This window comes from Lissotriton helveticus, chromosome 1_1 (genome assembly GCF_964261635.1).
Source record: "Lissotriton helveticus chromosome 1_1, aLisHel1.1, whole genome shotgun sequence".
NCBI lineage: Eukaryota > Metazoa > Chordata > Amphibia > Caudata > Salamandridae > Lissotriton > Lissotriton helveticus.
In genome coordinates this window covers 1547700186-1547772274 of record NC_136057.1, presented here as the reverse complement: position 1 = coordinate 1547772274, position 72089 = coordinate 1547700186, and positions in this window count along the sequence as shown.

Sequence of the window (72089 nt, the reverse complement as noted above, 5' to 3'; positions counted from 1 at the left end):
GCAAAACCAAACTCATTTGCTGATGATTGGGACTTTGAAAGTATAAACAATATGATGTCTGACTTAGTAATGTCTGCTAAATTTACAAAACATGATTATTTGCAGGGTTCTACAAATTATGACAGCATGTACTGCTATAACCATTATGGTAACCATTTCTAGCATAAATCTGCACAACCTAGAAATGTTTTAAATTTTAATCAATGGGAACATTGTGCTACACCTCCAAAAGGGAGCTCTAGAACCGTGTATGGCAAATATTCATATTTTTCAGGTTTTAACATAACTAATGCTGAAACATTTTATTACAAATTGTCAGACAAGACAGGGATGAAAACCATGATAACCAACACAAAATTGATATATTCAGATTCTTTCTTTGAAAAAATGAATACTTTTGGATTTGATTATTGGGACAAACATGTTGATTTGAAAAGTGTTTGGGGTACAAAAGAATGGCAAGTACAGGGTATAGAAGCTTTGTTTAGAGCCTGCATGATCCCAGAACAAATGATATTTTTAAATGACACCGTTCAACAAACCACCTGTCTTGGCTTAGCCAAAATCAAAGATTTAAATAACCTGTCTATTCCAAAGCCAACAATGTTTAGCAATAACTCTGAAACAGATGAAGAAATAGACATAAACCATATACTTAACCAAAACAGAACACATCCTGATTGGAAACAATGGTTGATCTGGCCCACAGATACAAATAACTGTCAAGATAGATTCCTGAATAAAACACAGGGTTTCAAAATGAACAGGCCAGACCCTAGATATCCCCAAAGACATCACCCAGGGATAATAACAACCTACAGTGTGGGCAAATTATGCCTTCAATGGCTACAAACTTCCACACTGCCTGAAATTAAGCAACACCTAACTTTACTTACTGATGGTGCTGACTTGCGTGATTTCATAATGGGACCACGCAAACAGCGTCAAAAGCGTTTCATAGCAGCCTCTGTATATGCAGCATACAATGAGGCCTGGAAGGTTACTCAAATTGAGACAGCAGAAAGAATACGGGAAATTGACCGTATTAATTTGGAAAAATCACTTTCTGTAGTGGACAATGGGTTAATGACTCTGTCCTCCAGAATTTTTTCATTGGACAGCATTGTGTCTTCAGCAATCGATATATTATCGCAAGACTTACTGTTATTACAACATGGTCAGTCACAATTGCGTTCTATTGTACAGCTTGGCTGGACGTTACAAAATCTGCGTTCAGGCTATGTGCCTTGGCGTTTAATCAACACAACGTCACTATTTCAAATCTTTAACCTTACTGATAGACAAATCGGTATGGCGCAGAAGGGTGCTGATTATACAATCTTGAGCATTGAAAAACTAGAAAGATTACCGTTGACAATGTCAGAACGACCTGTCAGTGAATGGATAATCCACGGAATCATAAATATTCCAATCTCAACCTTCAGGTTTCAATACTGCCAAAAATATATACAGGCTGGCATGTACGAGAAATTGGGAAAGGGGTACCTTAAAACAACTTGGAACCTGCCCTATTCACATGCATGTGTCAGTAACAAAGGACAGAAAGTGTTTCTTAGTGGCAACAATTGTGCTATGTCACTAAGCGGCACGCTTCTGTGTAACGGTATTAGTTTGCACGGAGCCTGTGAAGGGAATTCATACAACCTTTCATGTCACCAGCAAGGCGCACCTGCAACTGAAATAGAACCATTCTTTCAAAGACTCTATAATGGGAGTTACATTCTTATTGTAGACCGCAGATGCTGTAGTCTTATGCCCGGGACTCCTTATCTCGTCACTACGACGGCGAAGGTCAAGTGCTGTGGACGTTCTTTGTTCCCCAGCTCCTTTCCAGACAGGGAGGCGAGGGCATGGCCCAGTTTGAAAATTACTTCTATTCGAATAGACACTTTAAGCAGAATGAAAACAGTGCTTCTTCAGACGCCTACAAGGCTCACGTCATCTAAAGAAACGTATGATCTACAAGTCGCAAGGACGACTGCAGAGATACATACATTATTATCAACTAATTCCCCCGTACATTTCGCGGAAATCCTGAGCGAAATCTTAAATATTTCTGATACCACAGGGGTCTCAAAGGTATTTAAGACAGTATTTTCGATGGCATTAACACCATTCAAAGCCATACTGGGTATTTTTCCAGACTTCGTCCATTCGATTTTTGGCGGACTTCCCCTGATCCTAGGACTAATTGCGGGAATCCTATTCCTAGTCCTTATTTTTCGTTATGGCAACCCATGTCACAGATCAAACTCTCGCGACAATGGAAGATACGATCCTAGCCATTGGATACCGGGACCGGATATCAAAAATCCTGGGACTATCCCGGCTTAGAGACCTAAACATGACTTGGTTTCTATCATTTCGACCAATGTGGCAAAGGTGTGTTTTACCTGTACTAAGGTGTCTGCTATGCGGAGAAGAATGCGTGTTAGACACCTGTCTGACGCTACAATCGGATGCGCCGGTGGATGCAGATACACTGTTGGTTCCTACCAAGGTTCACGCACTGTGCTGCCCTCAAAGGCTGCCAATTCTGATGACGGCATTCCTGGAATCTTCACCACTGCGATTGAAGAGTAGTGAAGTTCAAGATGAAAGCAGCATCGAACAGGTACGACCTTCTGTCAGCAATGCAAATCAGAATGTCAATGGAGACAATCATGCGCATGAATGCATGGTTACCCCTATTTCCGACTTAGTGGAACTTTCCCATGAAGCTGTTGACAGTTTTTTCGAAAGCCTGAATGATATGATGTTCTCTCCGGAACAGAAATAGAGACTTTTGAGTAAACTCGCACACGGCGTTCCCTGAATTCGGCCTTCAACTTTAAAAATAAAGTCACATGAACAATTACAATCCAGTTCACGGCAGCAAGCCCCTAAAATATTTTTCTATATATTTTTTCCCGGGACACTGATTTTCTGCTTAAAGTAAGAGACTATTCCTAGAGAACTAAGATTTCTATTTTAGATACTTTATAGACTTTATAGACTTTAGCTGCCCGCTGGTATGTTCGCAATAGATTATATGTGATGAAATGGTTTCGACTTTTTTTCTGTATAGCCATATTAAGAGCCATTTCATGTGTATTTCTCATATACCAACAATCAATAATGCATAACAATGCGTGTTCACTTTTGCATCTAATTCATAGCTTAAGTGCATACAATATATATGACTGCAATTTTTCAGTATATTTGAAAATTTCGAAATGCATTTATGTATTTTGGGGTGGTAAGGTATACACTATACTCTATAGTATGTTGTACTATGTTATACTATGCATAGATTAGTAGATATGACCATAGTTAGCGTGGAGTGGGTGTCGTGTATTTCTATAGGTTCTGATTCGATCCCCCTATTCCTGACCCTATTCTGGTTAAACTTACTAGCTAGTTAACTAACAGTCAGCCCATGAGGCAAGAAATCCCCCATGATGCAGATACCGTTATCTGACGCAGTCACACTACGGCACAGGAACGTGTTATCTGATTAGGTCATAACGCTTGAGATCTAATTAGACAAGCGATATTCCTCCAGCCCCTGATAAGGCATACGACGTTCTCATAACAAATCAAACCTATGACAACCTGGATAATCCGTGCGGCCATTGTTTTGATTTCACAGAGAACTTTAGTAAAGAATGTGCTAACGAGCAAGTCGTATGACATCTTTATTGACGTACCTATGTCCATCCTTACGTCAATCTCGGCACCTTTAAGGTATAAATATTGCCGACCTTGCCCTATGCAAACACACGCGTGGTGACAAGACGGAGCAGCCATACTTGCCGAAGCCGAGAGCAGAAGCAGACCCCGCAGGCAGCAGCCCCGCCTTCCTGACGCGCTGAGAGACGCGCTGCTATCTCAAGCCGAGAGACCCAGCACCGGCGCTTCTGGGCAGCCCTCGCAGGCAGCCTGGAATATCGAGAGCAGAGAAAGAGATACCATTCCTCATTCATCCTAAATTCCAGGTACAGAACTGAATAACCCCTCCTAGAGAATTCTTTAGTTATTCACTTGGCAAAAACAAACTTAAACTAAACTGTAACTTTCTATTCCCGCCCACGCATTAGACTTAGGTCAGGTACACGGGGTAGGCGTATTTAGAAACACCAGTTGAGTACGTTTAGTCAAATGTATATGTGTATGTAAATATATTTTAATCATTTTAAACATCATATGGCTCAGAAACCATATCAATGTTTTTACAGTATTATTTTATACTATTGCTTCTAATGTATGCACTTTACTTAACTATAAGTATTGCAATAATATCGATCCATTTCTCTTGTACGAGAAAAGAGACTGATCAATAAATAACATCTTTTATTGAACACGCCCGTCTCTTCCTTTTCTCTACATTCTGATGAGACTAAGAATGCACGTACTGACTGAGTAAAATAATTGCCTTGTGCTCACACGACTCTCGAGATTGACTCTTGATTAGGGGAGAGCAAAGTTGTCATGTTCTATGGTTGTCAGAAACTAAATCCCTTCTTGTCTAATCAGGGGAGTTCATCCTTCCTTGAACATTCGAGAAAGTTTCTAGCGAACTCTGAGCTTAGCTGGCAAACCCAAAAATTAAGTCTAGTATCGACAGTAGTAGACCTAGTTAACGTCTGGCCTAGGCCTTTACTGCTGTAGGTACTATTCCAATGCGCAGAGCCTATTGGGAAAATAGGAGCTACACTACAATGTAACAGCGGGGAAAAAAAAACACAATCAAAATGATTGTGTTTAAAAAACCCATACAACATCAGAAATCAAAATTCAGAACTCCTTAAAGTTAACTTACTTTCCATGACGTCCAAGGATGTCCTATGAACAGCTTACACTCTTTTGTGCTGTTATTACTTTCAGCCCGCCACTTTCTGAAAGAAAATCTCCATCGTTTTTAAAAACACGTTACATGCAATAAATGACTTCTTGCTCTCTACCACAAGTTTCCTCAAGGCCAAATCTGGTCAGACCCATTTATAACTCTTGTATTTCTTCTAAGCCAATCCCGTCATTTGGCATTTCCGCAACTTTCAGAATTAAAATGTTGAAGATCATTTTCACAATCCTGGAATAGTAATATCTTCCCCTTCTTGCTCAGTCATGTTCTACATTTCCTATGACACTGATACTGCTTACTATGAAGCAGACTTACACTACCTCTATGACTACTACAATTATTTAATTCTCTACATCACTTTTAATCACAAAGCAATGTAAAACAGTAGACAGCATTGCAGACTTACATTCCCTCTACTCCATGTTTTGATTGGCTGCTTCAATTAGCTTATAAAAAGAAACAGTTTTTCTGAACTCATTCAAAGTGCACTTATTTCTCCATAATGTCCAGTCTTATGGTTAGAAGTTATGTCTCTGAACTACACTTATCCTCAAGGCCAAATAGTGTAGGAGCCATTAGAACTTCTTGAAATTCCACAGAGCACATCCCGAGATTATTTCCCTAAAATTTTGGTTTTAAAAACACCAGGTAAGAGTTTTTAAGGTCATACGGCAATTTTTTTTTGAAAATTCAAACAGAATCATTGCAGAATGACCAACCATTTCTAGACTTTAAATACGCTGTGTAATGTCCTGATGTTATTGAAGGGCCGTCATGATATATAATTGCTGCAGTTACAAAAGTCCTTCCTGATATTGACAACTGCGAAGCTACAACTTTTTTTATTAAAGTTGTCAATTTTGTTCCATCAGGCCTACATCGTTGGAACATTAAAATGACGTACTGGCCATATGTTCGTATAAATAATGTGGACATCATTTCAGATTTACATTGGCTACACTCCATGTTGTGATCAGCTGCTTTTACTAGCTTATTAAAGGAGACTGATTTACTGTCTGGCAAAGTTAAATATATAAATCTTTCTGAGTCTACACTAGTAGTACTTGATACCATACAGTTCTCGCAGTCATGCTGCCATTGATAAGAAAGCCCAAACAGCTGATCTACATCTACACCTTCAGCATGTAATACATCAAGCATATACATTAAAAACTCCTGACAATCTTGCTGAATATTTTGAGAGAATTGTGTTTGGCCTGAACATCTGTCTAACAGATTTCGAATTTCAGACACACTTTCTATGTTTCTTCTATCAGTGGTACATTTCTCTAACACAGAATTTAACAAACTGCAAAATCTTTGATCAGAATTGACCACAATCTCTTCTTTTACATTTTTTAGAGAAAACAAAACATTAATCACTACATTAGCATAGCAGTTGACACCAGAACTGTTTTCAAACTGAAAACCAACAACATCTTCAACAGAATCCTTTTTGTTTCTGCTTGTAATTTTAGGTTCATTGACTTTTTGTCTTTTTGCTACAACCTCCCCAGTATTGTTCTCATTTCTTCGTTTCCGGCCTACCACACGTTTCTCAAACAAAGGATACTGAGGCAAATGTGGCGCATACTCTCTTCTTAACCTATTGTATTCCTTAACACAATCTAGATCCGCACAAATGTTTGTGACATCACACTCAATCAAGTACAATCCCGATAAAGTTCTAACTCGTGACAATGCCACATATGCCATACCCTCCTTGAACACAGAACTGCCAATATTCACCAATGCACTGTCTACACTTAAACCTTGCGATTTATGGATTGTCACCGCATATGCCAAGCAAACAGGAAACTGCTTACGGCGAACATATAAGTCTTTAACAAGCAAAAATCTAGCAGAACAACGAGCAATTAGCTGTACTTCCTCAATGCCATCAAATTTAATTTTTAAAAATTCAATTCCATCTCTATTTCTGTATTTTACAAAATCAACAACATTACCCATTGATCCATTTACCAGACCTCTTTCAACATGTAAATTCCTTCTTAAAATTATACGGCAGTTCAAGCACACATTCAGAGTCTTTTCAAAACCTGCAGTTTTAGATATACTCTTCTCTAATGAATCCAATTTTGTTTTCAGATTCTCAGACAAAATAATTGTTGATCCCATATGCTCTACTCTATCAATAGCTTCCAGTTTCACAATCTCTTGCTTTTCTAAATGCAACATTTTGTTGTTAAATTTGGCACATTCTGCAAGAGTTGGCATCAAACATATTCCAGATTTCTTCTCAGTAATTTTCTGAAAAATATTCTCAGGCACAACATCTTGTTCTGGATATAAATTTGACAGTAATCGTGCATGTAAAGCTTCTTTCCCATGCTCGGTCACTTTTCCAATTCTAACATCTTGTAGAATAGTCTTGTAAACTTCATCCTTCGCCTGACGCATATTTTCATGCAGTTCAGCATAATTGAAGTTTAACCATATATTGACGTTGCCAATGCTGCCTAGGCACTTCCTGGTATCTTCATGCGTGAGCATTTTGAACACAGGTTGCCCTTTCACTGGTGTCAGCTGCAGAAGATCTCCGAAAACAATGATGTGTTTGCCACCAAATAACACATCATACTCTGTTTTGAGAACTTCTTGCATCCTCAAATGCACAAAGGCAAGCATGACATTGGAAACCATGCTTACTTCGTCAATGATAAGAAGTTTCATTTTCCTCAAGATTCTTGAAACTTCAAAACAAGCATCTCCAGATAGCTTGTGATATTGTAATTTGTTGTCATGCTCCACTGGCAGCATCAGTAAACGATGTAAAGTAATCCCTTTAATATTATGTGCTGCCAGTCCAGTTGGAGCAGTGACAACACAAGACAGCGATGACTCTGTCCTTTCCTGCAAATAGCATGAAATTGCTTTAATGAGGAAACTTTTTCCAGTTCCCGCTTCTCCACTCACGTACAGTCGGACAGGCTTCAACGACGTACATGAGCACTCTTTCTTATCATGACTTAATCCATGATCAATTTGCATGGTAACTTCGTCATATATTTTCCTCTGCTCAACGTTGAGTTGTCTTTCCAACTCTTCTAAGTTAACCGCATCCTCTTGAGCATGGCTCTTTCCACTTCATTCATAGCAGTGGCAGCTTCGATTTCGATAACAGGTCCTCCTAGTGGATCCTGACTCAATGAAGCAGAACTCTGACTGTCCTGAGAACTGTCTCTGGCAATCTCGGCTGCAATCGTTGCTTCCTGCTCAATTTCCGCATTCAACATTTCTACATATTTGGGAAAAGCAGGACATTCTATGGTCTCCTTGGCGGCATTGAAAGAGTCTTCGTAACAGAGGAAATCTCCAAGCAGTTCCTCTTCTGCACGCCAAGGCTTGAAAAGTTGCAAAAGTGCTAAATAGAAAAACTCCTTTTTTTCAGGAGATTCGCCACTCAATTTTCGATGGTTTACCAAGTGGCATTTTCTTTGCTTGACCAGACATCCCTCACTTCCTATTACAGCATACACTCCTTTCTCAGTATCTTCTTTGATGTTCCTCTTGAATATGTAATTTTGCAGAACCTCATACAGACAAACATTCTCGAGGTGACTGCTTCGATTTGGATAATATGTATCCAACATGTTCGTCTTCAAAATGTCGGTACTGTTTGGCTCCTTTTCCGCCAAATACTCAATTTCCCGCACAGGTTTGAGAACTCGATTACGCGTTGCAGCAAGACCAAGACTCGCCCAAACGATACTCCTGGACTTGGCATAGAGACTTGCTGAAGACAACCGGTCAGAACATTCGTACGCTCCGATTTCTCGATGCGACAACATCTTCAGACTGAAACTGTACAACTTCTTGCTGAGGCTCTTTTCATGGGAAATGTCCTCCCACATATCCTTCAATTCTGTCTTCTCTTTTTTGGTGATGTAAGACGTCACATACCGAGCCACAGCCATACAGTTATCAGCCACAAACTGTATATCCATGTTAGCATTCCACATGGACAAAATCACCGGGTTGTAGTCGTTGATGTACTTGGACTCTTCGTTCCTCTTCAAATTGTAAGTGTTTTTAGGTGATTTCTTCATGACATTGTGTCGCAGCGAAGACATCAAACTGTTTACTCTTCCTTTAGAAATCACCGGTCGTGGAAAGCCGAAACGACATTTAGTGTAGAACTTGTCTTTGTTTCGGAATTTACGACGGCAGTACTTTCCACATCGATGGCTTTGGAAACGCAGAACTTTTTCTCTTAGGCTTTTCTTCTCCTTTGCGTTTGGAACAGCACACGTAGAATACTGTTGGATGAAACTCATCACTGAGTCTTCTGGATCCGTTCCAAATTTAGGTGCATCCTTGATCCACAGCAACATATGTATATGAGGAGCACCTCTTGCTTGGTACTCCTTTCTCCAGAAGAAATCCAACACCTCTCCAAGAGGTGGATTCTTCTTATTCATGATGAAAGACATCATAGCTTCAAATCTATGATTGAAGTACCTACATACATTGACTGGATCCAAAGAGCACAGTTCTCCGGGTGTCTTGAATTCGATGTTATCTACGTTAGCATTTGCCTCTCGTAGAAATTCAAGTAAGTCTTCCCAGCCATACTCGGCACAGCTCAGAGTGAGGAACCATGTGGGAGTACCTAAGTTCCTCAGCATACATTTTAAATCACCATGACGACGGTACCAGTACTCATTAGTACCACGCTGACACGCCATGAGATTAATCAGGTGAGAATCCAAAATACTATCTTGGACATTGACTTTATCCATAAAGTCACTTGCCGAGATGTTTTGCATGTGTATACCACTTTTCAAGATGTGGTTCACTGCATATGACAGTCCAGACAGATCGCTTTCAAATTGGAGATGAAACAAATAAGGAATGCATTGTCGAAACCTAGCATCTCCTGCATACAATCGCAAAGTCCGGTATTCAGAAGCAGGAATTTGATGAGGTCGCTCATCATATCTTCCTCCCTGACCTGTTGGAAAAAGCTGTGGGAAACACCGAGCTTCCAAACTTTCCTCCCAAACACTAATGGGACTCCCTTTGGCTTGTTTCATTTGAAACAACTCAATAGCATTCCCCATGACTTCCTTGGAATGCAAAGGATGAACACTATAATGTTCATATATTTCTTCACTAGTAGAGGGTTCTACTTTCTCAATTTGACCAGCACACAAATCGCTATCCTCTTCCTCACTTACTTCCTCTTCTGCAACATATACATTCTTATAGTATTTATTATTTTTTTTCAAATACAATGTTGCCTTTTTGACTTTCCTAACATCTACTAAATCTTGCCATATTTTCTTATTCTTTGTCGGAACCCCATTAACTAAGATAACCAGAGGTTCCTCTTCCACTTTTTCTACTCCAATTGTGTTAATGTTTTTCTTCAAATCTAGAGGCAAATAAACAACTCTTCCCTTTAATCCTCTCTGTAAATCTGATGGAGGCAATTTCCCTGTCTTTGGCTCCATTCTTACAATAGCCTGAAAGGGATGGATACTTTGAATCAAAATAGATTCATAAGTATTTAAATCCTTCAATTCAGAAGGAATCTCAACCAATTCCAGATTATTATGAACTGCTCTAGCAGGCATCTGGTTTTGATTTAATTTGCAACAACAATAAGTACACACACGTTGATCCAATCCCAAATCAAAACAATTTTCTACCATCAAGTATGTTGCAAAATCCTTCCATTCACTATTATTTTCCCTTTCACTTTTTGCATATAAATCCACTAACTTAGTCTGATTCTTATAATAAGTGCGTCGACAACACACACAAGTGAAATTAGGCCTCTCACTTGATTTCACCTCAAACGTCGCAATTTCCCTCTGGAAATTATCTGTACTAGAAACCTGTACACTATCTTCCACATGACCCTCTTCTTCTTGCTCAATTTCAACATTCTCCTCTTTACTTCCAAAGTAACAAAACTCAATTTCTTCACATATATTCTTCACATCTATTTCAGAACCATGCAAAAGAGCAGCGCATAATTGTTTCAGCATAATTGCTGGACTCTTAGCATAATACAACATTCTAACTAATTTCCTCACTTTGTTATGATGCACTGCTAGCATCCTGAAATGATGAAAAACACTCTGGCATACTCTCCTGGAAAGACAAGCCAGTGAATGACCATGCAAACCTGTCACTTCTCTTACTCTGCAAGGATCTAATTCTTGCAACAACATCATTTTCTGCTTCAAACTTTTTTTATTAAATGACCGTACAAAATCACAAAGCAAATTGATGGAATCCTGTCGCACACTGCAAATACTACTACACTTCCAGGTGTACACAGGACCCTTACCACGTCTTCCTAACACCTCATTACCTAACACCTCTTCTGCCTCTGTTGTCACAAGTTTTTCTTTTTCAACTGGACAACCATCTTTCACTTCATAAGCACGACCACTGGTGTCAACTGCATGCACCAAATCATTATCCTGGAAATAACTCTCCTCATTAAAAAATGCCTCACAGCTTGAACTATGCATCCATTCTCCAGAAAAAACTTCACAAAAATTACTACGATTAACTATTCTCTTCCATCTACTATTTCTTTTGAAATCAAAAATTGCCTTGTTTAGCTTCCTAATTCTATTGATTATCAAAATAAATAACTTACGTTTAATTTCAAATGCCTGATCAATAACTTTCTCAACTTTTTTTTTTCTCTTATAAAAACTAGTTTCTGTTGACCTTTCTTAATATTTTTTAACAAATTGCCAATTATCCTGTTCCGGAACATTCGTTTACGAATCTCCCTAAACTGTTGTTTCCTTCTACTATCATGCACAGATTTATCTCTTGCTCTAGCAGTAACATTTTTCATTGTCCTTTCCTTTCCATTTGATTTCCTTCTCGTTTTATGGACTGAAACATTTTCTGTAGTAATATTTTTTTTACTACAAATATTTCTTATGAAATATTTAGAGCTCTTACCCGGTGCTTTCTTCGTGGCTTGAGAAATCTTTTTGTTAGAGGACTGCTGCGTTTTTTTTTTCACCTGCTGTCTTTGACGTTTTGCAGCCTTTATCTGTCTTTCTATTGTAGGCATGGTGAAATCTTGAAATGATCTGCAGTTGAATCTGTGGAAAAATATAATAAAAAATGTTATTAACCATTATTACCAAACAGTAAATCAGTAACAGTGATCAAAAACTTAACACACTACTTGACATTTTAATTAGAAGATTTTTTAGTCGTTGGCAAATTTACAATACAGAAATACCAGAAAAGAAATGACATTTATATTTATGTTACCTATGCTATTTTATATGTGAATCTGATCTAATTTTATGAGCATATTTTAATATTTTATTGAAGACACTACACATAACCTGTTTTTGAAGGTGTCTTTATTTTTAAATTAAACGGTTTACCTTTTTACTTTTTATTAATTATAAATTTTAAAAATAAATGTTTATATTTCCAAAGGCTCAAGCAGGTCAGCTTCCCATCCTATATCATATAATTCGGACAAATCTGCATCCTCATCACGCTCTTCTTCATCCTCAGGATTTAAATCATCCAAAGGATCAACATCCACTGATGTTTCAATTACAAGTTCAATGATGAGGTCAAAATCAACTGATTGCAGATTGTCGCTCATGTTGAGGTTGTCTTTATCTTTAAAGAAAGATAACAACAATGAGTAAGAGACAAATCTCAGAGATTATAATAGTAAAATTGTTTAACAAGATTAACATTTTGCAGCTATTATTTAGCCATGTCCAGCGATGCTGAGCAGGTGAAGCCTATGTCTAATTTTTCACTGAACAGGACTCATCTCTTCTTAACCTTGGATAAGCCTCACCGACTCTGTGTCCCCTGCACATACTTAAATGTAAGGGGGCAGATTTATGTTAAATGGCACATCCCCAGGCATGCACCAGTTAACGTGCACCACTGCTCTGCCACCCATGGTGTGCCGCATTTACAATCAGATAGGAGAAAGCTGCATCAAAACCCTGCGCCTGCTTGAAGCTGGCATAGGTCTTGACGCAGCATTGTGGAGATGGGGCACCCCTGAGCCTTGCTGGAGCTGCATCGCACTTGTGATACAACTCCAGCAATGCGCCACCTTTACGGCACAGATGCGTCACGCATCTGTGCCGTCTTTGCCCCATGCTGCGCCGCATTGTAAATGCAGCACACCATGGGTGGCGGAACAGCGGTGCAGGATGACTGGCACATCCCTGGTGATGCGCCAGTCATCATAAATCTATCCCTAAGCTTCTTATCTTGTTAGAGATGAACTGCCATATGTATCATCAAACTATTTTGCATTTCCTAAATAGCGAATTTTAAGGAATAAATAGCGATTCTTTACCATTCCTAATTTGCGATGAGCAAATTGCTAATTGCAAGTTACCCATTCATTCATTTCCATGGGCTAGGAGGCTCATAGGAATGAAGGTTTAATTTGCGATTAGCAATTTGCTCATCACAAATTAGGAATTTTTCCAAGGGTGCAGGGGTGTCTCAAGAACACCCTGCTGCACCCCTGAAAAAGAAATTTGGGGGCATATGGCACACATACATGCCCTAAGGGCATGTGTTGGCGTCATATGGCACCTTTTGTTTTTTTGAAAAAAAGCTTTTTGAAAAGAATTCACAAATTACCACCAATTTACCACAATAGTTTCCAAATCCTTAATGTCATTTTTTACATAGTTTTTGTTTGATACATTGCATTTAAGTAGTCACAAAATTTGCAAATCCTTCAGTGCAATTGCAAAATAAGGAATAGCAAATTTTGCTACTCCTTATTTTGCATCAAACTTGTTTGATACATACCATTTGTCTAATTAACATTCGCAAAGGCCAAAATTCGTAGAATTTTGATCTTTGCGAATGCTAATTAGCTTGATACATATGGCCCCAAGTGAGGCCTGTCTTGCGACATGGTGCATCTTTTGCATCACTGCTGCATCGGTTTCATGTGGTACGTTTTTTTTACACCATGACATATCTGCCTAAATGCATCAATTTGTAATGTTGTCGCCTCATAGCAAATCTTTTGCACCACCGCTGCATCATAAAAGTGACGCACAGTGGCACAAAAGAGGCATACACCTATCATAAATCTGTCCCTAGCTTTTTAAATGATTAATCCAGGATGACGATAAAGTGTGTCCTATCCAGAGGTTTGTTTAAGGTGAGGCCTACTCAGGATTGCAGATTAAAGTTACGCTTGATGAAGAATACAGAGGAGATAATACATGTAAAGGCCTACCAATGAAGTAAGTAATGTGCACTTTATTGCGGCAGTCATCATAAATGTATCCCTAAGCTTCTTATCTTGTTACAGATGAACCACCATATGTACCATCAAACTATTTTGCATTTCCTAAATAGCAAATTTTTTAGGAATAAATAGCAATTCTTTACTATTCCTAATTTGCAATGAGCAAATTGCTAATTGCAAATTACCCATTCATTTCCATGTGCTAGGAGGCTCATAGGAATGAAGGTTGCAATTTGTGATTAGCAATTAGCTCATCACAAAATAGGATTTTTTTCAAGCGTGCAGGGGTATCTCAAGAACACCCTGCTGCACCCCTGAAAAAGAAATTTGGGGGCATATGGCACACCTACATGCCCTAAGGGCATGTATGGGCGTCATATGGGACCTTTTGTTTTTTAGAAAAAAATGCTTTTTGAAAAGAATTTGCAAATTACCACAAACTAGAAGTTGGTGGTAGTTTCCAAATCCTTAATATCATTTTTTACATATTTTTTGTTTGATACATTGCATTTAAGGAATCGCAAATTTTGAATTAATGACATTTTAAGTCATTTCCACATGTGCAGTGTTTTCAAATTATGATTTGAAAATCGTTTTTGGGGAAAAGTAATGGTTTGCAAATTTATGACAAGGACATAATGGTGTATGCTTCTCTATAAGGCATTTCAGTGTCTCTGATGTCATTTTTCCCATATTACATTATAAGACCTTTCCCCATGGAGCACATTCCTTGTAAATATGCTCCCACCTGTGCATTGCGAATTTAGATTTTGACTGTTTGAGTCACATAGCCATGTTAAAAGTGACCCAAAAAAATTGCAAACGTTTTAAAAAAACACATTCATGTGTCTTAAGGACATTTTAAGTCATTTCCCCATGGACAATGTTTTCTAAGTGGCGCAAAAGAGGCACACACCTATCATAAATCTGTCCCTAGCATTTTAAATGATTAATTCAGGATAACAATAAGATGTAGCCTATCCAGAGGTTTGTTTAAAGTGAGGCCTACTCAGGATTGCAGATTAAAGTTACGCTTGATGAAGAATACAGAGGAGATAATACATGTAAAGCTCTACCAATGAAGTAAGTGATGTCTACTTCATTGCGCCAGTCAGCATAAATGAATCCATAAGCTTCTTATCTTGTTAGACATCAACCGCCATATGTATCATATAACTATTTTGCATTTCAAAAAAAGCGAATTTTAAGGAATAAATAGCGATTCTTTACCATTCCAAATTTGCGATGAGAAAATTGCTAATTGCAAATTACCCATTCATTTCCATGGGCTAGGAGGCTCATATAAATGAAGGTGCAATTTGCGATTAACAATTTGCTCATCACAAATTAGGAATTTTTTCCAAAGGTGCAGGGGTGTCTCAATTACACCCTGCTGCACCCCTAAAAAAGAAATTTGGGGGCATATGGCGCACATAAATTTTAACAACATTCCTTTACCTCAAAAACGATTTTCAAATCATAACTTCAAAACACTACACATGGGAAAATTACTTAAAATGTCCTTAAGACACATAAAAGCGTTTTTTGATTGGCTTTCCTGCATGGTAGGGTCACTTTTAACATGGCTATGTAACACAAACATTCAAAATCTAAATTTGCCATGCACATGTGGGAGCATATTTACAAGCAATTTGCGCCACAGAGAAAGGTCTTACACTAAAATGAGAAAAATAACATCAGGGACAGTCAATTGCCTTATAAAAAACCATACACCATTATGTCCTTGTCATGAATTTAAAAACAATTCCTTTTCCCCAAAAACGATTTTCAAATCATAATTTCAAAACACTGCACATGGGAAAATGACTTAAAATGTCATTAAAACACATGAAAGCGTTTTTTGATTGCCTTTCCAGCATGGTTGGGTCACTTTTAACATGGCTATGTAACACAAACATTCAAAATCAAAATTTTCCATGCACATGTGGGAGCATATTTACAAGCAGTTTGCGCCACAGAGAAAGGTCTTACACTAAAATGAGAAAAATAACATCAGGGACAGTCAATTGCCTTATAAAGAAGCATACACCATTATGTCCTTGTCATGAATTTAAAAACAATTCCTTTTCCCCAAAAACGATTTTCAAATCATAATTTCAAAACACTGCACATGGGAAAATGACTTAAAATGTCATTAAAACACATGAAAGCATTTTTTGATTGCCTTTCCAGCATGGTTGGGTCACTTTTAACATGGCTATGTAACACAAACATTCAAAATCAAAATTTTCCATGCACATGTGGGAGCATATTTACAAGCAATTTGCGCCACATAATTCATAATTTTCTTCTCCTTAAAGCACACTATTCTCTATCTAAATTAAAGAAATATTTTCTCACCTTAGCAAATACTTTGAGTTTGAAAACAGTCTCAGAAACACACCAATTTGTCTTCAGCAGAGCAAAAGGTATGCACTCCAGAGTCTGCAGCTATCAAAAGCACAGAAATGCTGTAATTCTTCACACATATTTCTCATGTCACCCAATCAAAACTCTTCCCTCACTTTTTTTCAAATGAAAACCCTTCCCCCCTCTGCCCTTTCTGCCTATTTTCCATAGCAACCACCTCTTGGAAGACTTCTGGTGTTTGCAAGTTCACACAACTTTGTTGCAATTGAACTCTGAACTCTCAGTGCACCTGCATATCCAGTGCATTCTTTCATTTAATGATTTTTTATTGACCATTCAAAATACATCTTTCAAAGAACACATCCGTGCACCCTAACTTTCTGTTTTCATCAATCAAAATCCACCAATCACTGTTACTGCTTCATGAACACAGAAACTCCACAGTTTTTTTTTCATTTTACACTCTCATTTTTTCAACTGCCATTTCATTGCCACACTTCATCTGACTGCAGGAGAACCTTCTCTCACCATGTTTTCTGTCTGGATTGTTGGACATAGTTATATTCACTGGGCTCAAAGGTACGTTGAAAGCAGGAATTTACCTAACCTCAATTTACAAGATGTGGAAATTAAGTGGTTTGGCCACAGAGGATTAAAATTTCACCAATTGATACCATTGGTGAAAACCTTTATGCATTTGCCAAAACCTGACCTGTTAATTGTGCACTGTGGAGGTAATGACTTGGGCACTTTGACTGGTGTAGGTCTGGAAATGCTTTTAAAGGACACCTTTGAGCAATTAATGGCACTTTTTCCTCAGACTGCCTTGGTATATTCAAATATATGCCAAAGACAGAAATGGAGGTGGTCAAACCAATTTTGTCCACAAATTGAGAAGTCGAGGAAGCATGTAAACAAATCTGTTTCAGCTTACATGAGAGACCATGGAATGGGCTCCCTGTACAACAATAACTTGCGTTACTACATGCAAGATATCTACAGAGGAGATGGAGTTCACTTCTCAGATGAGGGCAACAGAATTTTCACTCTGAATTTAAGAATGTGCATTGGTACCTACTTATAAGTACCTAAATGTACCATAAACCCAAAAGCTCTTCTCAGAGCTACCCTACATCTGATCACTCACAATTATTATTTAACTCTAACATTTTTCACTAATTTTCAACAAAGTACGCTACCGGGGCCGCTACCCGGTACGCGAACCGGGAGCTAACCTCGCGAAATTTTAAAAAAAAATGTTTTTTTTTCGCACATATAAGCCTCCTCAGCCACCCTCAGAAAACCTAGGGGGTCAAGATAACTCTACCGTGCCCCCTTCTACCCATTCTGAACATTATTTGCCCTCCATCTTGTATCTTAATTCGACCGAAACACAAAATGGTGGACTCCTGGAACGCTTAAGGTCCGCGAACCGAGGCGCTCAACGGTTCGCGTACCGGGTCGCTCCCTGGGAAGCGCACCATCAAAAAAGGTGGGAAAGTAGTTCACAGAAAAGCCACTGGAGACAATTTCACCAAATATAGATTAGCTCATACTACATACCAATCCCTACCATTTTCACAAATTTGATTGGAATTCCATTTAGCCATTTAGCCTGTAGACCTCTCTAAATACCCTGAGGTAAATTACTTCACAAAACACATCTGAAGTGTTGGAATTGACAACCAATGAAAATGTTACTTTCATTTTCTATTTTTTTTACCTGACATTTGATTGGTTATGTACCTGAATATATATAAAGGAAGAGAGAGAAACACAGCCATTTTGACTACTACTTCCTGAACTACATTGCAAGATCATTTTCACTCACAACTTAAACTTGATTTTAGAAGGTGAGATATTATTTTATAAATTTGAAAACATTTTCAGATAGTTATATACTATCCCTCTGTAAGAGTTAGACATTGAGAAAGGCTTCTTTATTATAATTATGGATTGATTTAGGTTTCTGTGGTATAATTATGAATTTACTTAGGCTTCTTCACAGGCACTTTTTAATAGTACTACTTCACGCCTGAAACCATACAGTGCCCATAGATTACTTCTCTGTTATAAACTCACAAGTACCTGTCTGAACTTAAACCCAACAGTGCCCTATCTCTACTGATATATTTATTTTTTATGCAAATTACAGCAAGAAAATGGAAGGTGAGCAGAATGTTTCCTTTGAAATTGTTCTGGAGAACAACACAGAAAAAGATATTGAGGACAATGATGACTCAGATTTCATGGATGAATCACGGGACCATGAATTAGTTCAATGTGTAGAATCTGTGGATCATTTACTTCATTATGATGACGGTCAAATGTGGGAACTTATGTTCACTCAACAAGAGGACATATCGGACAGTCAAATGCTAGACGTTCTATTAAATTTTGAAAAACAATCCGAAAAATAAAATTGTATGTAATATTAAAAAATTGTTTGAGTCTTTAATCATTTTTATATGTAATTAATAAACTAGTTAAATGTTAGAAATGTTATTAAATTTTCAACCACAATCACAATAATAAATAATTGCTTAAAAAATAAAAAAAAATAAAAAATAATCAACAAAACCAACAATCAATTAACATACTGCATTTGAAAAGTCTCTCATTCATTTTTCATTGCAGTACGCTGCCCAGAACGCTTCCCGGTTCGCGGACCAGGCGCTACCCACGAAAAAAAACAAAAAATTTTTTATTTTTTTTTTGCCCCGCGGGGCCCTTTTAAAGCCTCCACATTAAACCTAGGGGGTCAGGGAGGATCTACTATGCCCCCTTATGGTTATTTCCCCCTTTGTTTTGGCCTCCTCTTGTCTCTCAATCCTACCGAGAGACAAGATGGCGGCCGCTCCGGACTGTTTAGAATGTTGACAGACACCGGAGAACCAATCAGCTTCGCTACGCGAAGTTCCGATACGCTTAAGGTCCGCGAACCGGGGCGCTGCCTGGTCCGCGCTTACAGATATATATCTTTTTTTAAACGTTTATTTCTCAAAATCCACTGGAGCACATATATTGAGACCTACAAAAGGCACATCGGGCTACCAGTCCCTACAATTTTGCCAAGTTTCGTGCAAATCCATTCAGCCGTTCGGGCTAAAAGTGAGGCTAACCGCCCTATGGAAAACTCAATGTTAAAAACACGTTTTGGGACCCCCCTTTTTTCTCGGCCCCCCCTGGACGAACCCCCCCCAAATTTTCAGGGGCTGCTCAGAAACAAAATGTTCCATTTTCCTGAAAATTTCAGCCAATTCCGTCCACAAACGCCAAAGTTATTAGACATAGAATTTTCAAAAATCCCATAGGGAAAAAATCCTAACTATATATACCTACTGGCGACCGCCAGTAGGTAATATATATATATATATGCTTTAAAAAAATTAATAAACTATTAGGGCCCCATTAGGATGGCGGGCGGATTGCCCCCGCCGGACTGGCGGTAGCCACCGCTGGCCCGGCAGGGGCAATCCGCCCGCCATCCTCACTGAAATTACCCCTCGCCACATTAGGATGGCTGGGGAGTCCACGGCGGACAAAAAGAATGTCCGCCGCTTTTTCGCCGGTCGCCTTTGTGACCGGTGGAAAAAGTGCGTACATTTGGTGGCGGTGTCGGCGAGACACCGCCAACCATATTACAATGCTTGCGGCCCTATGCCGTTCCACAGCAGAATTGCCGCCGTGGAAAGGCATACGGTCTTTGCTTTGGGGGCCTTTGTGGGCCCCCAGTGTGAAGGGGGTGGGGGGTACCTATGGTACCCACCTGCATTTGCATACACAATGCGGCAGGCACCGCGCGGTGCCTGTCGCTTTGTGTATGCAAATGCATCAAAAGCATTTTTAGCATTGTGGCGGGCTGTGCTGAGAGCACCGCCCGCCACAATGTTAAACATGCATGATGTGCCCGCCACTGTGGCGGGCGCATCATAATACCCCCCAAGGGACTCCCGCCCTTATGGTGGGCAGTCCCTTCCCTCGATGGGATGGCGGGCGGACTAAGCCGCCCGTCATCCTAATAGACCCCTAAGTTTTAATTTATTTTCTAATTGTATATATGAAAATGTACAAATAAATATATACATAGGCATACACCAATACCATAAAATCTAATAAAAAATATGATATTATAAAGTAAAACATTAAACTATTTAAAAGTCTTTAAACTTACATTTTCCACTTCAGTGAGTGTAACAGTAGGTAAAGTGTTGGATACCGGCGTGGTAAAAATTACTATTCCCACCCCAGTGAGTGCAATAGTAGGGAAAGTGTTGGATAGCGGAGGGGTAAAAAAAACTATAACCTCTCCAGTGAGTGCATTAGTATGGAAAGTGTTGGATAGCGGAGGAATAAAAATGACTATTTCCACTCCAGTGAGTGCAACAGTAGGGAAAGTGTTGGATAGCGGAGGGATAAAAATGACTATTCCCACTCCAGTGACTGCAACATTTGGGAAAGTGTTGGACAGCAGAGGGGTAAAAATTACTATTCCCACTCCAGTGAGTGCAACAGTAGGTAAAGGGTTGAACAGCGGAGGGGTAAAAATTACTTTTCCCACTCCAGTGAGTGCAACAGTAGGGAAAGTGTTGAATAGTAGAGGGGTAAAAATTATTATTCTCACTCGAATGAGTGCAACAATACCGAAAGTGTTGGATAGTGCAGGGGTAAAAAATACTATAAACACTCCAATGAGTGGAACAGTAGGGAAAGTATTAGATAGCGGAGGGGTAAAAATTAATATTCCCACTCCAGTCAGTTCAAAATAAAAAACAAACAAAATGTCACCAACACAAAATATTTTTAAAAACGATGAAAAATATGTAAACATGTAAAAAAAATTAAAAACAGAAACATATTATAATGTTCAATACACATGACAAATACCGACAAATATTATATTAAATACATGTAAAAATAATTTACAAACAAATAACTATTTTTAATTAGAAATTATTTATAAACTAAAACATTAATTATTGCATAAATGTAATCTTTTTTTTTCCTAACCTGTAACACCGCACAAATTCCCAACACACCTCTAAATTTAAAAAAAATCTACCTCCATAATTAACATAATTAACTATCAATTAAAGAAATATTATTAATTAAAAAACAAATTAAGACAGATAAACGTGTATTTACTTCCCAAATATCACCCCTATAAAACTAAAACACACACAAAAAGGAAACAGATACCCTAATTAATTATCAACTGATAAATTAATATAAATGATCAACTTATTAATAATTAATTAAACATAAATTACTTTCCACCCTCTACCCAATTAACCCCACAACCCTCACCTAAATTTCATTACAGAATTTCCATAATTAATGTGAAAATAAGAAATTAATATCAATTAACAACTACTTAATGATTAAAAATAAATTACTTCCCACCCTTTAACACTATATGCCCCACAACTCACATCTGAAATTAATTACACAATTGCCATATTTAAATTTTAATTACATGTTTAGCATTAATAAACACATAATTATTAAATATTTAAATATAAATAAAGTCCCACCCCTTAAGCCTATAATCTCCACAACAAATATTAATACATTTAAAAAAAAAACTAATTTATGATAATTAAAATACTTCCCACCTTTTACCACTATAAACCCCACAAACCAGCACCTAAACAAATAAATCAATTACCGTAATTAATTATCAAATAATTAATTAAATTATATTAATTGACAACCAATTAATAATTAATGAAACTAAACTACTTCCTACAATTATCACTATAACATCTAAATTAAATAAATATTACTAAATAAAAGATAATCATTAATTTATTATAATTAAATTACTTCCCAACCTATTCCCCTACAGAACTAAAAAAAGCAAAAGTTAATTAAACTAAAATGTAACACATGTATTAAAAAACAAATACAATACTATAGAAAAAAATAGATCACATACATTTAAAATGCATACTAAAATACATGACACTAATTATCACGGTATTAGCAATGAAAAAGATGTATTCAGTAAATATCTCTATAACGCATTCATAATATTATATGCCGATGATTTAGCACTTGCACTTTAGCTAATAACCAAAGAGATCCCATCAATGTTGCCTGATTTTAATTGTGTATGTAAAGTAAGCATGAGCGCAAAATCCGCTCCGATCGCGGATTTTGCGGATTTTCGGTGAATCCGCGATCCGCGAACTCTCGCGGATTTACCGAAAATCCGCAATCCGCGATCGGAGCGGATTTTGCGGTCAAAAGTTCAAGCGAGCCTAATTAACGATGGCGCCGGCAAGCTGCCAGCGCCATCCGGCAATAGTTACTTAATTAGCTTCAACAGGAAGCTCTAATAGATAAGATACAGCAGGGGCTCGAGCGCCTGCTTTATTTTAACAGTTGGAGCTTCCTGTTGAAGCTAATTAAGTAACTATTGCAGGATGGCGCTGGCAGCTTGCCGGCGCCATCGTAAATTATTTCAACGGTGGTGTCTTCTTGAATAAATATGAAGGGCAGGGTTCATTCGGGCACGACGGTCCTGGCACAAAAAAATAAACCTCAACAGGAAACACTTGCAGATATCAATAAAGCATGTGCCCTAGTTGAAGCTTAAATTCAGTGACTCATTCATCAGCCCAAAAATTAATCTGCTGCTCTGATCGGTCTCTGCCCTTTTATACACACAAGAGGCATGCTCGCATGGACGCCCCGTCCGTTTGGCCCCGCCCACACACTCGAGGTGTGCACCGTCTTCCCGCCATTTACCCACTATGATGGACATTTCACTCAAGGGACCCCTGCGCACTTCGGCGCGATTGCATAGTAACACACACTTGGTCGCTGGAACTAGTTGAAGCGCAAATGCAGTGACTCATTAATCAGCCCAAAAAAAATCGTGAGCGTTGGGAGGCTGGGCAGATGTGCCTTCTTCCCAAATATATCATCGAAAATCCGCTGTGATGCTGCTCTGATCGGTCTCTGACCTTTTAGACACACAAGAGGCATGTGCGCTCGCGTGGAAGCCCTGTCCGTTTGGCCCCGCCCACACACTCGATGAAGCCCTGCCCCCAAATCCGCAAATCCGCTAAATCCGCGGATTTTGCGGATCCACGATCCGTGGATCCGCTAAATCCGCGAATCGTGGATCCGCAAAATCCGCCCATGCTTAATGTAAAGACATATTTTTATTTTTTGGGAAATTTGTAAAGATTTTAATTAATCAGATACAATAAACTATGAGATTCTTTGAGATTCCTTGAGACACTAATTAAAATATCGATATTTTAAACAACTATATTTTTGCAAACGATATTAATAACTTAAATATTTTTAAAAACAATATTTCTTACCTTAAAGTTAATATTCTTGACCATGATATTCTTGTTGTCGATATTTCTGTGTCACGGTATTTCCAACTTTATATTTGTGCAAGTCGACATTTCCAACTCAATATTCTTTCTGTATTCCCTGCATTTTAGGGGTCATTGCTTTTGTGCAGGAAGGGACACCTTCCTGCACCAAAACAATCAATGGAGGTGATTTCCTCTTTGTATGTGTGCTGCAGAAAGAGGAAAAAGGAGGAGAAATAATGTTATTTCTCCTTGCTGCACATCCCCTATGCAGCCCCTGGGAAGCATTCCCGGATTAACAAAATCTTGTAACTCTTGTAATGTCTGAACTGCCATGGGTGTTACGTGGGACCAGCCACTGTAATGCCAACGGTAATGCAGCTCCCCTCCTAGAGCCCTAGATGGTCCTGAGGACACCCACCCTCCATGGCCGGCTCCAGCAATGTCCCAGCGTGCCGAAAATGCTTTTGCTTGCTGAAAGCGGTGCATGTGTCTGTTTCGGTGCTCACCGTCAAGTGAGCAAGGAAACAGACCAATTGCTTTGAGATCCAGGAAGCTGCATGTTCAGCAGCTACCTGGGTCTCAAAGCATTGACTGCTCCCGCAGGAGGCAGGGAATGACAGGGACCCTGGGGGCCTTCAGGCTCCCCCGGGATCCCCAAAAATGTAAGTGGGTGCTCTGGTTAGGACCAAGGCACCCACACTAAACCTGGGCCCCGGAGGGATGGGATCCTTATGGTCGAAAATGGTCTAGGAGGGGGTCCGCTCGGTCCCCCTCCTTTTAAATTCTATATATATATATATATATAAAAAAAAACATCTTTGGGGGCATCCTGGCACACTACTAATTGGGGGGTGAAGTCCACTTCACTCTTGAGGGACCCTGGGGGCCAAGAGCACTCCTAGTACCTCCTATAAGTCCTACACAGCAGGATTCTTGAGAGCTGGCCGGAGGCCCTGTCCCTTTTTCGACCACTTTGCAATATGAGTACTACTTAAAAAACTATAGAAATTCACTGAAAAACAAAGGTTATAATGACATTATAGTTAGGAATCAGCATTTAACAACCCGTAGAAATTAGTGGCTCATTACAATGCCAGACGGAAGCCCATCTGTAGTGTTGGCGGTGGTGGAACACTTTTTTTTTTTTCCACCTGTGATGCGTATATTGGGACCAGCATATTACAATGGGCCAACAGAGGCCATTGTCCGTCCAACGCGGTTTTTCCTGCTCCGCACATTTTCTTGGGACGCAAGGGTGGCGGACGGAGCCAATAGAGCAAGACCGTTGTGCGTAAATGCGCTCCTTCCACCAACCAGATTACGATGTAACAAACAGCCATTCCAACCGCGGCGTAAAAACTACCACATGGCGAATGGCGGAAGCACAACTACGGAAAGGATAAGCCGACCCAGAACACATCCAGACCAGCTGAACAACAATGGATCCAGCGCTACAGGCCTTACCGCTGCTCTACCTGGTGCACCTCCGGCAGATAAGAATCCTCCATGTGCTACAGCAGAGTTACATCCAAAACACCTCCATGCATACAATCCCTGTAAACTACAACTCCCAGCAAGCATGGAGGCCGGGACGGCCCCACAATGTATGTGGAAACCTGACAATTGCAATGTGCTAGGCCCACCCAAATTCACATAAGTGATACCCTCAGGGCTCCTGAAGGCAAGTTGGGCCAATGCCGGGCCCACAGATGCAGAGCGCACACCCCGTGACATTCAAAACTGTAATCTGCCGGCAGCTCCCATTGGCCAGATGTCGCTTTCGCATAGGTGGTGCCACAGCGTGTCGGCCAGGAAGCGCCATCCGCAATCCTGCACCACTCAATTGGGGCTAATGCGTGTTTTGGCTGTGGATGCCAGCTACCACGCCTGTAAACACATCAGGCACATTTGCATTGTTGCCATGCAAATTACATCACACACCCCAAAACATCAGCCAAAAGTGATGTGTGCACTCAGTGAAGGCATCATAGAGTGTGACCTTTGATTCAAGTATGCACACACATCGATTGTCCAAAAAAAGGAGAGTGAAATTACATTATTTGTCATTCCTCATGACCAGCATGGCCTTAAATGAGTCAAGAAGTCAAAAAGATCAAAGGCCTCTCGCACTGTACCAATGTTGTGTAATGAAAATAACAACCTGTTAACACTGCCTGTATATCTCTTGCTATGTGCTTAGCAAATCCGTGGCAATGGGCAGTCTTCTGAAGGGCCAGTGATGTAGGCTGACAATTCGAGGTGTCCATTCTCTGCAACTCAGACACACTGGTAATCCCTAGCACTTCTAACACACGTACTGGAGTGGCATGCAGTGGGCACCTGTGTAGCAAAAAATCATCGCCTGGACGACATCATCTGCCATTCACAGCCATCTTTGCATATATACACAATCCATGTGTTTATTTACCTCATGAAGGTGAACATGGCAATGTCTGCCACGTGAAATCACCACACAGTCATAATGTACTGACCCCATAATATTTACATTTGTATGCCCACCGTGCTGAATGTACTTGATTCATTGTCCAGGTGACACTCACTGCCCTCATTCCATAATGTAGTCATGCATTGTGGGACTGAAGTCTGAGGTCGTGCAGTGACAGCAGCTATATGCAAATCTGCCTAGATGCTGCGAAACTGAAGTGCTGTGGCATCTAACCACAGTGCAGATCAACCTTGATGTAGCAGTATATCATACACATCGAGCTACTATGGATGTTGAAGTAGTGAGTATGTCGATTGAGTAAAGAAAAGCAATGTCTGAATCTGTGTCAACTACTGCATGCACGTGTCTAAGAGTCAAGGCAATGTTGAGCTTGTGTGAGTGTACGCTTAAGCTGAGTATCACATCTCTCCCCTTTGACTCATCTCATGCATGTGTACTCTGACAGGATACATAGGAGGAGACTACCTATCTTTCGACCTGTCCCACACCTTGTGACGATGGAGGATATCAACATCATCAGGCTATTTTGTTTGGATCGCCTCACACTGCGAGAGCTATGTGCTCATTTGGAGCACCATTTGAAACCAAAACAAACATTTCCTGCAGCATTGTCTGCTACAGTGAAAGTGATGGCTGCACTGCATTTCTTCACCAATAGGTACACTGTGTCCAGCACTGGTGGGATGTCACAGACCATGTTCAGCATGGTGTTGCGTGACGTCCTGTTGGCACTGATGCTGTACAAGGACAGCTATATCCACCTTCCGAGGCGGGATGAATTGCCAGCTGTGAAGGGAAATTTCTTTGATCTGGGAGTCATCCCAAATGTTATGGGAGCTATTGACAGACCCACATTGGCCTTGTTCCACCACAGGCATGTGAACACATTTTTTGCAACCAAAAACATCACCACTCCATTAACGTGCAAGTGGCATGCCAGGCGGATCAGATACTCTCACATTTCCGTGCAAAGTTCTCTAGTTCTGCACATGACTCCTACATCTTGCGGAACAGCAGCATACCACAATTGATGGCTAATCTGCACCCCAAGCGGGCCTGGCTTGTTGGTGAGTATGCTATGTCAATGACTGTGATGTATGTGTGACATGCTGCTCTCCTCACATATTCTGATTGCAATGTTTGTCTGTGTTCCTCACCACTAGGTGACTCAAGTTATCCAAATCTTCCGTGGTTGATGGTCCCACTGGGGAATCCAACCACGCCCAGGGAAGTCCACTACAATGATGCCCATGGAAGGACACGTTGTGTGGTGGAGCACACTTTTGTATTGCTTAAGTCTAGATTCAGGTGTCTAGACGAGAGTGATGGTGCACTACTCTACTCCCCACAGAAGGTGTACCAGATAGTATTCACCAGCTGCATGCTACACAACCTGACCTAGCGCAAGAAGATCCCCCTGATTCAGGATGATGATGAGCTGCAGCAGCCCCCCGCTCCAAAGCCACACATGCCCAGTGACAAGGACAGTGGCGAGGAAGAAGGCATTGACGTCCATAAACATCTCATTGTCAACTACTTCCGTTGAGTGTAAGTGAACAATGAGCGACTATGGCTGTGTCTGTGTGCTGTGCTATAGTCTACCAAACTTTGATGATTGTTGCAGGGTCTCTGTCCACACACAGAACTACTCGCAGGATTAGAGGACTTGGGCAGGCAGGTACCAAGTCATCCTACCACATGAGCACCCTGAAGCACTGGACCCAACAGCTATAGTGCCTCACTAGCTCAAACACTCACTGTCAGTGATACAAGCGCACAGACACCCCAGGACACATCACTCTCAGATCTCCCAGGAATAGCTTTAGCAAGACACACCCTGTCGCCCTGACTCTTATACTTGTCCACAATGGGTTCATTTGAAGACAAGAAATGGTTCAGAAGTTTAAATTTAACTACCTTATAAGAACATGCAGTATATGGCATAAAAGTGTTTGAGAAATGCATTTTGCACAAAAACATTTAGCAGAGTAACATGTTCTCATATCACTAAGTAATATGGTATATCAATCAGCCCTCTGGATGAAGCCCTATGAACCCATCCCCCCTCCCTCTGCTGGAAGAACCTGTATCAATTGTCATTACACTATGGGGTTTGTGAGCAGAATCCACTCCTCAGCCCATAGATGGTGAAATGTACATCACATGTGCTGTGTCGCTCTTCTCTCTGGATAGACCCTTCCCCAAGTGTGATGCACCTAGCCAGCTGCACCATAACATCTAAGAGGCACCCGTGGTCACTGGCAGCTGCAAGACTCTGTTGAGTCGTGATGATAGGGCCTGACCTGAACAGAATGACAAGGGACATTGTTCTCCGACCACGGACAGAATGTGCAGTCAGTACTCCAGGAGTGCGGAGAGATCAAGCTCTGCAGACAGTTCCCATGAGACAGACATAAACAAAGCTACCTGCAAGACTTCAAAGTCAGGGTTTAGGTGTGATCAGCTGCATGATGGAATCCGGGCTCATACTATGCGACAATTACATACATATGGCAGCCTCCCCTTCCTCAGTTCTGTGGTACCAAGTGAAACAGACCGCAGAGGTCAGCAAAGTCAAAGCTAATGCAGACAGGGCCAAAGTCAGAGGTGACTGACAATATTTATCAGAAGGAGGCGAGAAATGTTGAGACAATATTGAATTTGTTGCCACCAGTTCCAGATGCTGGTAAGTAGTTAGGAATCCAAGAAGGCACATGCAGGTTCAAAGGCAAGCAGTTTCAAAAGACAATCCAAATCAGCTTCAGCAAAAAGGGCCACCATCCAATGCAGTAGCATGAAGGATAAGTTACTTACCTGTAATCCTAGTTCTCTTCCAGGGGTATCCTCATCAAAGTCATAAGCACTGAATATTCCCACCCATGTGCGGAGACCCTGGAAATAATATAAAAATAATATATGGAAACCATATATGTACAGCTCTACATATATATATATTCACTGAAAAAACCATAGGTTATAGACCATATATAGTTAGGAATTAGCATTTACAAAACCTTGAAAATTCACTGAAAAAACCATAGGTTATAGACCATATATAGTTAGGAATTAGCATTTACAAAACCTTGAAAATTCACTGAAAAAACCATAGGTTATAGACCATATATCGTTAGGAATTAGCATTTAAAAAACCTTATTTTACTCACACAAAACCATTGAAATTCCATATATAGTTAGTTGCACTAACTATATATCGCGCACCCGCAATCCACTGCTGATGATGTCACATATTACATCATTCATGACATGGTCAGTGACATCACTGATGACATCACTGATGACATCTCAAATGACATCACTGATGACATCACTGATGACAACATCCAGTGACTGTATGTTTCTGTAAAGTTAAAATATGTCTTACATATTGAAGAATGAGTGGAAGTATAAGTGTCTGGATGAAGGATTTAGTAGGTGCATGACTGAATGTATGAGTGAATGATTAAATGTGTCTCACTGAGTGCATGGGTTAGTGACTAAACTGTCTTAATTTGTGCATCATTATGTCTGTTGTTCTGTAAACTGCTGCATGTGTTGATCAGTAGCTATATGATTAACTATATGGGTTATTGATTGATTGTCCAAGTATTTGTATGGGAGACTGAGTGTGTGTGTGGCTGGCTGGGAGGTGTGTGACTCTGTGCAGATCAATGTGTACTTGTATCAATGATTGTATAAGAGAGTAAGTATGTGTTAGTATATGTTTGAAAATGTAAGGTGCTCTATGTTTAACTGTATAGACAAGAAAATGGAAGTGTGATTGATTCTTTACAGGACTGACTAGGTGTGTGAGTAACTCCATGGATGAGTGGCAGAGTGTGAGTATCTGTATAGGTGTATGAGTGCATATGATAGTGTTGTAAAGATGAGTGATTGTATGTATGAATGATTGTATGGGTGAATAAGTGAATGTGTGTGTAGACGTAGGAATCAGTGAGTGCGTATGTAGTAACTAGTATTGGTGTGTGAATGGTTTCAAAAATTATACTCTGTATTTAACACTGGGTGTAACAAAGGTTATATTAAAATGTGAGGAGATGCATTGTATTGTCACATGAATGATATCATCAGTGATGTGGTCATTGATGTCAAATGAGATGTCATCAGTGATGTCATCAGTGATGTCATTTGAGATGTCATCAGTGATGTCATCAGTGATGTCACTGACCATGTCATGAATGATGTAATATGTGACATCATCAGCAGTGGATTGCGGGTGCGCGATATATAGTTAGTGCAACTAACTATATATGGAATTTCAATGGTTTTGTGTGAGTAAAATAAGGTTTTTTAAATGCTAATTCCTAACGATATATGGTCTATAACCTATGGTTTTTTCAGTGAATTTTCAAGGTTTTGTAAATGCTAATTCCTAACTATATATGGTCTATAACCTATGGTTTTTTCAGTGAATTTTCAAGGTTTTGTAAATGCTAATTCCTAACTATATATGGTCTATAACCCATGGTTTTTTCAGTGAATTTCAATGGTTTTTTAATAGTAAATATCATAAGCTGTCGAATGTCAAGTACGTGGTAAGTAAAAACATTTTCATGTTTATGCACACTGATCTGCTTTGAATGCTGCCCCCCACCCCTCATTTCTATTAGGAGTACTCTCTCCTTGCAGATAGTGAAGGGTAGTTAACGCAGGCCTTTGCCCCCGTTGTAATCCGTTGTGCCTGCTTCTCTCTCCATTTGATTGATTGTTCTCTTTGGTTCATTCTCTATTTACAAACAAGCACAGAGTCGCAATACTCTGTTTAGTCTTTGCAGATAGCGAAAAATCGTGTAAAAAAACAAAAGAAATCGAGCAAAATCAGTAGGCCACTAATGGGATCTCTTTTTGACCTCGCTAAAATAGAAACATTAGGAACAACCTGTTGAAAATAGCAATGTGTATGTACATAAGCGGCGTTCATTTGTGTTCACAGTACCCCTTGTTGATTGTTTGAATCGAGCATTGAATTGTTCGAAGTTGGTTCTCTTAAGGATCTTCTCTGCCTGCAAACGAGGAAGAATAGGAATATTCTCTCTCCCTTTGCAGATAGTGAAGGGTAGGTAACGCAAGCCTTTAACACGTCGTACCTATTTCATTCCTCATTGATTGATTGATTGTCCGAACATTGACTGTTTGGGAATTAGTTCTTTTTGGAGGTATTCCCTGTTTGCAAATAAACGTAGGAAAATCTTTGCAAGTAGTGAAAGGGTACGTAATGCGGACCTTTCTCCCCCGTTGTAATCTGTCATGCCTATCTACTCCCCACTGATTGATGCACCTGTTTCACCCGGACCATTTACTAGAGATAGGTCATCTGGCCCGACAAGAGAGCACCCCTAGTGAAAAGGACATATGCAATAATAACGAAGTGATCACAGTATCCTGTTAACAGAAACTTTAGCATGAAACAACCTGGAAAGAAAAGAATAGGAAAACGAAAATCAGTAGGCCACTGATGAACTTTTTATTAAATAACAAACAAAGAAACGATAACAATACGTAATGATAAAACCTATTATTGTCCTAGAAACAAGAAACGTTAGAAGTAAGCCCGTAATAAGAAACCTGAAAACATCGCCCCTCACTGCCCCAAAACGTGTCTGTCCCACCGCCTGCCACGGCCAAATAACGGCAAACTGGGAAAGATAGAAGTCAGCAGACATCCGCCCCATTCTAGAAACTTCCAAAGGGCAACAGGTTTTCGGCTACGCCCAGCCGGAAGCAACACATATAAGGCGGGTCCTGCTGCCACGCCTCGGCCAGGAGATCATCACGTAGGGTGTAGCCGGAGGAGAGGCCGAGGCCAGCGGGACCCGGCCAGGGGGATTGACAACACTGGAGAGTTTTAGGGGGGGGAATGTCCGTGTCCTCGACCCTCCCCTCTCTCTCCCAGTCTGGCCGCGGTGGCCCTTGAGAGTTGCTGGTTGTCCTTCCACACTCTCTCCCGGTCCGGCCACCAACGGCCGGGGGCTGGGGCCGACGGGATCCGGCTGCAGCCGATGAGCCAAGGAACCCGTTCATGGGGCCAGAGCAAAGGGCGTCTGGCCGCCATCCACCGGAGGTCCGGCCCAAAGACGGACGGGACATTTCTTCTTTCTTGAATAATTGCTGCAACAACCCTGGGGGGGGGATGTCTTGCACATGCCTCCGACCCCCCCCCTCTCGTCCTCATCGCCTGGTCCGGCCATAACAAATCTCAAGCGAGACGCCGTGGGGTGCACTGGGAGGGAGAGACGGTGCGAACAGGCCTCTCCCGCCTCCCCAGGTGGAGGCTTCCCACCTGCACCCTCAGCGCTCCAGGCGCCCGGAAAAGGGTTCTTCCACTGTGGCGATGCTGCAACGTCTCGCCCGGCAGGGTGGAGCCCGTCCGCTCATTTGACCCCGCGATCGCCAGTAGCTACCGAACTCTCAAAATGGCGGTCGACCTGGCAAGAGCGGGCCCAGCATAAAGAAATGGCCCGGTCACTGGTTGACTCCACCACCGTAGTCCTCCACGACCTTGAAGATTCTAGAGAAGCCGCGGGAGTCCCCGACCCCCGCAGACACCCCCGATGGGGAATGACTGCCATGATCGCCCGTGGAGTGACGAAACTGTAGCCGCGGGACGACGGCGCTCCCATGCTGGCGCCAGCCTCAGTTTGAATGACTAGAATCCTGCAGACCTCAGTTCCGGTGAAAGCACAGTGTGACCCGGTAGGAAAAATTGTTGCACCCCCTCCCCTTTTTGACTGATGGTTCAAACCACCGATCCTTTCCTTTGCCCTTTTAACGGAACTTTGGACTGCCTCCCCCACCCCCCCGCGGCGCCCCACGCCATTATTTGCTGGGCGGCAACTTACTAGACATCACCTTCGTGCCATCTAGATTTCGCGCGTTCTGCTGCCTTGGAACTATTCGCACAACAGACTGCTACTGACGACCCACCCCCAGGCAACATCTTCTGAATTTTCATAATTTGAAAGAACTAGTAACATGTCCTCATCAGGAATTTCCTCTTCAATCATCTCATCAGGAATCTCCTCATGAAAAGTCTGCAATGATGATTCTTGTAACTCTATGGTCTCCAAACATTCGATAAATTCGCCATCAAGAGATTGATCAAAAAAATCATTCAAGTCATCTCCTCCTTTTGAGAATATTTCATTATTGGTGCTGTCAATTTCATTAAATGTAGTGGATAATTCAAAAGAAATTGCCACGGTCTCTTCATTGTTTAAATGTTTTTACTGTTTTTGTTTTGTTGTATATATTTATAAGTTTTTTAAAGTTTTATATTCCTACTACTTTGTTGGAGTGCTATATATTTTTAATGTGACACATAATTGTAAAAACTTTGATGTACAAAGAGTCATCCCTGGAATCTTCCGCTTCAGGCTCGGTCCCCTCCCCAATCACAATACAGGATGGTTTTCAGATAGTATGAACACGTGTGGTGTGACGGATCTCATCGGGTGTGGGCCTTGATCTACTATAACTCCTTTGAAGAGGGGTGATTCTTTACAGCTGAGGCCATAAACTACATCTGCAGGGCTAGCTGATAGCCTAGGACCGGCCTGGACAATCGGACACAGAAGAAGAGGAGTGTCAGAGGGTGCGGTAGTGAATAGGGCGAAAGGGAGGTGTCGGGCGGGCACAGAGTGTGATTCTCAGGGAAGAGCAGCGCAGATGGGGGAAGGTTTATTGCCCATGCATAAGACAGAGAGCGGGGGTGAGCAGTGCCTGGGGAAGATGCTTGCGAGGGTGGGGAGCCATGCTACGAATCGACAGCGTGCAGAGAGTGGGTCTGGTCAAGGCATCTAAAATGGCTGCCGTGCACAACAAAAGTGTGGCATTTCAAAAAAGGCAAGATGGCGCAGACAATGTTTTTCAACACTTCCTCATTTCCTTCGAATCGAACGTTAACAGACGTTGGTGCATATTGCCAAATTTAAGCGATATTTATCGCTAACGATGCTTAGCAACAAATTATTTTTACCGCTAAGCATCATCAGAAATTATCGAAGATAAACCTTGCTATTATCAAGGTTTATCGCAAATGCGATAAAAAACGGCCGCAATGCATGAATATCGCTAAAAAGTCAGCGATATTCATGCATTACCGAGCTAATGCTCTTAGCCATGTTATCCACCTCCCATTGGATAACATGGCTAAGAACTGCTCAGGGCAGGTGTTAGTTTTTGGAGATATTCGCGCTTAGCGCGAATATCTCCAAAAGTTGGTAATAGGAGATAGATATCTTGCATGTTGTAATGCAAGTTATTGTGGTATATGGAACTCATACCATAATCTCTCAGGAAAGCAGAAACTGATCCTTTTGGGACCGCCTGAGAAGGCCTAGGGGGTGAGGGGTACTCTACTTTGCCCCCTTTTCACGTTCCGAACTATTTTATTTTACTCTCTTCTGTAATTACACAAAATGGCAGCGATAAGATGCATCAGAGACAGACAGTGAGAGAAAGGAGGCCGGAGATGAAGAAGAGATGTCAAATACACATTGGAGATAATATAGTGGAAGAAGGAAAGTAAATATGAGTAAACTTACCATGTAACATAAAAATGTTCCACTCTATACTATAAGTCTCATTTTATACTACAATCACTTCGCTACAACCTCATAAATTAAAAATAAAAATGAATAATGTCTCAAACAATTTTTGTATTTCTAAATATAAATTTATTCTTCTGAATTTTCAAAATTTGAAAGAACTAGTAACATGTCGTCATCAGGAATTTCCTCTTCAATCATCTCATCTGGAATCTCCTCATGAAAAGTCTGCAATGATGATTCTTGTAACTCTATGGTCTCCAAACATTCGATAAATTCGCCATCAAGAGATTGATCCAAAAAATCATTCAAGTCATCTCCTCCTTGTGAGAATACTTCATTATTGGTGCTGTCAATTTCAATAAATGTAGTGGATAATTCAAAAGAAATTGCCACGGTCTCTTCATTGTGAGCCATTTTATTTTGAAATTGCTTGCTGTAAATTGCAGAAAAAAATAATCACTTTCATTTATCGTTTTTAGTAATACATAATATAAAACTAACTTTATCAAGTATTTAGTATAACAGAAGGACTGTAAATAAATAACAGAAAACATTTTTCAAATTATCTTAAAGTGTACAACATAGTTCCCCTTACAAATTAACAACTCACCTTTTTAAAAGTAGGAGAAGTGTTAGTACTGTGTAAACCAAACACCAGAAATTGAGCACCAAAAATTCCTCACAAATGTACCTCAGACAGTAGTATCACAAAATGGCTGTGGTTTCCTCTCATTTTAGATATATACATAACCAATTAACTTTCATCACACACAAATACAAAACCAAAGTAACATTTTAATTGGTTCTAAATTTCAACACTTTCAAATGTGTTTTCCCCATGCAATTTTCCATAGGACATTTAGATACGTCTACAGCCTGAATGGCTGAACGGAATTACACCAAACTTGGCAAAATGGTACATCAAACCTAAGAGGTCAGGGAGGATCTACTATGCCCCCTTATGGTCATTTGCCCCTTCGCTTTGGCCTCCTCTTGTCTCTCGATCCTACCGAGAGACAAGATGGCGGCCGCTACGGACTGTTTGAAATGTTTACAGACGCCGGAGAACCAATCAGCTTCGCAAAGCTCCGTTACGCGAAAAGTACGCGAAGCGGAGCGCTGTTACAGATATATATCTTTTTTTGAACGTTAATTTCTCAAAATCCACTGGAGCACATATATTGAGACCTAGCAAAGGCACATCGGGCTACCAGTCCCTACAATTTTGCCAAGTTTCGTGCAAATCCATTTAGCCGTTCGATTATTATTATTTTTTTTTTTTTTTGCCCCGCGGGGCCCTTTTAAAACCTCCACATCAAACCTAGAGGGTCAGGGAGGATCTACTATGCCCCCTTATGGTCATTTGCCCCTTCGCTTTGGCCTCCTCTTGTCTCTCGATCCTACCGAGAGACAAGATGGCGGCCGCTACGGACTGTTTGGAATGTTTACAGACACCGGAGAACCAATCAGCTTCGCTTCACAAAGCTCCGTAACGCGAAAAGTACGCGAACTGGAGCGCTGCCTGGTCCGCTGTTACAGATATATATCTTTTTTTGAACGTTAATTTCTCAAAATCCACTGGAGCACATATATTGAGACCGAGCAAAGGCACATCGGGCTACCAGTCCCTACAATTTTGCCAAGTTTCGTGCAAATCCATTCAGCCGTTCGGGCTAAAAGTGAGGCCAACCGCCCTGTGGAAAACTCAATGTTAAAAACACGTTTTGGGACCCCCCTTTTTTCTCGGCCCCCCCTTGACGAAACCCCCCCAAATGTTATGGGGCTGCTCAGAAACAAAATGTTCCATTTTCCTGCAAATTTCAGCCAATTCCGTCCACAAACGCCAAAGTTATTAGACATAGAATTTTCAAAAATCCCATAGAGAAAAAATCCTAACTATATATACCTACTGGCGACCGCCAGTAGGTAATATATATATATATATCAACAAGGACGACGCGTTTCGGCGTTAGCCTTTTTTCAAGTGAAAAAGGCTAACGCTGAAACGCGTCGTCCTTGTTCTACGAGTGCACAATAAAGGGTTTGTGCAAAGATCTCCTGGTGTATCATCTCTGTGTCCTTCTAATCAGCGGGATTCGGAAGTTGTTGATATTAAGAGTAGCGGCTGCTACTACCGATGACATCAGCGTTGCTCAGTTGAGGATCGCTCGAGCAGCACCTTGGAATACATATATATATATATATATATATATATATATATGAACCACAACATCCAGCTCCCACAGAAGCATCCATGGAAGAAGGCAAGGACTCGAGGCAGTCAGGATACAGCATCTGATTTATTGGATCAAGTCACCCTCAATCTCAAAGGTAACAGAGAGACGCGTTTCGGCATACTAGAAGCCTTTGTCAATCATATATATATATATATAATATATTATATTTTTTTTCTCATACCAATGCAGCTCCCAAATGGAGGCTAAACAATGTAATTACACACATAAAGACTGTATTTGCCAATACATAAAAAGACAAGAGGGCAAGTAACACTTGAACTCTGTTTTTTAATGAGTTAAGCACTCATAAAGAGTAAAAACTGCAAATAAAGTAGACATTGTTAGCCTACAGGCTGCATTGTACACCAATAGCATAGAAAATTAAAGCATTTTCAACAAAAACTGGCACCGTGCCTTTAAGGCGGCCATGACCCCTTGCTTCCCATCATAACTCAGGGGTGACAGTTAGGTCAGTTGTTTTGTGCATAACCCTGAAGGTCAGGGCGCAAAGATATCCTTTAACACTTCAGAAACAATCTCATTCGGCTGGGGAGGTGGGTGGGTTGCTTATGACTTTGATGAGGATACCCCAGGAAGAGAACTAGGATTACAGGTAATTAACGTATCCTTCTCTTCCAGGGGATCCTCATCAATAGGCATAAGCACTGAATAGAATGGCAAGCCTATCAACCACCTGCAGGCAAATGAGAAAAAACAAACTGACCCAATTAACAACAACCGAAAAATCAATAGTTGAACAGATTCCTCAAGGAGGCTTGACCTATTTGAGTGTCCGCTCTAGTATCTGAGTCAAGACAGTAGTGTCTTGTAAATGTGTGCGCTGATCTCCAAGTGGCCACTTTACAGATCCCGGAGAGCAGTAAATTATTGAGGAAAGCAGTCGTAGCTGCTTTTCCTCTTGTGGGATGAGCTTTAGGAGCGGACAAAAGAGGCTACTCTGCGAAAGGGTAAGCCAATTTAATGCATGATACTATCCATCTGGAGAGGGACCATTTTGTTGCTGGGAAACCTGTTCTGACTGAACCATAATTAATGATATGGTGTTCAGACTTTCTCAATGGCTTCGACCTGTCTAGATAAAACTTCAAGAGCCTTTTAAGGTCCAATGAATGCAGCGCCCTCTCTGCTGGAGTGGAGGGGTTGGGATAAAAAGTCGGAAGAGAAATAGTTTGATTTACATGAAAATCAGACACCACCGTCGGAAGGGAGGAAGGATGCATTGTGAGGACTACCCTATTGAGATGGAAGACTAAAGAGGGCTCTTTGGAACAGAGGACCTGTATCTTACTCTCCCTACGAGCTGAGGTGATAGCCACCAAGAACGCTACCTTCCACGTAAGGTGTTGCAAGGTTGCTTTGTGGCTAGGCTTAAAGGGTGGACCCATCAATTTTGACAGTGCCAAGTTCAGCTCCCAAGGAGGTGAAGGAGGCCAGACCAGAGGATAGACCTTCTTAATACTGCAGGAAATCCTTCACCGTTTGTAACTGAGAGAATGAGGGTTGAGAAGGAGAACGCCTGTACGCCGTAATGACAGCCAGGTGCACCTTAATGGACAGGAATTTTAAACCTGCTCTGGCTAGGTGAAGCAGATAAGGCAAGATTACATCCTCCTGCCCCTTGGTGGGACTACAATTATTTTGCACAGCCCATATATAAAAACGCTTCCATTTGCAAGCATAAGAGTGCCTTGTCGAGGGTCTCCTTGCTTCTTTCAATATTGACATGCAGTCTTGAGGTAGAACTAGATGTCCATACTGGAGGACCTCAGGAGCCATGCTGCAAAGTTCAGTGATCGAAGGTTGGGGTGATGAATCCTCCTGTTCATCTTGGACAGCAGGTTCGGTCTGCATGGCAGTGGCTTCACTGACATATGTAGAAGGTCTGGGCACTACCACTGCCTCGGCCAGGCTGAAGCAGTCAGTATCATCGTGGTGTTCGAGTGTGACATTTTGGTCACCACCTTCAGGATGAGAGGCAAGGGTGGAAAGGCGCACACAAATACCCCTGACCAGCTGATCAAAAAGGGCATTCCCCCTTGATCGTGGTCGATAGTACCTTGAGGCGAAGTCTCGGCATTTTGTGTTTTCTTCATCTGTGTAAAGATCTATGCTTGGACGGCCCCAAGCCTGGAAGATGTCATCGACTACTTCGTCGTTGAGAACCCAGTCGTGCTGTTCCTCGAAGTGGCAACTGAGGGCATCCGCTTTAGAATTCTGCTCTCCCGGCAGGTGAACTTCTGTGATGGATAGCTTGCTCGCAAGTAGCCAGTGCCAAAGGGACTGTGCTTACAATGACAGAGTCCTCGATCGAGTTCCCCCCAGCTTGTTCAGGTGGTACATTGTGGTGTTATTGTCCATCTGTACTAGGATGGAACTCGCCTGAATCGAAGGGAGGAAAGCTTGTGAGCCAGATGAACCGCCCTGAGCTCCAGCATGATTATATAGTACAATTGCAGTTTTGAGGACCATAGGCCTTGCGTCTGGAGAGAACCCATGTGGGCTCCCCATCCTTGTAGTGATGCGTCTGTGATCAGACTCTGAGGTGGTGGAGTTTCATGGAACGGAACTCCTACTTCCAGGTTGCCTCTCTTCATCCACCACGGAGTGGATGCTTTGGCTGCAAGTGATAGACAGTTCTTGTCTTCCCAGCGAGAAGACCATTGATCTCATTTGTCCTCCAGATGTTGCTGTAGAGGACACATTTTTAATCTAGCATTGGGTACCAGAAAATTGCAGGATGCCATCAATCAGAGCATAGAGGCAATCTGACGTACCGATGACAGGTTGCTCCTTAAAACTTTTCGGCCTTTCTGAATGAGGGATAATTGTCTCTCCTTTGAAGGAAACACTTTTCCTTGCTCGGAGTCTATCTGAGCCCCCAGATGGTGGATTGTTTGAGGGGGTTGCTGTGTCGACTTGTGGTAGTTCATGTGTAGGCCCAGTTTTTGATAGAGCCCTAGACACTGCTGGAAATGGTTCCTCACACTCTGGGGAGAGGGGCCCTTCAGCAACCAATCATCCAGATAAGGATAGACGAAGATATCTCTGCACCAAAGAGCAGCTGCCACCACTGCCATGCACTTCGCGAAATACCCGTGGAGCTGCTTTCAGTCAGAAGGGCAGCACTTTGAATTGGTAGTTGGAGGTTTCGACTATGAATCGTAGATATTGCCGGTGAAGCTGATTTATCGGTATATGAAATTAGGCATCTTGCAGATCCAGCGAACACATCCAATCCCCTTTGCCGAGGTGCGGATATATTTGGTGGAGAGCCAGCATGTAACATTTTTCTCGTTTGATGGACTTGTTGAGTGCTTGCAGATCAATAATGGGTCTGTATTGTGACTTCTTACATTTCTTCTTTACCAGGAAGTATCTGGAATACACTCCCAGACCTCTTCGCGACCATGGGACCTTCTCTATGGTGACGTTTGGAGAAGGATGTCCACTTCCCTCTGTAGCATGTTGATCTGATAGCTCGATGATGTTACAGGAGGGATCAAGGTAAGACGACCTCGGAAATGTAGAGAGTACCTATTTTGCAGCGTATCCAGCACCCACTGATCTTTCAAAGGGCGCGCCACTCTTGCAGATGATTTGCAACACTTCTTCCTACTGGAGCGGTGCACAGTACTGGAGGAAGCAAAAACTCATTGCTTGGCTGGAGGTTTCATCGAGGTAGAGGACTGACGGTTCCCTCCTCTTCCCCTATTGGATGGACGGTTTTGGTACTGCGATTTTCTGTTGACCCTGCTGGTTTTGGTTCTTTTGCCAATGAGGGGTTGGAACCCTCTGTTGAAAAGATCGGCGATCAGTATTGTGGTAACAGTGACAAAACTCTTTCCTCTTCTCCAGTCCTACTGCCTTCAGGGTATCTAGCTTGGGATTCATTTGTGCCATCTCTTCATCAGTGTGCGAGCCAAACAACGATGAGCCAGAAAATGGCAGGTTGTGAATCCGGGACTGCGCCTCTTGCTTTAGAGCTGTAAGGCGAAGCCATGAAGATATTCTGGCACAAATTTCCGTGGGCGTATGAGTGAGCTGAGAGTGTAGCTTGATCCGCCGCAGCACTAATGACTTGGTTCGCCACTAAGCTGCCCTCCTGGAGACCCCTCTATTCTACCAGGAGAACAATGTGGAGATTTTCTTCCTTCCTGCTGAGCCTTTTCTGCTGCATGATTAGTAACAGAGGGAGAGCCATGACTACTTGAAGATGATATAACCACCTCCGGAGAACCAGACCTGGTGATGGAACGGTGGGAGCCTGCTCTCGACGTCGATGAAGGAGACAGAGAGAAGCTTACTGGAACTAACACAGATGGAGACCTCTTTCTCGACGTCGCTTGCGATGGAGATCTTTGTCTTGATGTCGATCTTGAAGGCATGTGTCTCGACGTTGACTTCCTCGATGGAGGCCCACGTCTCAACGTCGATCTGGATCTTCTGCTCTTTGACGGAGGGCTGTGCCTCGATGGCAAGTGCCGCGCTGATGGAGATTCCTGTCTCGAGGTCGAGTGTCGCGCCGATGGAGACTTCTGCCTTTACGTCGAACGTGCTCGCTTTGACGGGGGACTGTGCCTTGACGTCGAGTGGCGCCTTGACGGAAATCCCTGTCTCGACGTTGATAGTCTTTGCTTCGACAGAGGACTGTGCCTCGACGTCAAGTGCCTTTCCCTCGACGGAGGACTCTGCCTCGACTTCGGCTGTGAAACCAACGGAGGCTGCTGCCTCGACGGCGAGTGTCTTGCTGACGTCGACGGAGGCCCCTACCTCGATGTTGACAATAGGAAATCCGACGATCTCTGCTTCAACAGCGATCTCCGCAGAGACTTCGACGTGGACTTCGGTCTCAACGTCGAAGATGATGACTTACATCTCGACGTCGATGATCTGTGTCTTGACGTCGATCGGTGCTGAAGAGTCGATGGTGGAGGATCTTCTCTCGACGTCGGATGCTGTTCTAACGCCAATAAAGACTTAGATTCAGAAGTCTAAGAGCGGCGCTCCTGTGGCAAATCCCTCAATGACGATCCCACCGCCGGACCCTTTGACATCAAGCCCGACGCCAAAGAGGAACATATCGGGACCTTGCTCCTCGACGTCGATCGCGCCCTTTTCTTGGTCTTTACAGGAGACCTACCTCTTTCTGAGAGGCCATAAAGACGGATTCTCTCCCTGTCCTTGATGGTCCTTTTAGACAACTTCCTGCAGTGTTGACAGGAGGCAGGATGGTGTGATTCAGGAAGGCAGAGAATGCACACATCATATATGTCTGTCTTGGCTTTCTTTTTGCCACAGGCAGGGCAAGGATCGAACAAAGAAGGCATTTTTGACAGAAAAAAGATCTTTCTGTCATAAAAAAATGATTTAACTCTCACTCAAATATCAAAAGACGTCGAGGGAAGTCAAGAAAACCACAATAAAAAAAAAGAGCTGTGAATCCAGGGTCCTAGCAGAAGGAGCCGGAAAGAACAACTGACCTAACTGTCACCCCTGAGGCATGATGGGAAGCTAGGGGTCATGGCTGCCTTTAAGGCATGGTGCCAGTTTTTGTTGAAAATGCTTTCATTTTCTATGCCATTGGTTTACTATGCAGCCTGTAGGCTAACAATGTCTACTTTATTTGCAGTTTTTACTCAACAGCTGATTTTTCGGTTGTTGTTAATTGAGCCAGTTTGTTTTTTCTCATTTGCCTGCAGGTTGATGGGCTTGCTATTCTATTCAGTGCTTTTGACTATTGATGAGGATCCCCTGGAAGAGAAGGATAAGTTACTTACCTGTAATCCTGTTTTTCTTTCATTTTCACTGTTAGAGCAAATAGGTTCACGGGAGGTTGCTAAAATGTAACCACACATTGATTTTGCTATCACTTTCACTATGGGGATCAGATGGTACATGGCAGCATTCTGTTTAGTTAGGATGCGCTTGGATAATATGTACTTGTATGTCATTTTGATTTATGTATTATCATACACTTGAAATGTATTAATGTATTGAATATATCTACTGTTGGCATGATGTAAATGCCACTACATTGCACAATTTTGACTAGTCCCCCTTTGCACTAGATGGAGCTTGGGCAAATATGGGTTTATTGATGAAATTATAATCAATGATACTACAATGTGACTATGTATATTACTTCCAACCCTGAGGAAGTCATGGGTTTACACCCATATACGACGAAACGCGTTGGCATAAGGGATTGGAATATTGTGAAAAAGTGAACGTAATAAAAGAACTGGACAAACCCAGCAACTTGGAAATTCATTTTTTTCTTATGTTATTGTATTATCAATTTACTTCACAATTGGCTTGTGCTTCAGAAATTGTTAAATTATCTACCTACAAGCACATATGGGGAAGTAAAGAGAACATTGCTACAGCAAGGAACACATAGTGCAAGTGTCCCTATTTACGGGACCCCTTCCCGTAAACCACAGCAGTTGTGGTCATTCAGGATAAGATAACTTCCGTTGCTAAGTAGATTTGGCATGGGTATGTCATCAGGGACTGTTGTTCATGTGAGTACAAATGCAAAAAGACTGGACATGGCCCATGAAAAGCCCTTTGTAACTGTATTTGAGTTTGAGTATGCGACTATGTCACCTTTGGCCACATGACAGGATGTGTTTTGATGCTGGCTCTTTTGGGATTCATTGATCAGCGATGTGTGTTTTGTGACAACTTACATCATATCCATGTTGATGTTAGTAGGGGATGGGAGCACCCTACTTCACCTCCCAGCACAGTTCACCGCTTGGCATTCTGGTAAATGCAGTTCTGTCAAAATGCTTACTTGCAATGTAGCTTTTAGTGTTTCATCTGAGTTGGGCAGTGAGAGGTACCGAGAAATTAGTGTATTGTGGCAGCTTGTTCAGCTGACACCAATCTCTATTTATCTTTCCGCTACTGATGTGGTATAATGTTGTGCAGCACATGTGTCTAGGGATTGACAGCACTGACCTGCATCCAGCTGTGGTGACTCACTTCCACAGAAAGACAAGTAAGCATTTCAACCGCAGTGCATTGACAAGAATGCTGAGGGGTAAACTGTGCTGGGAATTGAAGTTGTGTGCTCCAATCCCCCTTCTGTCCATGTTGATGGTGTTGGCCTGTGTTAACTGGTATGCATCTTGTACAGAGTTGCCTGGTGCAGGGCTTTTTCTGTATTGCCATCATATGTCAAATCACTGTCTTTTCCTTGTGTCGTTCCAGGTTCCTCTATTCTGTCAAGGAATTGTTGCCCTCATGTCTCATGATACATTGCAATGTGAGTTAACATGCTACTTACTGTGATAAACATTTCATCTTGGCTCAAAGGCATACAGGTGTGATTTCTGTTTATTTTGTCAATGAATGGCAGGTGAGGGTTGAAGTTGAAAGTGATCGTACATGGATAGTTCGGGTAGAACACAAAATGGTGGAATTCCACAGTCCAACAGTATACTCCCATCCTTGTGGCAATGTGGGATCGGATTTACAATAAAGTCAATGCTCGGTGGGACACTGGTGACATCAACGTTGGCTTTGAGAACTGGTACGCCACGGTGCTTTGCCGCGTGATCCTCCCTAGGACTTTTTTGGATGCCCCCTATGCTGTCTGGCCTGGTGGAACCTGTTGAATGCTTGGAGGTGTCTGAGGATCCACTGTAATGTGACTCACCCCTCCTTGTTGCCGCTGCTGAGGTGTTGTGACTATCTTCCGGCTGGCCACGGGAGGCAGCTGTTTGTGCTGAATGCATGTTCCTCAGGACACCCACAAGCTGGCCCATGTACTCAGCAATTTGTCCAAAACAAGTGTCCATGGACCTCTGCAGCAGGCGGAGTTCACACAGTTCATCATGGACCTAGCCCAGCTGTCCCTGGTTCTGCTGGAATGCCCCAAGGACAGTTTGCACGGTGGCCTGGGCCTCTCTGTCTCATTTTCCTTCTGTGACTGTCCCCCAATTGTCCACCCACATGCCCTGCTGCCAGAGACCTATATTGGCGTCTGGCGCTGTTGCCGCACACTGTCCCCAGCATCCTGAGTCTGCCTAGTGGTATTGACTACAACTGGCACAGGGACAGTGTTGGAGGTAGGGGTGGTGAGGGTGAAGGAGGCTGCCACACAGGGGGCAGCATTGTTGTTGCAACTGTTGTGAGAGTGGTGGTGTGGACAGAGAGAGCCAGAGACTGCGCTTGCCTCCTCATCCATAAAAACCAGGGATTCTGCATCCGAGGGTTCAGCTTCTTGGGTGGGAAACTGTCTGAACTCGTCCATGGCACGGGCGCCTGCTGTTGCTGGCGAGACACCTGTTGAACAGAGGTTGGATTGTCAGCATGTGCAGTACACAGCACAACGTGGATATTCATATTTGACACATTCAATTGAGTCAGCATGACCTTTCATCTTGACATTACTTGTCATTCATGACAGTTTGTCAGTAGCGGGAAATGATGTGGTGGTAAATACATTGCTCGTCAGCGATGTGACATGGCTGTAGCAACAATTTCATATGTACAAATATTGTATTTCCAAGTACATGTCCTCTGGTACCAAATTGTTGATCATCCACTTCTGTTCATGCTAGGACATTTGTGACTTTGCTATGGCTGTTTGTCCACTACGCTGCAACTTCCTGATTTCTGTTGTGCTTTTTGTACTATCGATTTCTGTGAGACTCTCAGGATGCAGTATGGCAATCACCTTCTCCTCCCATTCATTGAAGCTTAGTGGTGGTATGGGAGGGACCCCACCAGTTCTTTGGGTCGCCTCGTGGTTCCTATGGGCCTGATGCTTGACCCGGGCCTTGAGATTGACCCACCACCATTTGATGTCACGCAGTGTGCGTACCGTGGTCCCTACAGCATTGACTTTGTTGTAGGTCCTTGTCCACATCTGGGTTTGCGCTCAAGTGGGGTGTGTTGGACCAGGCTTCCAGTCAAATGTGGTGCTACCCTTATTATCTCGTCTACCATCACTTTCAACTCAGTGTCGCTGAATTTCTGCATTTTCCGTTTGGCCATGGTGCAAAGCTTAGAAAAGGGCAGGGTGCAGGGGGTGGTGGAGTTATGTGAAGTGTGTCAGGTGTGAAGTAGTGTTGTCTGGAGATGGGCGTGATGTTGTGTTGTGTGTGTAAATGGTGTACTGACTCTCCGTGTTACCTTCTGGTGTGCAAGGGATGCTGATCCAGGAAGCAGTGGGTTTTATGCTGTGGTATGTGGGTGTGTCCACATGTATGATGTCCTCCAGGTGTTTCTTCCATGCTGGGAATTGAGGTTCTTTAATTTTGACTCCATCTTACATTTGTCGTCATTTTTGTTGCCTTTACACAGGCTGCTCTATTCATGAAGTGTCTCTGCCCTTTGGACTGCAACGGGTTGAAAACCCCTCTCTGTCCTTGCTTTGAAATCAATCTCAGACACCAGCTGGCCTAACTGCATACAGACATGTCCTGCCATTACTGATTGACCTATAGGTGTTGTAATTGATTTACTTGTGGGTTGGGCAGAAACACGATGTAAGGGGGACGTTCTGGTTATATGATGCCTTGTTTTGAATGTTTTCCTATTGGCTAATATTTTGCAGATCTTGTATGTCCATATTAGGTATTTTGCATGCTTGCAAAATCTAGGACTTCCCCTTACTTTTGTGCTGAGTTTGTAACCCTAAGCATATAAAAGGCCTCTGTGTTTTTTACTCTTTAGACTGCCTCATTCAGTTGCGAAGGCTCCTGTGTGACATAGTCTCACTTAATTAAGTTTAATAAAGATGTCTTTTCATATTTCAGCTACTGTGCCAAGTTCTTTGTATTAGTGAGACCCCTGAGAATGAAGATTACAGTTCTTCAAATGGCGAGGCCAACTTGGGCTTCATCAGAGAAGTGACTTTCTGAAGGAGCGATCTTGTCATGAGACTGAAATTTACTGAGGAGGACAGGACGGGACTCTACTACTCTGTGCACAAGGATTCTGGAGATTCTTTGTCTTTGCAGCACAGTATATTTCTGATCTTCCTGATTTTGATCCTGCACATGATGTCACTCCTGACTGAGAACCTTTTTGGTGTGAGTATTCTAAAAAAGGACCATTAGGTCATTTAAAACTTGGCAGTTAGAATTTGGACAACCTTTTGATTGGTAAGAGTAAGGTAGTTTAGGAACGCTTACTGTAGCTTTGGAACTTTGGAATTTGTGTTGGCCAACTTTTGATTTGTATGGATTTGATATAAAATTGCAATTTGTGTAGACAGGTAATGAGGAGATTTTTCTCTATTTGGTTTTGTTGAACGGCGCCTGTACGAAAAGTAAATTAAGCACTACTTTGATTATAATATTGTATATTCTGCAATATTTTTGGCATGCCTGTTTTCAAAGCTCACATAGAAGAATGTGTTGCTTTTTCTTGGCGGGACCATAGTGTGATGTGAAATTAATTAGCAGGCTCTCCTAGAAGGAATACCTAAATAGGTTTAGGTATACAAACATATTTCTTCCATGGTGATTCTGTATCCCCAGGGAATTAAAATATGGACATAATACATACAAGGATCCTTTGTTCTGTGCAATTTTATGAATGAAGATATGCAGAGCGATTTTTGGTGTTCTGCTAGCCAAAGCTAGTGAATTGAGTGTATTTTCGCTTCTTGGACATACATCAGTCTGTTGGGCTGTTTTTGCAGTCTTTTGGAACACAATTGAGAAGCGTTTCTTGTAAATATGACTTACAACTAGTATTTACAAATGGTTTGGTTTAAGTACAGTCTGTGGGCTGTCCTTTGTTTCTGTTCTGAGTATTGGTTTGTGGGTTAAATGTGTGTTTAAATGTCTCTGTGGTTTCCCATTAGTACAATTTCTGTAAGTGAATAGCGATGGCGCTATTCACGAAATAAATGGCTAAAGCCCACCGTATTGTGTGTCCTGAGTGTTTGACCCTTTTCTGTTTATGTCTGAAATGAGCTCAGAGTCTGTTTATGGTTTTTCTTGATGTTTTCAGTCTATTAAGCAAAATGTCTAAATGCTTAAAAACTAAAATTTAAATTCACATTCACTAGGAATAAAAAAAGCCCCCAAAAACGAAATTGGGTGTTTTGCAAAAAAATAAATAACTTATAGCATTTTCCTTAGATACATTGTATTAGATATTAACAGGCAAATACATCATCTGAATACATTTGATCTTGCTGTATTGTACACGCATTTTGAAACTTGAAATGTCTTAGTTTTAGTTTTAAATAGACAGCCACCGTGCTCATGTTACAAACATTGAGAGACAAGCTAAATAAACAGGAATATTTACCAATCTCAGGACTTCGCCCTCAGTTGCATGGGTGAATCTTTGCATTTCAGAATGTTGTTTTAAAAAGGTTCCAAAACTAAGGTTCATTATTTTGTATTATAGGAAGACATTTCAATTAAGGGGTTTCCTCTCTTTAAGCATTTCTCTAAGCATATTCTTGGTTCTGTTGCTAAATAATAATTAACCCATGTAATGAAGAAACACTTAAAAAGAAAGAAACAGAAACAGATGCTGAAACAAGATAAGGCAAGTGCAAGGAAACTAAAAAGTTAACGATGTCTTGAACATTGATTGGCGATCTCAGATAAAGATCAATCAGGGAAATTGGCTTTGCGAGGTCAGTTTCTTACAGTTTATTTCAGAGTAAACCTGGTTAACGTGTACATGAACAGGGGAGGCCAGGCCACCTTGTTCGCCAGGCTATCTTTGTAGGCCTACGTGGCACAGAGCAAAAAAAAAAGAAAATGAAGTCAGATTTGAGGAATTACAGAACCTTAATATGTGGAATTATCAAAAACTGATTGGGTTTATTAAAAATAATTATTAATTAAGTAAAATAAGTATTAAAAATAAGTGCTACAAAATTCGTTTTTTACTATTCATGAAGCGTAATACTTATACTGTGACCTCCTAGCATTATAATTTAATTTAAGTTATGTTATACTGCATAATGAGGAGATTAGCCTATAGAATTTCACTTGGCGCAGGCGTGAAAAACTCATTTTTCTCAGGATTTGCATGAGATATGTCTAATGTCCAATCTCTGCAATCTGTAAAGATCTTTCTGAGGATGATTAATAAGTAATGTAATTGTAGGATCTTTATTTGTAAGTGCCCCAAATATCAAAGTCGAATTTGGGTAAAATGTGGGCATTTTTGCCATTTACAATAGCTTTAAAGTGCTTTAGGCTTCAGTAAATGCATACATTTGGGTATAATACAGATTTGCAGGTTGTTCCTATTTAGGGTTGCTTTTAATGGCTCGGTGAGCCAATGTGCCTGGTGCGGAGGTTTGAGTTTAATATCAGGGTGGAAGGTTTTAACTTTAGCTGGACCTACTGAGACCTTTATCTATTTAAGGTTGATGAAATAAGTACCATTGCAACAAGCATTTGTTCTCAATACATTAAAGAACTTACAGCCTGATTCATCAAGCTGATTTGCGCTCGCAAAGGGCCAGATTCTGAGAATCTGGCCCTTTGCGAGTGCGATTTTTGCATTTGGGATTCATCATCCCAAATGCAAAAATCTCTATTACCGAAATCGCATATTTGCGAGGAATTGGATTTGAGGAATCTCTAATAGAGATTCCTTAAATGCAATTCATCAACCAAATAGAAATAGCGAAATCGCAATATTTGGTCTCAATTTACCACCAGGTCTGACTTGGTGGTAAATTGCGTAAATAGTGTAAAAAGCACTTTAGTGCATTTTTTTCTTTTGCATGTTACACACACACATGTCCTTTGGACATGTGTGTGCGCAACACCTGTTCAAATGTGCATTTTAGGGGTGCTACAGGGTGTCCTTTGGACACCCCTGGCACCCTTAAAATCGCTATCTGATTTGCGAGTAGCAAATTGCTACTCGCAAATAAGGGATACTCCCCATTCATTCCTATGGGCCTTTTGGCCCATAGGAATGAATGGGGAGGTATTCCTTTTTTTGCGAGTAGCAAATTGCTACTCGCAAATAGAGAACATGTAGGAATCGCTATTTATTTAGCAATTCCTACATGAATACCGTTTTGCGAGTCCTCAATAGCGAATCGCTATGATTCGCTATTAGGGGCTCGCAAAACGGCCCCTTGATGAATCAGGCTGTTAATTCCAAAGGGAAAATATGAAAAAATGTTTTCTTTGAAAGTCCCAACATCATGCTAAATACTCTGCAGAAATGATACATTTGTATCCCTGCTCTGAAAAAATAATGTCCGCTAGTTGCTTTTATTTGACAGAAAATGAGGTATTGCATTAAGTCTTAGACAGAAAATAAGACAAAGCTCTTTATTAAAATTTTGAAGGCTACATGCCTAAGTGAGAACGATTTGCTAATTAAGAATTATTTTTCACAATGGAAATTGTGGCACAAAGCTAACATGGAGTGTCAGTGAAACAATTTTACTTTTCGAAAGTTAAAATGGCTTAATGTTGCAAGCTGACTGACAAGATGGTAACAGTTAAGTAATGGAAATGTATTTTTGCGTTTATTAATGTGTATCATGTTTTGTCTTCTGATTAAAAGTTATAAAGGATATTTGTTTGTTATGAGAAATGTCTCTCTTTTGTGTGTTGTGTATTTTTTTTTTGCTTCTGCCCACAGATCATTCATGGATTGTTCTGGGCAATTTTAAGGCTGACAAGACACGTGAGTTTGTCTGGTTGAAAAGAGATGTGTTTTTGCGTAACTCCTTTGGAAAGGAATGTTCATGTGATTTTCATGTTTGTGTATTTGGTCCTATCATGAATTGTTCTTGCTGGTCCTGTATGTCAGAAGTGAGACAGTAGAGTGTATTGACAGCCGATCACAATTGACTAGTGACCAGCAGTCAAAATGAGGGTAAGGAAAGTAAAAGAAAGTGTGAGGAAAGTAAAAGAAAGTGCGTAAAAGAAAGTGTAATTTTGATTTTAAGCCTGACAAATTAAGCAGGCCTGAATATTGGGTTTTGGGCTGCAGGTTCACAGTGCATAAAGTGCATGCAATGGTGTTGTGTGTCACTGCTTATATGCTATTGTACTTTGTCTATGCTTTTTGTGCTGGATATACAGCGCGTATATCTGATGGCTTGGCATGTGTGTGTTTTTTTATTTTTTATTTTATGAATGTTTTCGTTTTATGTTGCTGCTTTAGATACTATTACAAGTTCACCTGTGTTGTGAAGGGTTCTACATGACGATGTATATCGCTGCACAACAGTTGGGTGAATTTGCGCTGATACTAAATTTCACAGATATGATTTTTTATGCTGTGAATAAGACAGACAACACTTCACCAGTGTATGTCAAATTTGGCTATATAGTATTGTAGTAAAATAAAAGAGATATACAGGATCAAAGTGTGTCACCTGCTGTTAGTCACGCTACTGCCCCCCTTCCCTTAAGGAACAGGCAGCCCTAGATTTATGTATCCTGATTGGACGTAAGGATAAATTATAGATCTGTGACTCTTGTACATGGTGACCTAATTTCTATATTACATTAGTCAGTTTTGTTCTGCTTCCTAAGTAGTGTATGGCTTTGTACCATAAAGGAAACAAGGTTTCATTTTTCCCTGAAGAAGGAACTGGAACATTAGCTGAGATTACCGTATATGGTGTAGCGGCCAGTGGTAGAGCTAACATTTGTGAACTATTTTGACTTTTGTGCATCACCCATACTCTTGGTATTATGTCACAAACTTGACTATCACCCGAGTAATTTTTTTTGTTCTTCCTATAGATTTTTCTTTTGCCGCTTCTCCCCTGATTGATGTCGCATCGTGCCTAGTCATTGGGGATTTTAGCTGTGTCCTAGTCCCATTTCTCTTTTCCATATTCCTTTCACCAGTTAGCCCTTTTATTATTTTTGTATTGTTCAGGTTCACACTTCCAGATTGCAGTAATGTACCAGAGACACCCATATTATGTATAATTCCCTTTTGTATGACCAGACTGGTTTTCAAGAATTTTCTTTAGGCCTACTTCAATGTTTTCCAGTCTGACCTTCATGGTAGTGATGGACTGGTTAACTGACTCAATACTATAGTAAGATAAGTTTTCCACCTCAATAGGAGAAACCTTACATTTTTTTGAATATGTCAAATTCAATGCCTATTCTAATTTGGTTTTTAGTTCCTTTTTTCTGCTGCTTTAATTTTTGGTGGATTAGATGTGTTCTAAATCATGGAAATACCAGGACTCTCTAGTTCTTGTCTTTTGTTTCCACATTTTGATCATTAGCCTTTGTATTGTATAGTGCACCTGATGCACAGTTATTAAAAGGGAGGTATCTACATGTCCCTGATAATCTGTATCATGTGATTTCTCTTTTGATGTGTTCTAGATAAGGAATTTAGGAACACCTAGACGTAATCATTGAGGGAAAGAAATGTTTGCCCCATTAGACAATGCCACCATGTGTGAGGACATCCATTCAGATAGAATTCCCATGTAGCTATCTACCCTTAGATGGTAGAGGATATGCTCTCACTTGGAAACCAATTGAAGAGGCTAGAGGCACTGTTTTGTCTACTGCCTTTGTCTTTGTATTGCCTTTGAGAATGACAGTGTGTTCTAGACCAGAATTGTCCCATGACGTATGGCCACTCCTTTAAAGATTGCTAGCCACCAGCTTGCAGTACCCTTATTATACAATGAACTGTTTTTGTACTAAATTGAAGGAAACTAACAACTGTGTCACATTTCCTACGTCACTAGGTTCTGCGGGATTAAGTCATAATAACCTGCGGAACTCACCCACAATCCCATCAGTGACAGCTATAAATGAAAAGTCCCAGCACCCAGAAAAGAAGCAAGGCTGAATAGCAATCTCCAACGCGCCATCAATGGTATCTCTAAAGCATCGCACTTGCTCCATCAGACGGCATTGGACATCACAGAACCAGAATTTCAGTGTAAAAGAGCGAAAGAGAAGGATTCTTGTTGTTTTGAGGCTTCAGTTTTCCACCTGTCATGTGCTGGTAACCTCTGACAGTGTGCAGTCCCTTGAACCCCTTGGCCTGAGTTTTGGCCACACCCCCCCTTTTCTTTGCTCCAACGGAAAGGCAGTGCACCGGAGGATCCAAGATTGGCAAAAGGCACTACATTGTGGTACCTATGATTAAATGAAAGAGCAGCCCGAACATCCTCTGACACTGAAATGAGAGTGTTGGAGCCTGAAAGTGTTGCTGAGTGTGAAAGTCTGTTGCTCTTTCCCGATTAATAGTACCCGGGTCTGCACGAGATGATCTGTGCCCATGACCAACGAAGAGCACAATATCTGTAGTGCCTGCAGCACAGGAAATATTGGTGCACTGCATTGAGACATTGAGACTTTCAAGTGAGCTGTGAGTGTTTGCCAGGAAGGCACTCCAACGGATACTGAGAAGTACCATTTTCATGAAAGGCCTGAATGAAGAGGCCCATGCGGAAGAAAACAACAGAAGCAGATTTGATGGATAATAGAAGCCTGCCAGAGAGGCTTGGACGGACTCTGGGTATTTCCCGTGCGATTGCATAGAATGGGTGTTTGGAGACTAATTCTTATTGTTTCACTGGCATTGTCAATAGTCGCTAAAATAACTAGGAGCCCTGAAAATGTTTGCAAAATAATTTTAGGATTTGCCTGTGTAATGGCAAAAGGAGGGGCTGAGGTTCCTTAATTTTGACTCCATCTTACATTTGTCGTCTTTTTTGTGGCCTTTACACAGGCTGCTCTGTTCATGAAGTGTCTCTGCCCTTTGGACTGCAACGTGTTGAAAACCCCCCTCTGTCCTTGCTTTGAAATCAATCTCAGACACCCGCTGGCCTAACTGCATTCAGACATGTCCTGCCATTACTGATTGACCTATAGGTGGTGTAATTGATTTACTTGTGGGTTGGGCAGAAACACGACGTATGGGGGACGTTCTGGTTATATGATGCCTTGGTTTGAATGTTTTCCTATTGGCTAATATTTTGCAGATCTTGTATATCCATATTAGGTATTTTGCATGCTTGCAAAAGCTAGGACTGCCCCTTACTTTTGTGCTGAGTTTGTAACCCTAAGCATATAAAAGGCCTCTGTGTTTTGTACTCTTTAGACTGTCTCATTCAGTTGTGAAGGCTCCTGTGTGACGTAGTCTCACTTAATTAAGTTTAATAAAGATGTCTTTTCATATTTCAGCTTCTGTGCCAAGTTCTTTGTATTAGTGAGACCCCTGAGAATGAAGATTACAGTTCTTCAGCATGGCTTATGTTGCCAATGGACATTTGGGGTGTATCATTGTGGTATGTGTGATGTCATTGAGGGCAGCGCCGATTGCAGGCACACTTTGTGCATTGCGGTTCAGTTTGCTACTACCGCCATTCATTTGACTATGTGCGAGCAAGGAAATCGGGACGCAATGGCTCGTCCTCTTGCTCCCCAGATTCATCGTAATTGCCCATGCGGTCATTCCTTTTTAGCCCCTTGAACTGCTTTCACCGTCCGCTATGGTCGGATTTGCAACTTTTCCGAGCATGGCAAACAATCATTTGTGAGTTCTGTCTGCCGTGGTAGAATTTCCCGTGCATTGCATCATAATTTGACCAACAGAGATGCAGAGGTTCATGCAGGTGGATTTTTGCCGCAAGCATGATGGACGGTTGCCTTTTCCGTCCGGCATCATAATGGGCCCCTTAGACACAAACTGACAGACTGATACAAACATTCACACAACCAGTCACTCATCCATACGTTCACTGAGACACCTCATCATTCACTTATACAGTCAGTCACACACCCACTGAACTATTGATACAGGAACTAATACACCCACCGATTCACCAATACACCTTGGTATATATATATTTAACACTCATAAACTTTTTAAAAACACAGTCACTGGATGATGTCATAAGAGAACTCATCCGTGATGTAATTTGAGATCTCATCAGCGATATCATGGGTGATGTCACTGATCATGTCATCAGTGATGTAACATGTGAGGTCATAAGTATTGCATTGTGGGGGCGCAAGTTATAGTTAACTCAGCTAACTATAACTGCTGAATTTTCCTGATTTTGTCTGAGTGAAATTCGAACCTAATTATAACGTGTTTGTAACCTTTGTTTTTCTCAGCGAATATATATATATGGCTGAAAAGGGAGGAGGGTTACTTATGACATTATAACAACAGAAAAAGGGTCCTAGCATGTCATGTGATCAAGGTCGTGGCAACACGGCCGAAACGCATCATGCTGATCTTCACAAAATAAAAAACACCTAATGAACTCTCAGCACATTGTGGTATGTACCTGATTGTCCGAGGAGTTGGAGTGACGGGATTGTGGGATTGTGGTATCATATATATATATATATATATATATATATATATATATATATATAGATAGATAGATAGATAGATAGATAGATAGATAGATAGATAGATAGATAGATATTTAAATACAGATATTACAGATATTTGTTTACCGACTGACCCTCGCCAGTGTGTAGTAATAGTTAGGACCTAGTTACCATGGGAAAAGTGTTTTTTTATTTGCCAATAACTTTGGTGTCATTTGATGAATTCCAGCGAACTTTTCACAACTAGTTTGCCACTCACTTCAGCTGTTGTCTTGAAAGTTTTAGCGTGATCCATTAAGCAGTGGCCGAGAAAACGGGGGGTTCCGAAAACACGTTTTCCCTATGTTCATTTCCATAGGAACTTTGGACAAGGCTACAGCCCAAACTGCAGAAAAGAATGACACCAAATTTGACAGAAAGGTAGATGTTGGTTTAGGGAAGTGGCTTTTTGTGATTTGGTGTAAATCTGTTGAGTAGTTGAGGAGTTACTGAAAGAAATTTCCAATTGTATATACTGGAATTCTGAGGATCAGCGACCTCTCACGACCTTGTGCTGAGACTTGAAATCAGGAAGTGTTGACAGCCATATTGGGACTCGGCTTAGGCCGAGTCCAATAATTTTTTTTAAATGACCCACTAGGCCTCTTGGGGGGAGGGAGGTCCCACAGGGACCCCATAGGGCCCCTAAAACATTTTTTTGTTGAATTTGCGGTGGCAGCTGCTTTGAATCCGCAGCTCCCATCGAAAAAGATGTCCCAATGGTCTGAGAAGACCAGTTCTGTACTAAAGCCAGAGCCAAAAATAAACTGGGAGGGAGGTAACACATTGTGGTTCTCTAGATAGGTTGAAAGCTGGCCGTTATCATGATTTTCTGCAATCTTAGCATGAATCAACAAAACGGAAGTGGGCCGAAAATTAACCTATGCATTAGAGTGGGTTTTTTAAAGTAAAGGACATGTTTCCAAATCGAAGGATCATTGCCTTCCCGTCATGACAGTGAACCCCTCTTGTTCAATAATCTAAGTCAACTGGATTTATTTCAATAACTTCACTAAAAGTTAAGGCGGACTACTCCTTGATGGCATTCAGATCCATGGTCTGCGAGTAACCTTCACATATTGTTATGGAACAGATTGAGCTATCTCGCTAATTAAGACCAGAACAGATGGGCGAAAATAAGGAATATTTACATTTTTTAGTTGAGCATATTTTCAGACCATTGTGAAATTCTTTTGTTATGAGACCCAATAAGATCAACTTATTTTCATAACACACTAGTCATGGTGTTTAAGTAAGACAAATTTTTGGAAATGGCAGAATATATTTAGCAGATAGACCCAGATAAGAAGCAAGTAACTAAATATTCAGAAAACAGGTCAAATTCCGGGGGAAATGCTTATATTTCTCATCCTCCATTCTATTCCTAGTTCCATATGTGCCAATAGTGGGATACTCTTTAATCTCTTAGACAAACTATGTACTGATACTAACAATACTCCAGAGATCAGAAATTCCTTGTCTGGTGTTACCACCCAGAAATAAGATCCAGCTTGTAATGCTGGTCAAGTCTACCCTTAATTGAGTAATTCAAATAACTGTGGCACCAGTTGGCGTCTGAGCAGAAAGCATTTGACTGAACTACGGTTTGACTAGTGAAACGTCCTACTCCCTTCTTTGCATGCTGGAAGAACAGAGAAGTAAACCTTAAGGTTAGAATGTTGGCGGTGGTAAAGGTGGCAGCGTAAACTCTTGGGTTGGGTTGGGGATTGCTGGCAACATCTTGCCTATAAGGACAGTCTGTAACCAAAAAAATTTACTATGCCATTTCTTCTATGCTAGGTGCGCTCCCAAGTGAAAATCCATCCAGGGTCTTAAAATGCAGTTTTTCTTTTGCATGATGGGCATTATGGTTCTTTTTTACAAGCCCATTGTGCCGCTGGGGCATCACTTTTTCTAACACACTGGCAGCTCAATGGCTTGCCATATTTACAAGGCCACATAAAGTCAACCTGCGTAACTTTTTATGGCCTTGTAAATATGGGTCCCTTTCACATATTACTCTGCGTGAGAGGGGCATTCCCTGGGTGTTGCTGTGGATATTCCCATACAACATCCAGGAACATGAAGCATTCCCAGATTTGCAACATTTTGTAAGACTGGGAATGGATCAGAATGCTACGCCTCCCCAGGGGAGGTGTAGGAATGGCGCGACAAGGAGAAATGCTTTTATTTCACCTCGTTTTTTCCTCTTTCTATGCAGGCTGCATTTCGCTGCACGCATAGGAAGAAGCAACTATTACGATTTTTTTTAGCTCTAATGGAGATAAAATATGTAAAACAGTCAAGGCAAACGTTATGAAACTACGATTTATCAAATTCAAAATATGAATAAAGTGGTTCTTTGTATGATCTAGGTAGCGACTGAGAATGCAAATGAAATATAAAACACAAAATGCTGATTTATTTTGTTCTCAGAACTGAAAAACAAGTGAGTGGAGTTTATCCCAATACGTCTTCAAACTATTGAATTCCATTGCATTTGCCGTGTGATGCCATTTACTCCCAGTCCTCTGGGCCTGGAAGTAGTAAGTATATCGACTTCCTTTTGAACGTCTCAAAAATGTTTACGCATTGAATTTGATGACCTTCTCGGAACTCCGATTGACAGATTTACTTATTTTTGCACATTTCCAAAGCCAACTTTGTCCATTATAGGAAAATATTTTGTGAAAATCACAGGCTGCTGATAACATTGTTTTTCCTACCTCTGAGATCAGTGATGCCTCGGCCATTTTAGCTAGCCCCGGAAATAGGCTATTTGTTTAAAGAGGAGACTGGTGGATTACCATTTTTATTATTGCGCCATTATTTTCTCCGGAAAAAGGATCTCTTCTCTTAAATAAGAATGCGCTTTGTTTCACATGGACGTGTCTGCAGATAAGCTGCCAGTTAATTTAAGAGCAGAGTCCCTGTTTCTTGGAATGGAAAGGTAATTACGGCGTGAAAATGACCTTTTATGGCACTGCTCACCACAAGATTGAAATCCGGGCCTCTGAGGTGAAAGGTGACAATTAATCCTGCCTGGACCTCATTTCTGCTCTCGCTGAAGGTTTCAAGCAGTTATCATGTGTGTAAAGGTGAAGGCTTGCTATCTGAGTACACGAAAGAACTGCCTGCGAGGTTGGCGCGTGCCGATGAGGCACGTTCTCCTGCTATCAGGCTTGGAGGGGCAGAAGGTGAACTACGCATATTAAGGGTTAAGGGGTGGATGTCTAAAGGGATTATTTCTTCATCACTTCCCTGTCTTTAGATCAAGCACATTACGTGTGAACACATTGACAGTTCCTTCTTGCAAGTCCTTTTGCAAAAACAAAAACTATTCTTAAGAGTGATGTTTTAGTTTTTGCAAGATGTATAGTTAGCATGCCCTTTTCACGTTTATTACCTCCTCGTTAGTCTTCCTCGCCACATGACTTACATAGTGAGCTTCAGCTCCACACCAGAACCCTCCAAAGCAAAAAGTTAGCCTCCCTTGCCTCCCATCCCTTCCCAAGATGGCCGACCCATTACCACCTGACCTCTATAAGAGGCGGGCCGGCCCAACCCATCAGCTTGAAACCACCAAGCACAAACATGAAGCCGATAGCCAGAAAGGGAGGGAGGGACGGGAACTCATGTGGCGAGGAAGACTATACTCGGAGTAAGTAACCGGGGCATTACTGTGGTACATTCAGGGGGAGTGGGGTACCTGCCGAGCTTCGGTCCTCTAAACTCATATAATTCATCATAATCCACCTAATTTCGTAATTTGTAGCTAGGATCGGTTAAGCACTGCTGCCGAGTGATGCCCCGAGATTTTGGAATGGTCAGTGCATACGGTTGCCAACGGGACCTCACCGGAATGAGAGAACTGCTGAAGGACGTCGGCAGAGGAGCATCCTTGCGAAAAGTGGGCTAGGGTGACCAGACGCCCTGGTTTGGCCCGGACAGCCTGATTTTTATGTCTTGCCATTCATGTGCTGTTGCTGTGAGGAGTATTGTATACAGTTAATGGCTTGAGGCCCCGCCATCACATACTGGGGCAGATTTACAAGCCCCTTGCGTCACTTTTACGCCGCTGTTGCGTCACTTTTGTGATGCAGCAGCGGCGTAAAAGTTGCAGCCCATTTACAACGTGACTCATCTAGGGAGATGTGTCATGTTGTAAAGCCCTGCGTCACATTATACCTGCGCCAGGTATAATGTATGCAGGGTAGGCGTTCCCATGCAAAAAGCCACGTAGAACTGGCACAGTAAAACTTACAAGATTTCACTGTGTCACTCTATGCCTTCACTGTGTCAAAATCCCTACGCCTGCTCAGACCAGGCATAAAATTTGACGCAGGGCATTTTTCATGGGACCTACCCATGTTTTCTGGCACATTGCTGGAGTTGCATCACTTTTGTGACAAACTCCAACAATGCTTCACTTTTCCTCCAACAGATGTGTCTGAATTTCTGACGCATCTGTAATTCCTTGTGCCATGGTGCACTGTATTGTAAATACAGTGCATCCATGGTGGCAAAAGGAAATTTGAAGGTGACGGAAAGTTCCCTGTAAATCTGCCCCACTGTTTGCAGGCTTGATTGTCAATGTTTGTAGCTGCCTCCTAATTAGCCACCATAAATCTGACATCACTTCCCGTTTATTTTTAGGAAGCATGGACAAAGCACTAATTAATTTAGCTTAATTTGGGTCCTTCTGCTACTGGTGTTGTGCTTTTGAGAATTTGTTTTGCCTACAATTTCTTCGTTTTAGACCAGCATTTTTTTCGAATCTGCATTGCAACAGCATTTTTCACCAATGGAGTAGCATATTTTTGTTTCCATCCTTCCACGTTTGTCTGGGCCAATACCATATACGTTGCGTGCTCCTAGGTGGAAGCAGGAAACCTCCCCACTACACCAGAGGCAAAGGACCGCCGGATCGCGCTCCGTGTCAAGGAGTCAGCGCCCGTGTCTCCCGCATCGGAGAGCTAAAGGAGGGCTCCCAGAGAGGCGGTGGTGTTTTGCAACGGAGCTTCACTCCGGCCTGTGCTGGAGATGATTCCCTGACCGGAATGGGCTCGGAGCACACTCCGTGGCAGAGTCCCGATTTTAAGTACTTCAATGGCCCCCCCCATGTGAGCTGTACTTTTGGTGGTACTTCATCAGGATTGCGGAAGGTGAGCCGGTCCTAGGGGGCATTTTGTAAAGCAGTCCACGCTGTCCATTAGTTCTTTTGGAGCGGTAGCGGGATATCCACAACCACCCACTCATTTGCCTCCTCTGCGCTGGAGTAGACAAGGTGACTCTCCTGGTGATTGTTGTTGCTGTTTATAAACAACCTAAGCAGTCGGGCCTTCAGTAGTGCACGCCTCAATTGTTTGGGACACGTTTTTCCAAGTTTATTGCCGTAGATGTAAAATCTTACTGCCAGCAGCTCAACCTTGACACGGGCCCCGTTTCTACAAGTTCATCTGTCTGCCGCCTTTACAAGGACCACAATCTCCAGCTGCATTGCTGCCAGGCCGCTTACGCCCTAGGGGAAGTGCCTGGTGGTGCATAAGTAACCTTAAGCCCCGGCCAAGGATGGGCCCGTCTCCGCCCGTCAGAGCTTGCCAGAGACCGAAGGAGGCTGGGCTTGGCCCCCCCCCTTGGAAAAGCGTGAAAAGAATCAAAGAAGAATCTTCAGGTTTTTTGGGGCTACTTCCAGTGATCGTTAAGAGAAAGACCATCATTGATCAAGGCGGGGGGCTACATCAACTACCCTAGATGCCTTTCTATTCAGGGCTGCAAATGTACTCTCATACGAGATCGAATTGACCAAACGCCGGTTATCTCTGGAGGAGGGTAGGCGTGTGTAGGAGTAGGATCTGCTACTTATGTTTACCCCCACTTTTTGCTGATGTCTCACTGTTTTCGACTTAGATTAACTGGAATCCTGCTATCTATGACCCCAGTCTAGCTGCTTTGTCCTTTAAATTGATTGCATGTACTTTAGGTACACTCCAGATTGAATACTGGGGTACCCTTATCAGTCCTTAGTATATGGTACACCAGGTACCCAGGGCATAGGTACCCCAGAGGCCTCTCAGGAGCTGCAGCATGTATTATGCCACCCCTGAGAGACCATTCAAACTGACAACACAGGTCTGCTACTGCAGCCTGTGTAATGTGGTGTATGCACCCCTTACTTAGGTATAGGTTGTATGCATCTATTCTAATTCACTACACATGTAAACCTACCAGTCATCCCTATGGCAGGCCTTATCAATCCCGAAGGCAGGGTGCTGGGTTTTGTGTGAGAGGGTGCCCATGCATGAGCAGAGCCCCTCTGCAGCCTTCCAAATCTATTCTCCGGGGTGTCTGTGATGCAGCCAAACCATAAATACTTAAGTGCATTATAACCTTGCGGTAAATACTAACTTTAAAACAGCTGCTTAGAAACATGTTGTGTTTGGTGTCAAACACCTTGGCATCATACCTCCACACCAGTAACTGGTATGGGAGGTACTGCGCTCGAGCAGGGGAAGGTTGGAAAATAGGTTCCTGTCACAGGGAGCTGTGACCACATCCCAGACACGCTTTAGTGTATTGGGGCTGAGTGGATGCACTCTGAGAGCGCCTGAAAGTCTACACAGGGGCCACATTTGGTGTCCCTGTGCATAGTCCTGTTCAAACCGGTTGCAGGAGACATTTGTTCCTGCTCTTGGTTGAAACTGGACAAAGGACATAGGTGTAACCACCCCCTCTGTCCTGTTCCTCCCCTAGGAGGGTCCCCAGAGTTTGTCCAACCCCTTCCTTGGGTATAAAGTAGGAAACCTGACTATAGGACTTTAGATTTTACCGGGACTAAACTCTGCAAGCAGAAACCAAGTACTTTGACGATCTACACTACGCTGGATGACTGAAGAAACTCCCTTGGAGTAAAGGAGTTACTCCCCTGCAAGGCATGCACCTTTAATGCATCTGACCAGTTTGCATCTCCTAAGCTCCTGAGGACTCCAAAGATTTTTGCAACACAAGAGGTAGGTTCCTGAGCGTCCCTCAGGTTGATCTGACCTCTCAGCAATACTGAGACCAGTATCTCTCGTGGGGACCGTGCAACTTGAACCCCTATGCACTGTGTACGTTTGCAGCAGCATATGCTTTTTGGTGATCTCTGAGGCTGTGCTTTAAGCTATGTGAGGTCCTGAGCAGTAATTGCACTGAAGATTTCTGGCTTACACTCCACCAATGTTCCGTTGGCTGGTATTTTGTGATTCAGCTTGAGGTCCCTTTGCGATCCCTGGTCCGTTGGCCTGTGGGTCCCTGTGAAGGTAACTTTGATTTATTTTGAGCTTTACTGGTTGATCCTGATGTGCCCTGACTCCCCATAGCTTGGAGAGTCTCCAGGACCTTGCTGGTCCTTACTGTGACTGGTTTCCTATGCCCATGTGGATTGCGTTTTCCAAGGCTTGTTGGCATTCAATCCGGACACTGACCCCTCAGCACTCGACATCCTTTGTGGGACAGCTCACCCTTGACTTTGATCATCGTCAACATCTCCTGATCCCCGTGGCTGCAGAATCAAGCATCATGTCATCTCACCTGAAGCACCCGACATCGGTGGGCATTCGTCTACCGAGCCCCTGGTCATCCTGAAGTGACCCAGACTCTTTCCCCTCTGCTTTAAGGTTCTTCTCAACTCGGATCCAGGCATGGATTCCACTGGACACGTTTCATCTTCCCGGCAGCAGCACTTCTTTGAGTCACGCCACTGAAAACGACGAAGGTTTCCGACACCACTTGACTCCTATGCACCTGTCTCCTCTGGAATAGGTAACACGGGTATCTCGGTACTCACAAGGGTGCTGGCCTTAGAACCTTCTATGTTCCAAAGGGTTTGCTTGAAGTCCTCTTTGAAGTGTCCTTAAACTCTAATTTTCCCACCACGACTTTCCAATAGAGTTGTACGGAACTCGTGTCTGTGTTCACACACTGCACCCATCCTCTGTGGGTCACCTGTGTCACTAGTTTGGGTGGTTTATTGGGGTACCAGTGATTCTATGTGCTCTAGGCACTGTGTCTAGCGATACTGTTGTTGTTATACAATGTTTTTATTATATGGTTCGGTCTCCCCCGGAGCCCGCTGTGTATTGTGCTATTTATTGTTGTCCTAATGATTAAGTATTGTGTGCCTTGTGATATAATCTCCTATAGAGGTTAGTAGAGAGTGTTTAGTAATAAATACATATCTTTTATATATCTCCTCTTGTGTGGTTCTCCTTTCATTTGGTTATTCAGGGGGTTCTAATCTGGTAAAACAAGCTGCTTTACATTCCTTCAAGACTTAGCCTGAAGGCTGCTCTCCATAGCTACCACTAGGAAAGCTTTCATAAGGTTATCTTTGACCTAATCATCAATAAGGGTTGTTTGGACTGGTACAGGGTGCCCACTTTAATTAGTGGACATCATATACCAGGCCAACTTCTCACAGCGTGCTCCTCAGATACTTCAGTCTACTTCTCAGACCCCTCGTGTTTCACCCCTTGGACCTACAGCTAGGCACCCCCTTGAGGTTTTGCCACCTGCTGCTAAGAGAGGTAAAGTTCATAATCAACCTATGACAAGAAGCACCAAAGTGCCAAGAAAGGGCTTACCACGGGGTCTGAGCAACAAAAAAAACCCTCATCCCCAGAGCTAAGAACTGCCATCACCCAAAACTCTGACTTTGACTGGAATAAGTTGGAAAATCTGGTTAAGGCCCTGCTTGGTCCATTCCTTGTTAGACTTGAGAAACGTAAGAAGAAATTGGATGACATTATCACAAATTCCAAAACATCTATGGCCCCTCCACCCTGATGGTTCCCCCAGTGGGCAATTGGATCAGGCTGTAGCACCATCTGTGCCCTCTTTCTAGTCTCTCCGTGTCGTACCTCATTTACCACCTTTAACCATCCAGAGGCAGTTCCTAACAGCCTGATTCATGTACGGGCCGTTTTGCGTGGCCCTAATAGCGAATCATAGCGACTCGCTATTGAGGACACGCAAAACGGTATTCATGTAGGAATTGCTAAATAAATAGCGATTCCTACATGTTCTCTATTTGCGAGTAGCAATTTGCTACTCGCAAAAAAAGGAATAACTCCCCATTCATTCCTATGGGCCAAAAGGCCCATAGGAATGAATGGGGAGTATCCCTTATTTGCGAGTAGCAATTTGCTACTCGCAAATCAGATAGCAATTTAAAGGGTGCCAGGGGTGTCCAAAGGACACCCTGTAGCACCCCTTAAATGCACATTTGAACAGGTGTTGCGCACACACATGTCCAAAGGACATGTGTGTGTGTAACATGCAAAAGAAAAAAATGCACTAAAGTGCTTTTTACACTATTTACGCAATTTACCACCAAGTCAGACCTGGTGGTAAATTGAGACCAAATATAGCGATTTCGCTATTTCTATTTGGTTGATGAATTGCATTTAAGGAATCTCTATTAGAGATTCCTTAAATCCAATTTCTCGCAAATATGCGAATTCTTAAATAGCGATTTTTGCATTTGGGATGATGAATACCAAATGCAAAAATCGCACTCGCAAAGGGCCAGATTCTCAGAATCTGGCCCTTTGCGAGTGCAATTTAGCTTCATGAATCAGGCTGTAAATCCTTGGGCAGCAAGATGCATTACCTACCCTAGCACAGATCCTAATATGGTCACAAACAACAGAGGGGGGGGCAATGACACGTTGAGGACAGCGGGCAAACTGCAGGCCGATTAGCACCGTTCTGGGACTACAACTCAGTACTGGAAATTCCTCCCTCCACGTCTCCTCTGGTTCTGGCTTTGACAAATGTTCCACCGCTGAGGAATGGCCAAAGTGAAGATACTGCGCAAATAGACAAATCTCTCCACTGGCTGAACTCTCGGGCCCCTATCGTTGATGGTTCTAGGGGCTTAGCCAGACACATCATTATGGCAAGGAGGGTAAGTTGAGCCCTTCTCCTAAAATAACCCAGGGGGATTGTGTGGTGGTAAATTTCAATAATAAACATGTCACTCTGTCCTTATTACACTACTTTCAGACCAATCTCCTCTTTTCTTCCCAGATTTCTGTATTGCCGCTAGGGCATTTCTATAGCGTTCATTCAGGTCCACCAACAAAAGGCCAATGGTCTACCAACCAAGGGTGTAGTGGGTATCACCAAGTCAGGGCATTTAAAGAAAAAATGGGTTGGTCTAAGCAAACAGGTTTGAGCCCTTAACCCAGCTGGTAAACTGGAAATCCTGTGATTCACTGCCAGGGGCAGCAACGACTTAGCTAAGGGAGTTAGCAAATACGGTAAATACCCAGGACATAAAGCCTTTTCAAAACTGTCAAGACAGGGATGCTGCAATAAATGGTTCTACACTCACTTTAAAAATAGCCACATGGAATACTTCAGGTGCTTCCTCAAAGTTGAGCTATCCAGTTTGGTGTGTGCACAATGGAAAGATTCAGACCTTTTATGCTTTCATGAAACATGAGCAACCGAACCAATATTTTTAGACGGATTTCGCTTGTTCCAAATAGATGCGCTCCTATCAACCTCAGTTAGAGCAAGGGGAGCTACTGACTTTGATTGCAAATACCTTCCTCCTCAAAATAAAAATCTTTAGGTGCCCGAGTCCTTATTCCCACATTCTTTTGATAGAGGGGAATAAGGTATGTGATTTTTTATTAGTGAATTCTTACAATAATAATTTTGGGGGCAATATGAAGGATGTGGTGGAACTTTTAGATACTGAAATCCAGATTAGTGTTAGCGCAACTCATGGAAAAGTCATGAACATCCTGTGGGTGGGAGATTTTAATAACCAGCCATGCAAGTTCAATGAAAATAGGGTATGTGGGCTGGAGGACACCTTGGGAGATCCCATCCGCCATTTTACCCACCACTATTATGGCCATTGCCGAAATAAATTGTTGTTTAATAGAAACCTGTTAATTATCAATAAGGTAAACCCCACAACTGACAAGTAAGTTAAAACCTTTGCAAGAAACAATTACAAATTAACACTTGATTTCGTAATAGTCGCAGCTTGACTTCAGCCTCATATTAAGCAAGATGAAACTCAGCCAACTCTATTTAGCGATCATACAATTCTGTTTGCTTCATTGGAGACAGGTCTGATAAATGCTCTACCCTACCAGCAAATGATGAAACCCCTGTTGGGCAGGACTCAAATAGACAAAGAAAAAACAGTCCAGCTAATTTTAAATAACATTGTAGCGCTCAAATCCTTACACAAAGCCCTGAATGCAGGCCCGCAAAATAGTGCTATGATATCATGTCTCAGGAAAAGTTATTCTTTAGCCAGGAAGTTAATGGTGAAATCCCTGAGAGAAGAGGTGTGGGACAATTTAGAAAAAGCTGCATTATTTAAATCCCGGGGTGATTTCTGGAAAACAATTAACGCTCTGTTTTTCAAAAATCTCGGTGACCCCACATCAGATGTTCATGTGGGAAAAAAAGACTGGGTGGCATATTTTGAGAGGGTCTTTGGCTCAGGAGAGAATGGTGCAGTAGAAGATCAACCTAGACCCCCTCCGGCTGGAAAGCATCTGACATTCTCTCTGGCAGAAATACAAGGAGGTCTGGGAAAATGCTCAGGTGGGAAGGCACTGTAGTACTAAAAATTCTGGACCCATGTCATAAACATCGTCGTATCATGACGATTTTGGTATCAGCGGACCGAGAATGACAAGTACACTATATACGAGCATTTTCAGCGTATTCGAGTGGCGAGATCACCCTGAAATTAGGGATCTCGTCCTGAACCCTCAAGCTCCATTTTGTGTATGGCAGCCATTTTGTGGTTGCCCTCACATAGGCCGATGACTAAGGCTGAATAAAGTCATTTGGGACACGTACACCTTTAGCTGACTTTTGTGTGACCTGGGCAAGCTGACTCCAATGCCTGAAGCCAAACCTTTTCGGCCAGTTCCTTTCCCAGTGGCCGAACGAGATTAGGATCAAGGTGCTGCATGTCATAAACCTTTCATTGAGCACAACCCTGCCTAATCTCGCACACACCTGTCTCTGTTTCTTTCTTTATGACTTGCTTTACGAGGAGGAGGTGCCCGATTTTATTAGGGGTCCGTCCGATATCTGATGAAAATGTTGGGCCTTGCCGGGGAATTGATTGTGGGCTGGACAAACTGAAAATGGGCTTGTCATCATGAATCTGCTTTTTCTTTGTCATCAAAATATGTAAATGGTCAACTGTAAAATAAGGAATGTTTGCCTAAAGCATAATATTTTGTATAAAAAGGGATGCCTGGCTTTGTAAAGTTGAGCAGTCTCCTGAGAATATACACCGTGTTGTACTTCTAGGATACCTGTTACTGGCTGCAGCCAATAAATTCGATCTTTGACTTCACCAAGAAGACTCTGTGTTTCTGTAGTCTGGGACAGGAAGGACTCGAAGTCTTAGGGTGTGTTCCCTGGCACCGCTGGGTTTTTAAAAACCCAGTACTTCAGTTGGCACCCAACGTGGGGCCATTTCAGATGTACCGGTCCAAGCCAGATGTTCGTGAGGAGCTTCGTGTGAAAATTCTGGAGGAAGGCCAACCACTTCATCGACCCCTGTATGTCGTTCGTGGTCCGAAAGTCTTTGCTGCGAGGTTCCCCGCTTCCCGACGGCTACAAAGGACTGCTGCCCTGACTATTGCCCTGTCTTGGACCCTTTGATGATTTGTAGAGCGAAACAATAGACGAGTCTTCTGGTGACGTCATCGATACCTCAGTTAAGTATGAGTGGAGCGTCTCCCAGTCCTTAGTTTGGTTCTTAGTTTGGGTATCCCCTTGGGATCTTTGATTTGGAACTTGCAAGTACCAAATCCGAGGGACTCGTGTATTCACGAGACTATCGTATTTCGATAATCCTTTGAAGTTTGAAGCTAGACTAGTGAGCAAAGATGCCTGGTCTTAGCAGACTTGGAAATTTGTTTTGTCTTGGTTGTAATAGGGATTCCCGATTGGAGGACTCGTGTCCGGTTCCTCCGATTGGAACTCCAACCTATGAGCTCTATGTGAAGCACGGCGTGGGCCCCATCACGTATAATGAAGTATGGATTCGATACACCAGGAAGGATGGTGTTTTAAAATGGCCCCAATATGGTAGTTTTGACACAGAGGTTTTAGATAATCTAGAGGTTAGACTTTTTAAGAAGAAAGCCCGGCCGGCGATGTTTGACTCTTTCCGTCTAAGGTGAAAGGAAGCCAAACAGAAAGAAATTAAATTAGCTAAAAAGAATAAAAGAGGAAAGGGTATTTCGATAATGCAAGCTGCTATGCAGTATAAAGATAACGAAGAAGAACAAGCGAGTGAGCAGTTTCACAGGCAACGTAACATGGCAGTTGATAAATGCTATCCAGTTTTGTCACCTCTCCAGCAGGATACAGCAAAGGAACTTGAGAAAGATCCTCTAATGTCACATTTATTGAATTCGCCACCACCCTATGCGCAGAGTGCTACTGCACCTCCGCAACACTTAGTTGTGCAACCTCCGGTTGTTGTGCCTCAGGTTTTTTCACAGCCGCCAGCTCCTCTTCAGTTGGCTCTTACTGCTACGGCGCAGCCTCCTCAAGGGCCGCCGACTTTGATACCTGCTCCCTCTGTACTTCCTACGACTTTGCTTACTGCATCGACTACCTCTTCCGATGTTCCTTCTGTTACTGCCTCTGCGTCTGCATCTGCCTTGCCTCACTCTGCTTTTCCCCCTGTTCTTTCGTCGACTTCTCCTTCTGTTCGACAGAGAATGACTGACACTGTTGCTAGTCTCCTATCTCCTCTTTTTGGTGCAGCAAGTATGACCCCTGTTTCAATGCACAAACAGTTGCGCAGTCAACTGCCCGACTCTAGAGAACGGGAAACATTGGATTATTTGGCACATAAATGGGTTACAGACCCCCACAAGATATGAGCTAGAGTCTGTTATGGATGTCTTCCATCAGTGGGAAGCACCGAAGCAAAGATACGTTTTTGATAAAATGTGTACTTTTCTTTGTGAGGATTTGGAGGATAATGATTCGGAGCCCAATCCACCTGAGTTGTGCCGTGTACGATTCGAGTTTGCAAAAGGAATGATAGTGGGTTCTGATGTTGAAAGAGCAGTTGCGACATTGTTGTCATTTAGAAGGGAGACTATCTCTCGGTCGTTGTTTGAGCCTGATCCCTCTGTTAGGAGGAAAGCGAGACAGTACCCAATGAGAGAGGTTCATCCGGTATGGAAGGAAGCCGTTGCAGCTGATGTCGCTAATCAAGTTGATGCTGTGCCAGCACACTTTCAGCGTGTTTTTGTACATGTTCCTTGGAAGCGAGCTGAAGTTTTGGCCCTTAAGCAGACTTTGCCTGACCCCCGTAAAAATCCTGCAGGGTATTATAAGGAACTATCACAGACCGCAGACTCATGTATTATGAATTTAGCTGACATAGACATGTTGTTTGGAAATGTTGTTCCACAGCCTTTATGGGGTTTGATTCGTCACACAGATCATGCGCAGGAGTTAGGTGACACCTGGGCTAATATTGCTACTGCAGATGGCCGACAAGTTGGTGGTGCTAAACCTGAGCCTTTAGTTGCAGAACTCCCTGGTAAGATCGTTACTTACATGAAGACTTTAATGCCTGCGATGCGTGTAAATTGGGATAAATTGTCTGCATGTAAGCAGAAGAAAGAGGAAACCGTGTCTGATTTCTTCACCAGGTTTGAAGATACGTTCATCGACCACAGTGGTCAAGATATGAGTACAGAAGGTGGTCAACGGTTGTTCGTTGACAAGTTCGTACATAATTTGCTTCCTGAGTTGTGTAAGAAATTGAAAGATTCAGAGAGTTCGTGGGGCGTTTCCTCTTCAGCACAGATATTGGCTACTGCGCAGTATTACGAAAATAGAGACAAGGACGAGAAAGATAGAGTAGAAAAGAAAACTAAAGAGTTAAAGACGAAGGTTCTTTTACAGCAAGCTTATCCGCCCCGTAATGGTCAGCATGATTATCAGCAACCTCAGCAATTTCAGACAAACTCGCAGAGGTTCGAGTTTTCTCAACAACGTTTTCCTGTAGGCCCTAATCAGTGTGCATATTGCAGAGAAGAGGGTCATTTTAAAAGTAGCTGCCCTGCTCTGTTACAGTGTATGAATGGTATTTCTAGCGCAAGAGGTCGAGGTGTTTCACAAACTCTTAGAGGTAGAGAGTGTGGAGGATTCTCCCAGAACGCACGTCCATTTCCTCCTCAGAATTCAATGAATAGTTTTGATCAGCAGAATAACGCGTCCGGTAGGACGACTCAGTACTATGCTGATGACTACTATGCAGAAGATGAAAATATGGAAGGTAATGATTGCTAGGACAGCCATAGACAAAGAGAGGGAGTCGTTTCAGTTCCAGTAGATCAGAGTGGACCTTATGTTGAAGTGATTACATCAGGTGTGTCAGAGCCTTTTCTGTTGGATACTGGTGCTACAAAGAGTTCTATTATGCACTCTAAACTCCCTGGCGCACCTTTGTCCGGCAAAATTAATGTTTCAGTTGGTTTTTCTGGCGCCCCGGTTAGGAACCCGATTTCTAGTCCTATAAATCTTTCTGTTGGACCTTGTGAATTCGAAGCACCCCTTATTCTAACGACAGGTTGTGGTGAGAAGTTGTTAGGATTGGATCTGTTAAAAAGATTGTATGCAACCTTGTATTGTTCTCCCCAATATATTTGTCGAAGAATAAACTTATGGCAGAATTGTTATCTCTTCCTGATATTATTTGGGCTACTGGTCCTGATGATGTGGGTCTTTTGGAAATACCGCCATATGTTGTGACATTTAAAGCCAATGTTAAAATGCCACGTATTCCCCAATAAAAGATATCTATTGAAGGTGAGAAAGCGTTGCTAGCGATCATTTATGATTTGATTGAAAAAGATGTAATTGAAGAGACAAGAGGCAACGTTTGCAATAGTCCGGTTCTGCCTGTTTTGAAGCGTACTGACCCTTCTCAGCCACCTGTTTATAGGTTTGTGATTGATCTTAGAGAGGTGAACAAAATCGTTGTGCCACAATTTCCGGTTGTTCCTGACATCACTGCCCTATTGACTATGATTCCAGCTTCTGCTACTTGGTTCTCGGTGATTGACCTGAAAAATGCCTTTTTCAGCATCCCGATTGCCGAGGAGAGTAGGGATATTTTCGGCTTCTGTTAAGGAGGACGAAGCTTCCGGTTCAAACGCGCTCCCCAGGGCTATTGTGAGAGTCCATCGATATATAGTCAGGCTTTAAAAACACAGCTTGATACGATTGTTCTACCTGATGGCGCTACGCTTATTCAGTACGTTGACGATTTGCTAGTTGCTGCAGATACTGAGGAAATTTGTAAAGAAGCAACATTGTCATTGTTGCGTCATTTGTCTGATTTGCATCACAAAGTGTCCCTTTCGAAACTACAATATTGTCGACAAGAAGTGACCTACTTAGGTCATCTCTTTTCGAAGGAGGGAAGGAAACTGACCCCAGAAAGAATTCAGGCAATTGCAAAATTGAGTGTGCCTATGACACAGAGAGAAGTGCGTGCTTTCTTGGGTATCATGTCATATTGCAGACAATGGATACCGAATTTTTCTT